The 72,089-nt window shown below is 38.0% G+C and overlaps 2 protein-coding genes across 5 annotated transcripts; one reads left to right on the forward strand and one right to left on the reverse strand.

Moving 5' to 3' along the window:
- Positions 1 to 362: 362 nt before the first annotated feature.
- Positions 363 to 5,107, reverse strand: LOC105060141 (U-box domain-containing protein 30). 4 transcript variants are annotated; one of them, XM_073251576.1, is made up of 2 exons: positions 2,756 to 5,107; positions 363 to 378 (listed from the first exon to the last, which is right to left on the reverse strand). In XM_073251576.1, exon 1 carries the CDS (start codon positions 4,450 to 4,452, stop codon positions 3,103 to 3,105), a length of 1,350 nt encoding a protein of 449 aa, XP_073107677.1. In that variant the 5' UTR covers positions 4,453 to 5,107; the 3' UTR covers positions 363 to 378; positions 2,756 to 3,102. The 4 variants fall into 4 exon arrangements, with proteins under 4 accessions (XP_073107677.1, XP_073107678.1, XP_010942053.1 ...); XM_073251577.1 differs by lacking the exon at positions 363 to 378 and adding an exon at positions 992 to 1,008; XM_010943751.4 differs by lacking the exon at positions 363 to 378 and adding an exon at positions 1,527 to 2,299.
- A 28,634-nt stretch (positions 5,108 to 33,741) lies between these two features.
- On the forward strand, positions 33,742 to 34,519 carry LOC105060131 (uncharacterized). Its single transcript, XM_010943743.4, has one exon. It carries the CDS (start codon positions 33,910 to 33,912, stop codon positions 34,342 to 34,344), a length of 435 nt encoding a protein of 144 aa, XP_010942045.1. The 5' UTR covers positions 33,742 to 33,909; the 3' UTR covers positions 34,345 to 34,519.
- The last annotated feature ends 37,570 nt before the right edge of the window (positions 34,520 to 72,089 follow it).

Below are 72,089 nucleotides of genomic sequence, written 5' to 3' on the forward strand. Positions count from 1 at the left end.
TGGCTATATTCGAAAACCATAGCTGTTCCAGCTCCTCTCATTCATGAGCCAAGCTCTAAAACGCCTTTGAGCTTAAACCGAGCTGCTCACAAACAGATCATTTGCACCACTGCTGAAACATGAAACACCAAAATTGAATAAGGAATTGCCTCCAATTAGAAGCAGCATGAGGCAGCACATGGCCTAGCATATTTGGCCTAGCTTAGCCTAGTCCAACAACATCACCAATGATTGATTAAGAAAATTCACAGATAAAATGGACTCAATCAGATCACCCATCCACTTGCTTCAGCGACTTATAATCTAGTTGGGTTGGAAGCTTTTTGTTTGTCATTCGAGTAACATTGGAAGCTTTCGTCAAGCAAGAATTCCAAAGAACTGTTTCAAAGATTACAGCCATGAGAAAGCAAGTAGGAAAAGCCTGGAATGCACCATAGTTCCACATAGTTGGATGAATGTCAAAAGATTTCATTCCAGGAATAGATTCACATTAGGATTTCTGCTCTCTTTTATCCCAGACAACCCACCTAGGAAACTGGTTTGATATTGAATAGCATTGCTGTTATGTGAATGCACATGATGCTTTCATTTGGTAGTTCAATGGCATTAGATAAAGAAACATATATAAAACTGCTTTTAGATACTCTCTTTTAATTAAATGTACACCTAATTACCAAAAAAAAAAAAAAATGCACACCTAGTATCACCATGTCGCTCTATCCTTCAAACGAGACAGAAATATACATTTAACAAATCACGAATGCTTCCATTGGTTCTGAAACATAGACAGGATTCTTTCTGGCTTCTAGATTTTACACAGACCGACTCAAAAATTTAACCTGTTCTCCATGACAAAACCACACAAACAAGCAGGGATTTGCTTATCAATTTCCTTCCTCCATATGTCTACATTCTCCTGTCTGACTCCATCATTCATTTCATCCATCCTTTTTATTTTCCAATTCAAATTCCAATACAGGGCTAATCTTGATTTCATGTTGAATATTACTGCAGCACAGAGCAACAGGAAAGCCAGTATGTTCATTTATGCCTTTCAAATATAGCACGCCAGAGTATCTTATCTTGAAGAAGAAACTAATAGAGTATCTTAACTTGAAGAAAGCTATCTGGAAGCAACCTAGTACAGTTCAAATGGGAGATATTTGAAGAGAAATACACTAATACTTCACCTTGTCATCCAGAGTATCCACAAAAGACCTAGTAAATTTGGCACTGCACATAGTTGGAGTAACATTTTGACAAAAGTGGTAACAGCATTGAATGACATGGGGTTGATAATCCCTCAAGTTCTTATATAAAAAAAGCCTTGAAATTGCTTAGACTATGGAATATTTTGCATGTATGAGGTTTGGTTGACAACAATTGAACAGCACAAAGAATGACTTGGTATGAGTTAGCTTCAAGGGGAGATATGCTTCATGTCACTTCTATAGTGCAGGAGGTGGTCTATAGCATATTTTTTTTATTTATTTAAGAAAAAATATAAACATAATGGGTCTAAAGAAAAAAAATGCCCCTTCTAGGTTTCATGACATAACTTTTAGCTACCCAGCAATCACAATATATTGATGTTTTCTGACAGCACTGTTTATCTACCTGTATGGTAGAATCATCATCATCCTGCTACCTCCATTGTTGATTTCTGATGCTTTCTTCAAATTTTAAGAGCCATCAAACTAATTCATTCAATCAGCATGATCACTCTTGTGTTCTGAACCTTCTTACTCGTGTTGTGCCATTAACACCGAATCTGCAAGCCTTGCCTGCACCAGTATTTGTCTTGTACCATCAACCTTCTTATTTGTCCTGTACCATTAACCCTTCACATCATAGAGCTCTTCTTCCCTGTTTCATTCTGTAAACTGGCTAGGTCTTCGGTGACAGATAATTTGTGCAATTTATAGACATTCCTACATATCGCCCAGCTTATTCCTCCTCTGCCTGCAATTTATAGACATTCCTACATCTTGCCTAGCTTATTTCCTCCTCCGCCTGATTTGGTCTTCCAATGAAACTCTGTATGACGTTCTACTAATTTAATTCATTCTGGCCACTTAAATTACTGTTTGTTTCCGATGATTGGATATTCATGTCTGCTTTGCCAAGCCTTGTTTGAAATTTTTCTGTCCTGCTTATGCTGAAGATCAGTGGCTTCTTCCCTATGGCCTTTGCTTTGAAAGCCCATGTTCTTTTGTTGAAGGCCACAATCAGTCCGTTCAAACCTTATGCCCCTAATAACCCCTTAGACATGTCATAACTGATATACATAACATATGTTCTGCCATGAACATATAGAAATGCATGAATAAGAACAACTCAATTCTACACAACAATGTAAGAAGACAGCTAAAGCTACCTAGCATGAAGAAATAAATACTGAACTGCAAGTCAATGTTCCATTAAGCATGAATTGATGTTACTCTGATGAGCTATGCAATAGAGAATACTTGAAAAACATGCTAAATATGATTAGAGAATGCTAAATTATTAAATTGAATGTATTCTCTAGAAAATAATGTCCTCAAGAAACAAAGTTGATTCATGTAATAGTGCAAGACAATCAGGAAGCAAGTAATTATTTTTAGGCAAAAATTTGCTATTGCATTCTCATGTATATGAAATACATGGAAAAAGATTTACATTATCTGGCAGAATCGTAACTGCACAAACAATCAAGGAAGGGCTAAGATTTTAACATAACAAAAATGGCAACCACCAAACATCATAATCTCACCTTCTTATTGAGGATAATTTTTGTGCATGGCATAATGCATTCAAATCCACAGCTGAGTTTCGCCCAAAGAGAATCACCATCTGGATACTTCTTTGGGCAAGAAGAATCAGTTGAAGAGAGACTTCGAGTATCCAAAATGGTATCCACAAGGCGGCAGAGTTTTAGTCTTGTATCTGCTTGCTCACTGCACAACTTATCTTCGACACTGCCATTATCTTAAAACTCCATTCTTTCAGAATAGTGATGCTCTGCTCCAAGGTCTCCCCAAATTCTTTAGACTCTCTGGTCCTAGTCAAGTTGGATAGGTAACTTGAGCAACAATGTCCAAGTAGTAATCATCCCAATGGTTACTGTATTGTCCTTGTGAGCTTGCACTTGGAAATGAAATGACTCTCTGAATAATTGACACTGCAGATCTTCAACAGCTCGGCTGACCGCTGTTTTACGGTCGGATCACAACTGCTCTGCATTATAAGTAGCAGCCTTGCAGCCAAACCCATTTCCACTGCAAGTGGAGCACATTCTTCAGGTGCAAGGCTACAGACCGCCCACAATAAAGACAATGCATGCTGCGTACAAGTCTCCGACACCCTCACCAGGATCCTCACCGCATTGGGTATAGTCTGCTGGCAATCCTTCAAAGCCTTCTGTCCTTCTGGGATCACTGAGAGATCGTCTAATATCTGCAATGCAGCTTCCAGAGACTCCGGATTCAAATGTGGCAAGAGCTCAACAAGCTGCGAGACAGCCCCAACACTCACAATCAAGCTCCTAACCTGCTTGTGAGAGCATATCATCCTCAAGAGCCCCAGCCCAGCCGAAATCCCATTCGGGTGCCTCTTATCCTTCACCAGCTTCAACAATCCCACCAAAAGGCTGAAGCTTGACACATTTTCCGATCGGAAATCCTTCTCCTCCATCAGCATCTCGATGAATTTCGTGCAATTGATCCTCGTCTCGATGGTTCCCTCATTCAGCATGTCGACGACGAGCGAGACCTTGGCAGGCTGCATCAAATTAGCTTTCGAATCCGAACAGAGGTCCAGATTAACTAGGATACCAATTGCTTCGGAGCCAACAGCATGAGAAGTGAATGGGCCCAGAAGAGAAGAGACCGAGCCAATGCCGCCGGACTCCGCCACCGTCTTCCTTGTGGAAGAGTGGACAGTGACCAATTGGTGGAGCTCCTTCAAAGCCTGGACCCTGGTCTGGCCCTTGGCCTTCCGGAGGGTGTCCACGAGCTCCGCCGCCCGGCCTTGGACGTCCTCGGCCCGCTTCTTGGCGCGCAGGTAGCGCTGCGAGAACCAAGCATGAATCAGCTGCAGAAGGGTGCGGTTCGGCGTGACGGTGTCGTCCCAGAGCTCTTGCATTGTGGTGGGGCAGGTGAGGTGGCCCATGGAGAGCCATTTGAGTATGTTGCCACGCTCGTAGGTCTGGCCGGTGCACAGAGTCACCGGATCCGTCATCGGATCGAGGGAGATGGGGCAGATAAAGACGGCGGGGATGTCGTCGAGGGGATCGAGCTCGTCGATCATCTTCTTCAGCTCCAGCTTCTCCCCGGCGGCGCCGGCGAGGACTCCGCCGCCTGCGGTGGCGCCCAAGATCCCGTCTTTAACCGCGGTCTCCACGTCGAGCACCTGCCCACCGCCCTCCAACGCCCAGGGCGGCGGCGGTGGCGGCTGCCGGTATTGCGGCATCCTCCCAATCCACTCGCCAAGATCAGATCTTTTTGCGAGGAAACAGAATCCAAGAGGGCAGAAAGAGTAGAAGAAGACTGAAACGGCGAAATGGGATGGAAAAAAAATTAAATCGGGCAGAGATTTGGAGGTGGAGATGGAGCTGGGATCTCTTTTCCCTTGTTCTTTAGACCGAGGGTGGGATGCAATGATATGACTGCAGTGAAAAGGATAGAAGCCATCATCATGGCAAGCATCATGGACTTATGATCCCTCCCAAACGCTCTCTCACTCAATAAAGCTCAGAAAAAGGCGAAATCATCAACTAGGGAGCCCCGGATCAGAACAGAAAGAGAAAAAGGATGAGCGAAATATGTAACGCTAATAACAGAGAAGAAAAAAAGACCAGAACTTTAGAATTTTTAGGACAAATGGATGACACCCGAAGAAATCCAGGTCAAGGCATATCGAAGGCTAAAGGGGAAAAAAAAAAAAAACAAACTTTTAGTAGTATTTTCGGAAGAAACAGATGATGAGACCCAGAAGAAATGCAGAAAAAGAGATCTAAATCCACCGAAGAAGGGAGTGGAGAAGAGAGAGAGGAGAAGTATCGTTATTGAGAGTGAGATCAGATCGATGATGGGGTCCTCCACTGCCTCTCTCTCTCTCTCTATCTTTCTCTGAGTGGGAGAGGAAAAGGACGAGAGCGGTCTTGGTCTTTTTGACTCGAGGGAGGACGGGGGAGGAAGTGACCGGAAGTAGCCGGTGGCAAGGCTGCCTCGGCCAGAGGGATCCACGTGCAGGACTGACACCTGTGGGGCGGTAAATTCCCCCGGTCTCCCCCTGGTCACCTTTCTTTTTCCTTTTTTTACTGTGAGCCAGTCATCGACTCCCGTTGAGTGGCGTGCGGTCTACAAATTGTCCAGAGATTTTGTGTAATGACCATTAAGTCCACTTCACATACCATTCCGGAAAAATGTATTATTGCACCTGGCACGTTACGCATGAGACATCAATTCCAGCGTTTGTTTGGAAACATTTGGATTTTGTTCCTCATGATATCGTATCCTGCTGTCATGACACAAGTCCATCACCACACAGTGTAGGTCTTGGAGCCATGCACTTGGTGTGAGTGAGCAATATCGTTAGAACAGTATTTGCTTAGGTGTGGTTGGTATCCAAGTTTGCTATTTTGAATACTAATTCATTTGATCCCTCCGGTGCATTCAACCTTGCTCCTAAGTCATGCTTGATGTTGGTGGTGCAATTTAGATTCAACATATTTAAAAAGATTAGGTTTTAAACAAACTTACGTGATGCTTGTCGAGTATACAGTTAATTCCCCATGTGTGACATCTCACCAGGTGGAATCATTTTGAAAACAAGATTAGGAAGTGACGTGTTGTTTATGCTACGAAGCATGGTGATAATTTGAATATTTTTGAATATCAAAATAATTCAAAATAATATTGTATAAAAAAAATGACAAATCAACTTCATATAGTGCAAATCCAGTTTAATTGTGTTTCACTTGATGAGATTTGTAGCACAGAACTATGATCTAACATACAAATAAATAACTGGTCAACCAAATAGATATTTCATATAATCTATATTTTACCAATCATGGCTTGGATATTTGTTTTTCCAACTTGGCAAGGCCAAAAAAAACAAAGGGCACAGGCTCCTATCTTTCATGGCAGGCAGTCGTATCGCATTTTACATGATAGAATTAAGTCCTTTTTGGATATTTTAATTTACTTGATGTCGTTCTTTGGCCACTGATTTTGTTAACTAATCTCCTTAGCTAATAAGTTAATTAATATTGGATCCGAGTTTTATCTTTTGCACAAAAAAAGAATAGCCGTTGGATGTTATTTTGCATATCTTTCAAAGCATGATGTGAGCTCTGTGATTTGTGCTATGAACGAAGGGAAGAGATTTATAGTATTTTGAAAGATGTGCAAAATACAAAAGATATAATATGAGTCCTCCAATGTCATCCTATGTAGTTAGATATCATAAATTGGAACATCATGTGCCGACACATGGCTATTGGCTCAACTTCTGGATGGGCTTGCGAGGCACCACACCAGCTCGCAGAAAACTCGTGCAACCGGTCAGAGACAGGGGGTATCTTGATGCTGCCAACTCGCTTTGGTTGGTTGCTTTGACCGTGATCTCGTGCCTCCCGTATTAAAGAAGAAAAGCAACCATCTTGATTAGATAACCCAAATTTTTTACGTCGTTCGCGACGCTGTGTGGCTCCCACCAGCTGCGTTCGGTTCCCTGATCCCTCCCTCCATGGATCCGTTTAAAAATACCGGAGGTTGGGAGGCTCGGATGCCGTTCCTTGTTTGTTTCGGATTTCATTGCTGCACATGAGACTGATTTGGAGCTGATAAAATATAATTCGATCTATCAATTTAATTTATATTTAATCTATCAAAAATAGATTTAGATTTAAACTAAATAGATTTAGATCATAAATAAATTAATCTATTTAACTCATTTAGTGAATAGATTGAATTTGGATTTTAAATATCTGACCCATTTAATATTCAGATCAAATTGAGTCAGATAATCCATTTAACATGTTTAATTTATTTCTGACCCATTTAATCTAATCTGTTTAACCTGTTTAACCTATTTAAGATCCGTTTAACCTATTTAAAACCTGTTTAATCTGTTTCTGACCCATTTAACCCGATCTGTTTAACCCGTTTAACCTGTTTAACCTATTTAACTTAATTTGATCTATTTAATAAATAAGTTAAATGGGTCGGATCGGATTTTCTGTTTAATAAACAGGTCGGGTTCAGATTTGAATTTTTGATCCATTTAATAAACAGATCGAGTTTAGATTGACGATTTTCTGACCCGATCTATTTATGACCTGACTCAATCTGAATGCCACCCCTAGCTGGTTGCTGCCTGGTCCATGGTTTTATTACTCAAGAGTTCGTTGTGGATATTATCCACCGAAGATTATCCACCATCCGATCCAATCTTCTCTTTTCAAATTGTAGTCAAACACCCACTGATGATCCAACGAGACCATCTCAGATATCAAAAAAAGGCCCAAATATCCGAGACAAGTACTACATCATCGATCTTCGTCTGATCTTCAGTTCAGTCGGCTACTAGTCTTAAGGTCGGGATCCAACAGATGATGAGAGACGATGCTCAAGGGTCCATACAAACGACGATATGTCCGTAGCATAGCCTCAGCGCTGTCCCGACCTCAGGCCGTCATCCTATTCGACCACATGGATAATTTTTGAAATCTTCCAATAACCTTCGGAATGTTGGAACAATCTACGACTAGCACCCATGATTAACAAATTTAGTTTATAGACATGATTGGCCACCGACGCCCATGACTAGTAATCCAGATCATAGGTTAGTGGATGAAATCCCAACAATTTGTTAGATCATGGCCTAACAAGCCTTGACGGCTTATCAGATTCCGACGTAACATCCTTTGGCTCTATCTTTATATAAAAGAGGTAATAAGAGGACCTGACTGAGTTAAGACAAAAAAACTCCAAACTCAGAGCTAATACTTCACTTCTACTTGCCTTTCTTTCTCCTTCGACTTTTTTTTAATCTCTGATTGACTTAGACATCGGAGGATCCCCTGCTAGATACACTCCAATGAGAGGACTTTCTTTGTAGGCCCCTTGATTGCGGAGGGCAACCTACACCCATTAGAACACTTGGCCGACCTCCCGATGTGGCACCACTGGGATTTAGTGGCAATAGATTGGCGCATCGAAAAGAGGGAGCATCGACTCTAAAGAAGAAAATGGCAAGAACGAGAGTGCGGAATGCTTCGGCCAATTTCAATCATCATTCCTCATGATAGAAGAGCAACCGACTCTGCAAGTTGAGCCTAGATCTTTCCATCTAGTCATGCAAGTAGATCAATAGCAGTTCCCAAGCTATTGCAACAAGTGTAAACCCTAACAACCATCATTCAGAGCCTCCAGCAAGCAGCAGCAAAGCAGTAGCAATGGCTTGAGGAATAAGGTCCCCATGCTACTCCTTCCTGACAAAACTGACGATCTTAACCCACTTGATAGTCTCATCATCTAGACCCTCTGGCTCGATGAACCTCCCCTTGATGCTAAAGTTCAAAGCGGGAGAAGCGTTGTTGATCCATGTCCAAATCATTTGATAAAGCCTTGACTGCAGGATATTCTCAACACCATATATAGTGACTCTTGTTAATTGGACAACTACGATCAGAAGCTTCAAGAGCTTGACCGATGACTTGTGGAGCTGTAGGGAGACAACAGGGGTCAAGTGGATGGCCTCAGGTTCAATGCTCGTCCTCCATTCTTCAGAAGAATCATAGAAGAACCGATTTCCTCTAAGTTTAAGATGTCGCAGTTGGAGCCCAACAATGACTCCTCAGATCGGCTCGACCACTTCGAAAGCTATAAAACTCTCACGATGATTCAAGGAGCGATTGTTGTCCTTTTCTATCTCACTTTTCTAGTGACTCTCAAGAAGTCTGCTCGGATCTAGTACTTCGGCCTTCAGTCAGGTATCGTTCACTGTCTCAAGCACTTGGAAAAGTAGTTTGTAGTACGTTTAGTGGTGAAAGAAGGCAGTTACAGAATTCGGATAGCCTCTTATCGATTTAGCAATAGAAAGAAGAGTCCTTGAAGGACTACATGGCATGCTTCAATACCACCACTTTGGAGTCGCAATCTGAATGAAGTCATAGCCATGTTACCATGAAACGAGAACTGTAAAGGTCTAGACTCATTTTCTCTTTGGACAAGAAGTTCTTGAAGACCTACTCTGAACTTCTTGCCTGAGTACCCCCCCCTCGATAATGACCAAGCCCTAAATTAAGGAGTCTGACCTACAAGTTCGACAACTATACTCCACTACACTCTCTTTTCATCCCCCCCCCCACCCCTGAACACAGATCCTTATGAAGATTGAGGAAAAAAACCTCCAAAGGCCCCAACCCATGAAGGCCCCTCTAACAGCACGTGGCAGAAAGAAATATTGTCGGTTCCACTATGATCACGGGCATGACATAGAGGATTGCATTCAACTAAAGGATAAAATTGAAGCCCTGATACGATGTGGATATCTTGAAAATTTGTTTGTGATCATAATGTTCAGGCAATGACTGATCATCCAACTCGACAACAAGCTGATGAGAGAATGAGCAATCGACCAATGACTGGTGTGATCTATATGATCTTTGGAGGTATGGACCCTGAGGGGCAGAGTGATCGAAGCACACTCTTTAAGAAGGAAACATGGTGACAATCCAGAGGCTATGAATGCCGAAAACCTCAGATGTATTATCATATTCATGAAAAACTGATCAAGTTGGTTGGCTAACACCCGACCACGGTATTGGATATAATGGTTGGCTGATATCCAACCAAAAAATTAGATATAATAGTTGGTTGATAGCCCACCAAAATATCAGTTATGATAGTTAGTTGGTATCTGGCCAAAATATCAGAAACAATGGTCGACTGATACCTGACCATGATATAAGAAGATAATGGTCAGTTGATGCCCAATCAAAGAAATCGATCAAATTTTGGTTGCAAAAAACCAGCGAGTCTGACCTTGACACTTGAATCCTATGTGAATCGATTCTGACATCTATTCGACTATAAGTTTTCATAATTGAAAAGGCTATTTGAGAATATGTCAACTATGTGACTTGGAAATACTTCGACTCAATCAGGAAGTTTCTAACAAGCTACAAATGAAAGTGCAAGTGAGACTTTGAATTAAGCCATCTCGGAGGAATATTGAGAACAAAAGGTTGCCCGACACCAACCTGATGAGAAGAACAACAATAACCGACCCATAGCTGGTGTCATCAATATGATAACTAGCTTCACAAACTGCAAAGGGTAGAAGGCCAAGCAGAGGGAGTGAAAAGACAGTGCTAGTAAATTGTATGTCCATTAATTATATCACTCTTTGAGCTTTGATACAGGCTTCTTATTAAAGCAACTAAGTAAAATATAAGATTGATGTCGGCCATAGCTAACCATGAATAAAGTCATCAGAAACAACCAAAGAAATATATCCGAGCCGATCGAGCTAAGCCTCGATCCTTAAGGGAAACAATCGAACACGGGATATCTGGACCTCGATTCGGACACCAATGATTAGGTCAAAAAGCACCGACCACATGGAATGGATAACTGGTGCTCCTCATCCTCGGGTTAGTCAAGCGGAGGTTGAGAATAATGACGAAGGGGCTAACCATTTGAGAATTCCTTGAAAAGAGCCATGTGGCGATCCTCATCTCCAGACGAGTCAAACAAAGATCGAGAATAATGACGAAGGGGCTAACTCTCTAAAGACCCCTCGAAAAAGGCCACTTGGTGCTCTTCGTTTCTAGACGAGTCAAGCAGAGGCCGAAAATGATGATGAAAGAATTAACCCTTCAGGGACTCCTTGAAAATGGCCAAATTGATGCTCCTCATCATCGGATAAGTCAAGCAGAGGTCGAGTACAATGGCCAAATTGGCGCTCCTCGTTCCTGAGCCCCATTGTAGGTCGGGTGAAAATGACAACAATGACTTGGCAAAATATTGCCAAGGAGACTTCGGATGTTGCGACTTCAAAATGACTCTAGACTCAAGTCCGAATAGAGGACTTCTACTTTGTAACTGGCTCGATTAGTTGATTGAGATAAAGATCCCACTGGTCAGATAGATATCTGATCCCAAAGACTTGAGACTACTCAACCAACAAGCCCATCGGAACAAAATGAATTCCTCTACCGAATATTGTGAATTAAATGTTCCCAAGGGGAAGGTTGAATCAATTACTGACGATCAACCATAGAGCTAACTATTTCCTTCATCTGAAGCGATAAAACCACTTTGAACTCTGGGGTGGGGGCAAGTATTGTGGAGATTACCTACCATCCAACCTAACCTTCCCTCATATCACAGTCAAGCTCCCACTAATGACCTAACGAGACAGTCTTGGATATGAAGGAGAGACTCAAGCACCTGAGACAAGAAAATACTACATTATTGGCCGTCACCCGATCTTTAGTTCGGACGGCCACCAACCCCAAGGTCAAGACCCAGCCAATGGCACGAGACGGTGCTCAAGGACCCTCATGAATGATGATACCCATGGAGCATAGCCTCAGCTCTGTCCCGACCTCAAGCCTCGACCTATTCAACCAAATGGATAATTCTTGATATCTTCTAGGAACCTTCAGAATGTGGGCATGACCTGCAGCTAGCACCCATGATTAACAAATCTGATCTACAGGCACAATTGGCCACCGACACCTATAACTAATAATTTGGATCATAGGTTAGTGGATGAATCCCAACAATTTGTCATATTGTGGCCTCACAGGCCCTGACAGTCTATCTGTAAGATTCCAACGTAATAGTCTTTGATTATATCTCTATATAAAAAGGTAATAAGGAGACCTTAAGATAAGACAAAAAATCTCAGGACTCAGAGCTAATATTTCGCTCCTACTCATTTTTCTTCCTCCTTCGACTGTTTTCTAAGCTCTGGTTGACTTAGGCTTCAAAAGATCTCTTGCTAGACATACTCCAGCGAGAGGACTTTCTTTATAGGTCCTTTGGTCATAGAGGGCAGCCTACAACCACCAGAGCATTTGGCCGGCCTCCTAATGCAGTGCCATCAGGGTTCAACAGCAATAGTTTTGATTGTATTTTTCATCCAAAGGAATGATTGATCTTTTTTCCTGACATGATCAACTGTTGGATCATGTCTTGTACATATTTTTAAAACATCCCAATCTCTTTTTTCCATCTATCTACATAGATCTCAAAGTAGATATTATGCAATCCAATAATTGATGTTGTGGAAGAAGGAGAATCATTATTTGACACGAAAGATACAATTTGAACCCATTGCTTGAAACCCAGCATGTGTAGAGCTCCATGAAGAAACATGTATGGTTGTGATCATTTTGTTGGAGTAAAGATTTTATTAGTTATATAAGTTAAAGATTAATCTCAATTATGTAGAAAAGACTTGATTTTTATTTGAGCAAAATGAGCTTTTCTCATAAGGATGATTTATTTTTGACTTATTGGATCACTTATGACAAAATGAATTTACACATTCAGCTCATTGAAGCATGCATATTGATGTGATGAACAGATCTTATATGTTGGCATATGTTTAAAAATGTCCTTAAAACAGTCATAAGGATATATAGAAGTATGGAGATCAAGTAAATTTCAAAAAAGTCATTTCTTTGTTTTTTTTTTTTAAAAAAAAAAGTGGATCACTTCTGTGAAAACAACAAACAAGGTAGACCTTTTTTTTTTAAAATTATTTCATCATAGGAAAGGAGAGTAGGAATTGAAGTGAAATTTTGAAGATTACAATATCCATGAGGACAATGTAAGTGAATAGTGGTGAATGAAGGCAGAGTTTAAAGGAGTTTGCTTTATAGCATAATCAGATGTGTTTGTTAAAGACAAAAATAAAGCACACTCTTACAATAATTATTAACAACCTACCAAATCAACTTAGGGCATAGGCTACACATGCTTGAGTGAATGGATGTTATCTGCATTGCTTTCACAATCTTATTCTTTCTTCTTCTTCTTCTTCTTCTTTTTCACTCTCTTTGAGCAAAATGGTGATTATCCACCACAATTTTCTATCAATTAATGACTAGGAAAAGGCTGAATAGCCCAAAAAAGAGGAAGATGGAAGTGGAAATATACATGAATGACCACCAGGCTGCCGCCAACTTTCAATTTTTTCCTTGAATTTCACAAGATATAGGTAACAATGATATATTACCAGATTTAAACTGTTATTCTGCTTCTTTAAGAAACTATTTGGATTTTCCTAGGGCATGGATTGACAATCTTGTAGGATTTATAGATTAGACGGTCAGTAGAGAGAAAAACTCAAAATTATTCTTCTCTTCAAAATTCCCTAAAGTCTTTAATTTGGTTTTAGTACTATATTGGAAAGAGGCAAATATATATTTGTGTTTATTTGACTTCTTTTCGTGCTCAACTTTGTTGGACCTTGAATGGAAGTGGGTTTTATACCACGGGAAACTCTTTGTGCACTGCAGACTGTGCAGAAAATCCGACATGGAGCACACCGTCTTGTCCAATTGGTCCACATAGTTACTATTTTTTAATATATATTTAATATTTGTAGCTTTATTTTTTTATTTAAAATTTTAAATGATAAAAATATCTCTGTTCTTTAAAAAAATTATGATATCTTATGTTCATATTATGACATCTTATATCCAGAAAGTCATAATTTTTATCCACAAGATATCATAATATAATACAGGATATTATAATATGTACAAGATATCATAATTTTTTCAAAGAATAGAAGCATTTTCGTCATTCAAAATTTTTAAACGAAAAAATAAGCTGCATGCATTAAATGTCCATTAGAAAGTGGTTGGATAAAAATACACCTTCCATATTATGATATTCTAGGCCATATTATGACATCTAGGACCATATTATGACATCTTACATGCAAAAAATTATAATTTGACACAGGATGTCATAATTTTCTACGCTATATTATGACATTTTGCATATAGGAAGCCATAATATACTACAAGATGTCATAATTTTTTCTCCACATCGGATTTTTGACACCACCTACAGTGCACAAAGAATTTCTCTTTATACCATACACGTGTAATGGTCCAGCTCAACGAGAATCATGACGTGGTGTGGCGCATGCATGATGATTGTTGATATTTTAATATTTTTATTTTATTTATGATATTTTATTTTATCTTATATTTTATCATATTTTATTTTTTATCATATTTCTTTGTTGATCAGTCGCTTTCCTTCATAGTCAAACAGTCAAATGATTGTTTATCCTAGACGATTGTATTTTTGCTTTGATCAGTGGCCTTCCTTCGTGGTCTATCGATCAAATGGCTATTTACAGGTGTCTACTAGTGATCTATAAAAAACCACGAGTCCTAGCCTATGAGACATCTGAAAATCAACAATTTTTTTTCTTTCCTTCAAGAGTCCAATATTTTACAAACTCTCTCTCTTTTCAGTGCTCTTACTTTTCCATTTCATTGCTGAGTATTAGAGGACTGTCAACTTGCTTTACTATCATACTCTAAGGAAGGATATCCTGATCGTATCTTTGGATAGAATTCTTAGTGACATTGGAACAAGGGTCAGAAATTTTTCTTAAGACAGTGCCCAACATGCTTTTGCGTCTTTTCCTTTTGGGTCAATTTAATCAGATCCTGGGTAAGTCAATTTAAAATTCTTATCTTTATCGTATAGTTTAGATAAATTTATAGTTTATCAAAAGCTTTTACTTACAATAGTTCTCGGTTTGATAAAACTCTCTCTTCAGAAGGATTCTTCATAACATTCTAAGGCAAATTACATCTCTACGTTCTAGTTTTCATTAATCTGATACTAAATTTTTGTATTTTAAATTTGACTAGCTTTCTTAAATATTGATAAATTATGGTTACTATAATTACTCTATCGTGCTTGTTATTCTTTTTAATAGAGGCTGACTACCAGCATTATTTTTTTGAGTTTCTAATTTGTATTCTAAAAATAGAGAGTCTTAATAGACTTTAAAGTTTATTTGTAGCTCTATTTAAATCCATCTAAATCAAATTTCTTATAATCTTTATCATACATCAATGGGTGCTAAGGAAGCCTTAACTTTTAAATCCAAAAAGTTCAATGGTCATGGGTTCCTTAGATAGCAGGAACAACTTGAGGCCTGGTTAATTATACTTGGCCCAATTACTATCACTGGAAAAAAGCGACCTTATGATGTCTTCTCATCCTCATCTAAATCAAGATCCTTTTCTAAATCATCTGATTCTTTAGACACTCATAAAATCGATAAGTCACTAGAAGAAATTGAATTCTATTGTAGTTTTGAATCATTAGTCATCTTTTAGATGACCTATATAAAATTTATAGAAAATATAAAATCATTGAGAAACTTTGAATTGTCCTAAAAGATGCCTATAATAGAGATAATGAGGGGGCCATAAGATTCACCAGTAGTGACTTTAGTAATTTCAAGATGATGTCCCTATAAATGATCAAATCCATCATTTCCAAAATTTGATCCAAGAGATTCATAAAGGAGGCTCGACATTAGATGAGAATTATCAAGTCTCTTGCCTAATCAATAAGCTTCCATCTTTATAAATCAATTTTGGACATGATCTTAGAAGAATCCAAGACTACTTTAGTCTAGATCTATCATCCAAGCTATTAGAATAGGAGACCAATACCGAATTAGAGAGTGGAAAGAAAATCGAATGAAAGCCAAAGTAAACCTGATCAAATCTCAACACTTAAAACAAAAATCTAAAAGTGAGGGGTACCAAGATCAGAACCAAATCTTTAGATCCAAAGACTTCAAAACCAAGGGTAAAAGGAAAAGGGGTAGATTCCAAAATCAGACCAAATCCAACTCTCAAGCAATAGGGAACAAGAAATCTATTGATGGGAGGTTGTGCTTTATTTGTGGTTAAGACAACTACCTTGCACACCAATATTTCTATTGAAAGATGGAAAAAATTGTGACAAAAAAAAGGAAGAACCAACCTCAATCCTAACCTATGGTCAATATGGTAGAAACTGAACCAACCACTTTTAGGTCAGTGTCCTTCACTCTCTTGGTTAACTTTACCTATAAAGCCACTAATTGGTGGTTAGACTTTAGTGCCGATATTCATGTTTGCATTGACAGAGTATTTTTTTTCTCTTATTAAGACGCAAGTGGACGAAGTATAATCATGAAAAATAGAACTGTCAACATTTTGGGCGGTGATAATGTCAACCTAAGATTTACCTTTGAAAAGAATATTATTGTTCGAGACATGTAGCATATTTTTGACATCAGAAGAAATCTAATCAGTGGATTCCTATTCATTCAATTAGGATATAAGATTATATTAGAGTTCAATAAAATTATAACTTCTAAAGATGATGTATTTATTGGTAAAGGATTTGTATTTGATAGATTGTTCAAACTCAATGTAATTTCTCTTTTAATTAATAAAAATTCTATTTCATATCCTTCTCAATCAATTATGTTTAAATTTTGAATCTTGTGATGTTTGACATAATAGACTAGGTCATGTGAATTTTAAGTCTATTCCAAAGATGTTTAATCTTAATCTTATTCTTAAATTCAAGATTAATCATAAATCTAAGTAGAAAATCTATGCTCAAACTAAACAAATTAGAGAACCTTTAAAATCCATCCCTCGAAAAAATGCTACACTCCTTGAATTAGTTCATAGTGATGTTTGTGATTCTTGTAAAAATCCAACACATAGAGATAGTCATTATTTTGTGATTTTTATTGATAACTTCTCTAGGTATTATTATTCATTTCTCTTCAAGATCAAAAATAAAGTTTTTAATAAGTTTAAGGTTTTCAAAGCTGAGACTGAAAAAAAAATTATAATCCTAAGGATTGCTAGAGGAAGTGAATATTTTTCAAATGACTTTGTTATCTTTTATCAAGATCATGGTATACTTCATGAAGTAATTATTTCTTACTCTTCTCAATCTAATGGTGTTGCTGAATGGAATAATATAACTCTACTGGACATGGTTAATGTCATAATCATAATTTTTGGTGTTCCAAAAAACTTATGAGGGGAAGCTCTTTTTGACTTCTACCTTTTTTCTTAATAAAATTCCATCGAAGGATAAAGAGAAGGCTTCTTATGAGTATCGAAAGGGACATGCAACAAAGCTGAGTTATTTCTGAGTCTGAGGGTACTTAGCTAAGGTTATTGTTTCTGAATCTAAAAAAAATAAAATATGTCCTAAAACCACTGATTCTATCTTTGTTGGTTATTCCGTTGGTAGTAACATCTATCATTTTCTTGTTATTCATTCTGATTTCAATGATATATCTATTTATACCATTATTGAATCTAGAGATATAATCTCCTTTGAAAATTTATTTCCTTTCAAGACTTGAATCCCTAGATCCACATCCGATTATGACTCTTATTCCTTGCCTACTTCCACTTAGATCTCTAGTCCTCTGATTCTTAATGATCCTACATCTAATCAACCTGATCTTCCTTCTAAGCCCAGAAGGAGCAAAAGGTTTAGGTTTGAAACAACCTGGGTGAAGGTTTCTTTACCTTTTTAGTTAAGGATACATGGGTTGGGATCGAAAAGAACCTGGATGAAGGCTTCTTTATCTTAGTTGAGGATACACTTAATTCATACAAGCAAGCTATGAGATCTTTCGATGCTTTTTTCTGAAAGAAACCAACTAATAGTGAGATTGATTCTATTATTGAAAATAATTCTTAGATTTTTACTGATTTACCTCCTAAAAATAAACCTTTAGATCAGAAATAGATCTTTAGAAAGAAACTTAGGGTTGATGGATCAGTGAAAAAGTATAAAACGTGGCTTGTAGTCTAAGATTTTGGAAAAAAATTGATATTGATTTCTTTGATATTTATACATCTGTTACTAATATTACTATTATCCATATCCTCTTTGCTCTTGCTTCCATCCTTAAACTCTTTATGCATTAAATGGATATAAAGATTATCTTTTTTCATGGAGATCTTGATGAAGAAATCTATATGACTAAACTTGAGGGCTTCATAGTGCCAGATCGAGAGCATAAAGTATGCAAGCTTATTAAATCCTTATATGGACTAAAGCAAGTACTCAAACAATGGCATGAGAAGTTTGATAAAATCATTCTTTTATATGGTTTCCAAATCAATGAATTTGATAACTATTTGTATCATAAAAGATTTGATGATTGATATGTTTCTTTTTGCCTCTATATTGATAATATCTTGATTCTATCTTCTAATCTTGATCTAATTAATGATGTCAAAAAATTTCTTTCTCATCATTTTGACATGAAAAATTTAGGTGAAGCTGATCTAGTAGTTGGCATGAAACCGATCTCCTGATTCAATTTCTCTATGTCAATCCCATTACATCTAATTGTTGATCAATAAATTCAATTATTCTAATTATTCTCCTATTTTTACTCCTTTTGATCCTTCTATCCAACTTTTAAAAAATTCTGATAAACCCATGAATCAAGAAAAATATGCTCGAATCATTGAATCTCTTATATATCTCTCGAATCATACTAGATATGACATTGCCCATACTGTTTCTAGACTTAGTCAATATACTAGTAATCCTAACATGGTTCATTGATTACTCTTGAAAGAGCCTTTAGGTATCTTAAAGGTACTATTTTATATTATCTTAAATTTGTTGGCTATCTAGCTGTATTGGAGAGGCACAATGATTCCAACTAAATTTCTGACTCATCTGATGTTAAATCTATCTCTGACTTTGTATTCCTTTTTGGTAGTAATACTATTTCTTGGAAGTCAGCCAAACAAACCATACTAATCATAAGTACAATAGAAGTTAAACTTGTTGCTCTTGATTCTATCTACTCTGAAGCTAAATGACTTAAAGATTTTTTATCCAAAACTCTTTTGATTTCATCTCTTGTTACTTCTATTTCGATCCATTATCATTCTAGAGTTGTAATTGATTTCTGTAAAAGAAAAACTAGAAAATTCAAAAATAAGCAAACATAAAAGAGTATAAGAAAATAAGAAATCCATATTATTATTTCTTTATCTTATGTAAAAACTGATAATAATCTTGTTGATTGCCTTACTCAAGGCCTAAATATGACTAAGATCCTATAGTTATCAAGGGGGATAGGACTTTATCTATAATGAGCCTTCCAATAGTGAGAACCTAACTTTTATGATAGAAGACCCCTTCAAGGAAGGTTTAATATGATAATATCAAACTAATTGGCTAGCTAGGGAGTGCATGTTTTTATATATATATAAGAGTCTTCACTCCATCCCATCTTTATAATGATTAGTGCACCTACTTAGATATTAAGAAAGAGCATAGCTCTGAACGAGACCTAAGAGATATTCTCGTTGATCATGTGACTATGCACATATCTCTAGAGGGCTCGCCAATATGAGAGCTTCTGTATACAGTTGCAGCTAAGAGATATGGGCAAATGAATCCTAGGTACTCTTACAAACAACAAGATACTCGCATATAGCCAATAATGTGCAATCCTATTATAGATCCTTCTGTACTACGTATGTGATAGTTAAAATCTGTATCAAAAGAATGTAGTTTAAGATCTAATTCACTTCGATTCTTTCAGATAGAAACTATCTATACTAAGTGAGATTAAAATACTTCACCTATTCTATAGTACAAATATTCAGCAATAAAGTTTGAATTACTTAATTTAAATAATAATTATTATTTATTTTAAAAATTTTGAGTTTTAAGAGGGACCATTAGAGTTTTGGAGGGAAAAACTCAAAATTTTTCTTCTCTCTAAAGTCCCCTAAAGACTTTGTTTTGGTTTTATCCCACATTGAAAAGGGACAAATATATGTTTGTGTTTATTTGACTTCTTTCCTTGCCCATCTTTGCTTGGGCTTTAGATGGAAGTGGGTTTTGTACCACATATGCACGACGGCCTGACCCGACTCACATGCATGAATCGCAATGTGATGTGGTGCATGCACGTGATGATTGCTGATATTCTAATATTTTTATTTTCTTTATCATATTTTATTTTATCATATTTTTTTGTTGACCAGTCGCTTTGCTTCACGATCAAATGATCAAATGACCATATATTTTAAATGATCATATATATTTTTGCTTCGATCAGTTGCCTTCCTTCGTAGTCCGTCGATCAAATGGCCATCTATAGGCATCTACTTGCAATCTATCAAAGATTGTGAGTCCTAGCCTATGGGGCATCTGAAAATCAGTGATATCTTTCTCATCTCCAAGAGTCCAATATTTTGCAAACTCTCTCTCTTTTTAGTGTTTTTATTTTTTTTCATTTCATTACTGAGTATTAGAGAAGGACTGTAAGCCCTCTCTACAATTACGCTCTAAGGGAGAGAGTTTCAATCATATCTTGGGGCTGAATTCTTGGTGATACCCATATGAGGGCCTAGAATTTACCTTAGAATCGTGCCGAGCATGCTTTTGGATCTTTTCTTTTTTTGCTTCTTAAATCAACAGGCCGATCTAATCAGACCCTAGGTAAATTAATTTAAAACTCTTATCCTGATCATATAATTTAGATAAATTAGAAGTTTATCAAAAATTCTTATGTAAAATAGTTCTCGATTTGATAAAACTCTCTTCAAAAGGATTCTTCATAACATGGTTTGGTACATCTCGCATCATCACAAGCTACAAACTAGGCTAGCCAAAATATCCAGAAATAGTTTTGGATAAATCTCTCAAAAGATCATTTTTTTTTTCTAGAAGAGCCAAGCCCATCCATTTTTCAAAGCTATTTCTGCATATTTTATGAATATATGCTTAACCCAGTCTGTAACTTATAATCTTGCTGGCTGTATTGACCCAATCTACGAATCTTATAGGATTTTTAACAGAATCTTATAGAACAACCCAAATAGGCACTAAAGGATCTAAAGTGATATTATGGCCTTACTTTTTCTAATTGATAAACATCTCTATTTAAAGGATGCATCATGTACAGAATGAACCAATTTACCAAGTTATTTCTTTTTCAACTAGAATAATTAAAAATACTTAAAAATACCTATTATAGTATAAAAAGGAGAGCATCATTAGTTCCATATTAATTGTGAGTTAAAGAGAACTCTGTCTTATATAGGAAATGACCATCTTTCCCATATGAGGCTCCTTTTGAAGGGCTAAACTATAAGGCCCATACGTCAGAATAGATAATGCCTCACGTACTGAGTCATGAGCCCTTAACAATAACAGTGGCATATCAATAGGTGACCACTCTTACAATTGTGGGGCTCCTCCCGCCTATACACCAGTCTATAGTAAAAATAGAGAGAAGGGCACCTTTCGTCCATATACAAATTCTCCTTAACTGGGGGGCTATGTTGTAGTGTAGAAAGAAAGACATAATTAGTCCCATATTGATTGTGAGTCAAGAGAGACTCTGGCTTATATAGGAAAGAACCATCCTTACCACATAAGGTATCTTTTGAAGGGCAAAACTATAAGGCCCATAGGTCAGAGTGAATAATACATCACGTACTGAGCCATAAGTCTTTGGATGCAATTGTGGGGCTCCTCTCATTTGTACACAAATCTACGGTAAAAAAAAGGAGGGCACCTCCTATCCATACACAGACTCCTCATTGATTAGGGGTCTATGTTGTAGTATAAAATAGAGGGGCATTATTAGACCCATATTAGTTGTAAGTTAAGGGAGAACTTTGGCTCATATAAGAAGGAACCATTCTTTCCACATAAGATGCCTTTTAAAAAATAAAATCATAAGGCCCATGAGATGGAATAGACAATATCTTATCCATCGAGCTATGAGCACTTAACTACAATAATATCCAACCACTCAACCAGCCGTTCCTTAGATGTGTGCATACGTGCATTGAAATCATGACAATGGAAATGGAGGGAGGTGGCTATGCAACAGGATCGTAACAGGAATGAGAAAAAGCTTTTCAAAGTAAGACTGAAGTAATTTAGCGTTCAAAGTCATGCTCTGCACCCACATCTCTAACCTTGGTTAGAATATCCATGGCAACTCCTCTACATAGAATTTAAGAAAAATTATGTTTTGACTCCCTCAACTTTGCCTGTTGTACATATATTTTGTGCATTAAAAAAAAAAAAATTAGATCCATCAACTTAATATTTGTTACAATTTGAATCTTCCATCCATTTCCTTTAACGAGGGAATATAATCTACTTGAAGAGAAGGATGTGGCATCACATAATATCTTGCTAACAGGTTTGGTCGAGTGGGAACGTGAAGATCTTGCTGCTGAATTGTTCAATGACATGATAAAACTTGGAGTACGTTTATAGGAAGCCACATTTGCTATTCTCTCGTGTGTTTGTTGCAGAGCTGGAACGGTGATCAGTTGAGTTGGAAGCGCATTCTACCAAAAAAAAAAAATTTGGAAGTGCGGGGTTGACCATGGAGACGACACCATTAGTCGATGGTATCGAGCATATGTGTTTCACAGGCTGGAGCAGGAGGGTGCCAGTGATGCCAATGGTGTTGAGCTTACATGCTTTGCGAAGCACAACAAGAATGAAGAGCTGATTTGCTTCCTACGAGAAAAATAGAGAAAAAGAATAAAATTTTTATGGCCAGATCGATTATGAAAGAAATTATGATCGGACTATCATCGCCTCTCCGAAGCCCGCCGCGTGTGTTAAAATACTAAAAAAAATAGGAATGGATAAATTCTAGAGGATTATGTGATGTTTATCAAAACTGTTCAAATACCCCTAGGATTTATCTATTTTTATTTTCTTAATATTTTAACGCATGCGCATAAGTGCGCGCGGCATGCTTCGGAGATATAGTAGACGATGATGATCCGAACATAATTCCTTCCATGGCCGGTCTGACCATAGAAGTTTTATCCAAAGAAAAGGGTGGGAGAGTAGTGACGCAGAATAAGGCTATGATGTGGCAGTGGTAGTCTAGTTATTTGCAAAGGATCATTAATTAATGACTGTTGGAGGAAATTTTAAAAATAAAAATTTAAAATTTTTTTAATAAATTTTTTTCTAAATGTGCTTTTCTTTTTGATTATTTTGTTTGAGATCTTTTAGTCCCACATTAGAAATAAAAAGATTGTTTAAACTCTTTATATGAAAAAAAGAGTCTACTTAACCTCTTAGGCATGCTTGAGGAGCTTTGAAGAAAAATTTTTAATATGTGTGTACGAATTAAATCAAAATATATTGGCTATAAAAAGCTCACTAAAGATATTTTTGTTTATTTTGATTTTGCTACCTTCTATAAGTCAATGTTTTCTTTTAATTTTTCACAAAGAAGAATCTTAGACTATAACCAATATATTTCATATCATAGAGGAGACAGATGGAAGGATCATATTGCAATAAAAAGTAAATTGACTGATCTAATTGAAAATTTCTAAACTGCATGAGATATATGATCAACAAGACAAAGTTGAGAGGGTCAGAGATAATTTTCTCTATAATTACAATAATATACAAATTTAAACTTAAGAGATTTATTTTTAAAATAATAAAAAAGATAGTGGAGTTGTATTCCAATGTCTCTTTTTTTTTTTTTTTTCTCAAATAAAACAAATCACACGTCCTTTCTGGACCCCAAGTTCGTTCAGATTTCAACTTGCTTGTTTTACATTAGAGTTCAAATAAAGAAGGAACTTATTTAGTTGGTCCATAGAAATCACCAAACCATTTAAAAAATTCGAACTTCCAAATAATTTAGGCTCCTCTCGGTAGCTTTGGTAAAGAGTGGATTTATGCTGAAACCACAGCCTAATTCAGACAAGTAGAATGCCCAAATTAGTTGGCAGCCATCATCTATCATTAATCATTGCAATCAGTTTGGACCTAACACTACAAATAAGGGCTCATATGTTGGATGAGGCATTACTGCTCCAATTGGTTCATCAATTTGGTTGGATCCAAGACTACAATTATTGTTGAACATAACAACTTTTATCAAAGATTCAATTTTGTCAATGTCTTGCCAGGAAAGTACAAATCTGAAACCACGGAACACAAAAGCAAACTGGGATCCAAATGAATTTAGGCCAGGTTAGAACATTGTGGAGGTTGCCAATCCTTATCAATTTGCAAGTCTTGATATTCCAATCTGTCAAGTCTATGTATGGTATGAAGAGGTGCTAATCCTGATCTTTTAGGTTATTTGTGAGGCATTATGTTGAACAATTTTGTCTTAGTTAGACATAAATGGTTTAAATTTTAGATTTCAGTAAGAGATAATTAGTCTCAACAAGATCAAATTGAGGTTGTAATTCATGCTAGCAGCTGGATGCCACTTTCCTGGCCTTGCTATCAAACCTCTATCAAGAGGTGACGGTAATTGGATAAGAGATGAGGTTAAAATGGTTTAATCTATGGTCAACCAATGATTGACTGGAATCAACCCATTAACCTGTGATCCGAACACCAAAATATGATGAAGCCTCGATCAGGTTTCAGGACATTGATGTACACAGACATCTTAATAATTTTAGGCTCGAATTATTGCTCTGAATTTGTAAATAAAATCTAAAGGTCTTACAGGATTCAGAGGGAGTGGTGGAAAGAATTGGAAGGAGCTTTTGGAGGTATTGTAGATATAGAGCAATAATTCAAGCCTAAAATAATTGAGATGCAGTCTATTGTGGCTGTCAATATCACACATCTCTCTGTCAGCCCTATTTACGTTTCGTTCTTTGATAGTAACAGGCTCAAAAACTATGAACCATAATCATTTTATTCTGATTTCATTATTTTTTTTAAGGGAAAAGTCCAGCCATCTCTGGTCTACTGGGTTGAAAACAAAGCCGCACGCCAAAATGGAAACAAGAAAATCCGGAGTTCAAAGATCCCGGCGGCCCTCGAAAGTGGCAAGCTCTCTCTTGTAAACATAAACACCTGAACTTCCCGTGGGCTGTGATGTTTCTCTCACCCTAACCACCGTCTAGCGGTCACAATGACCATTGTAATCACTCAGATGATATATGTGGGGAGTTAGACTCTGCAATAAGAATGGAAATGAGTAGATTCAAAGTTTTTGGTTGAAAAAAATCTCATTTTCAGGAGATGTTTGGTTTACGGTTAGAATCAGAATCAGAATGAATTGGAATCTTAATCAAAATAGCCAAATATTCTGAAATGTTTGGTTCATGGCGAAATCGTAAAGGAAATCTAATAGGAATGAAAATTTGAATCATCAGAAGAGAGTAGAGATTGAGTTTTAGGTAGATTGTGTCATATTTTTATTTTACCCCGAAATCGAATTCGGAATGGAACTTCTTCCAACCAAATGGTTAGAATAAGACTCATCTATTTTCATTCTGATTCCGCATCCCAACTCCTCCCAACCAAACACCCTCTCCATTCTGATGTTAGAAAAAATGGGAATACCCCTACTCTCATCCAATATTTCATTATGATCATTTCAATCTTCATTCCAATTCATTCTGACCATCACATAGTTAAGTACCTTGGAGAGGGAAGGATGGTATAAAAAGCTCACATTTCTGATTCAGGGACTCCAGAAGAGTTAAAAGAGTTGTTGGTCCTGACCCACCGCGTGGAACAGTACCCCACCTATCCCGGTTTCAGGGGCACTGATTTGACCAAGAGAAGCCACGAGCTAGCCGAGAAAGGGCAATCTTAGTTTGTTAGTTCAAAAGCGAGCATTGGTAAACACGAGCAAGAAACACATCATGCCACATCGATGGTATATATTATTTCACACCGATGGCAAGGTGATAATCGAGCCAATTTCTTTTGCTAAGAAAATTAATCTCATACTCTAAGGATTGAGCAAACTCAAGAACACCTATTTGATCAAAACCACAACACAAATGATCAAATGCCATCCGTCAGATGCTACTCTATTTTGTAAGTGGTTGGTCACTCTATGTAATGATCAAGACAATGCCAGCACTAGGTGATTTCAACTTTGATTAAGTGATTGGTATTAATAACCATTTAAAAATCTATAATCTATTGCCTGGTCACCACACATGTAATATCTTTATCCTCCAGAATTATAAAAATTAAGGCAATGGTCATCCATCCAAAAATCACAGTGAAAGCCAACCATCTAAGAGGTATGTTGTTAAATCCACCTTTGACACATTCACCCATATTTGAGAGGCTCATCATATTTGAGAGGCTCATCCTGAGAATAAATATACCTAAGCAAACATATTTATTTGCCTGCACTATACCAAAGTAGTATTAGGTACTCTTCAGTATGGTTGGTCAACTACAAGTCTACTCCAAAATGGCATTTCCCTTTTTTTTTTTTTTTTTTTTGAGAGAGAGAGAGAGAGAGACAAAGAGGAAGCAAGATACTTCCCCCTCGGACAAAATGGCATTTCGTTGGGTCACCTAGAATTTTTGATATTCATATTTGATCAAAAAAACTACCACTGTTGTTTGATCAATCAAAATAATAATTTGCCATGGATTTTGACTTTTGTAGATTTTGTACATAATATCTAACAACGCATAGCATGCAACATCAACTTATTGTTAAAGATATCAAAAATCTAGATGGTCGAGAAACATATATTTGTGCTCCACATACCCACCTCTTTCCCTATATCCATAACTAATCTCATCTATAGATAGCTAAGCACCTTAACTACCTTTTTGTTTTTGTTTTTTCTATATTATGAGGGAAATATTAGACATGTATATCACAAAAATTAGAAAAGTCCATTAAATCACATAAATCATAGAAAATCATGGTCAATCTAGTGAAAAATCAGAGTAAATCATTAGTCATTTATTTATAAGTAAGAGTCTCGAATCAACAATGGTTGCCACTGGACAAATTAGTCATCTTAGAGATCAAAATTTGAGAATGGCTCATTCAAAATAACAAAGTTAAAAAAAGTAAGAATGAATTAAAAAAACTGACTCCTAATCCTCTCCTTGACTGCCTGCAATTTTATATTGAACAACAATTATTCGGTCCACCCATCTCATTTTTCATTGGCTCCTCATCTTCTGCAAGAATAGAAATCCCAACAGTTAACTTGTCATAAATACAATGCATTGTTATCTAACAAATAATGAGATGAATAGACCAAAAGTTCTGCTCCACCTAGGCACACTACCATTTCTCTCTTACATCACACCCTTGGATTATTATTCCCACCTGTTGTGGATTTGCACCTCGGCCTCTGGCACTAGCCGAGTTGTATAAGATGACACATATTAGACTAAGTATACGACAGATGAAGATCGTCAGACACTTCCTACTAAATTGGTAGTAGTTCATACTCAGTCTAACTCTAATTCACCTTATATTCAGACGACCTATCATAGTGCATACATGGCCGACCAATCTTAGCCAATTTGAGGTTGAGCACCTGCTCTACGAACTCCAAAACCACAACCCCGGACGATCTATTATAGCTCATCCAGTGCCGAGCTAAGCTCCTCATTAGATCTATCTCCCCTTCAAATCGAGAAAGTTCAGATAAAATAGAATTCTTCTACGATTGAGTCTTCCGTAAAAGAAAAATATCATATCTGAATCAATCTGTGTGATAAATCTGAAAATTATCAGGACTCCGAGAAGGATACAACTCTAACTCCTCCACTCTAAATAAAGGCTCCAAGATCCTCCAAGGTGTGGAATCGACTCTTCGCTCTCTCCTCTCATTATTCTCCATCTCCTGACTTGAGCATCGGAGAGTCTTCACCAGAGAACGCCCCCAGTGAGGACTTCTTTGCAAGTATTTGATGAAGCTCCAATAGTGGTTTCACCTCGGTCATATCTACTTCAACGGCCGACCTCAGATGAGAAGATTAGGAACAATACTTGACGCTAGAGGAAGGGTCCTCGACTAGTTTCGAGGTCTTATTTTGAGAGGAGAGAGCTCTCCACCAGACACTATGAGGACACGAAGGGATGCATCCAATGCATCGTAATGCTCCAATAGCTGACGGGCCAATAACATCCAACCGACCAATGCATCATCGTCATCGATTCAGGAGAATCTGCTACCAGCAACACCCGTGATCTCCCAAGATCAGTATAATAGCCTCGTCCAGCATGTGCAGGTACTTTCGACCGCGATAAGAGGAATACAATAGAATAGTGAGTCTCGTCCTACCCCTAAAAATCTACAGTCGGCCAGAGGTAGATCGGCCTCTCCGTAGCCCAAAGGCAGAGGCCAGTCATCATAGCTTACCTAATAGTCCACCTCGCTACAGACCTAGGTGGTCACCTATCCTGATCTCTAGAAGGGATTCTACTTTGGATCATGTTTTTCCTCGATATCATCCAACCTGGGAGGATGACTTAAAAAGAAGGCTCCAAAAAATACAACAATGGATCGACATGCTACAGACATCGAGACAACTAGATGATGACCTACGATTCAACATCGATCTGCCATTCACACAAAAGATTATGAACGAATCCCTGCCACTTTGAGGAATCGCCAACCCAGTAGACTATCTGGAGAGTTTTCGATCTCTCATGCTTCTGCAAGGAGCCAATGATGCAACTCTCTGTCGAGCTTTCCCTTTGACTTTTGAGGAAGGCAGCTTGTCATTGATACTCTAATTTGTAGCCAAACTCCATAGACTCCTTCCATCAATTGAGCCGGCTGTTCGTCACGCATTTCATCAACAGCCACCGATAGTGCCGTAACTTGAACTTCCTTGTGAGTATCAAGCAAAGGGAGAATGAACCTCTCTGAAACTACATCAACCATTTCAACTTCGCAACGTTGGAGGTGTGGAACTTAGACCAGTTCGTACCGATGACCGCATTGAAGGCCGAGCTTCTTCAGAATGACCTCCTCTTCTCGCTCAACATAAGCTATCCAAGAGACTTCACCGAAATGTTGGAGTGGACAGAGAGGTATGCTCAAGCTAAGGAAGCCTAGGATTGGCAAGGGGAGAACCTCGATAGTAGATCACAACCAAACGTCAGGTAGGAGAAGGACTATCGATGAGTGTAGCATCGACGTATGGACCAAGGTCTCATCGTTCTCAGACCCCACCTCAAGATAATCGATCTAGATCCTCTGCAGCACCACACCGATCTAGAACCCCTCCATGGAGATTCCACTACTTCACTCCACTTAATACCCCCCGAGCCCAAATCCTCATGGAGATAGAGCAGCAAGAAGAGCTCCCATAGCCAAAGAGGATGCTCGCTCCAGCACGAGCAAGGAATCCAAGAAAATATTACGGGTATCACTGGGACCACAGACACGACATGGAAGAATGCTGACAGCTCAGAGAGGAGGTAGAAGCACTCATCCAGTGTGGACATCTTCAGTGCTATGTTGATGGATGGCAAATCCCAGAGAACCCACGAGGTGATCTTCCATGACAAGAAGACCCCCGTGGAGATCAGTTAATAACAGAGGCCATCTATACCATCTATGTGGGGTAGATCGATCATATCTCTTTCGGATCAAGCCAAGCAGAAGAAAGGCCCATACCACATTAATGAAGTAGTTCAGTCAGGAGTCCATTGTCTTTGTCAGTTGGATGGAACTCCGATTCTAAGGATTTAAAACTCGATAGCTTGTGCATTTATCATCTTTGAATTATAATTTTTTATTGAATTAAATAATAAAAAATAATTTTTACAAATCGGTGCTCCTCGGCCATAGTCGAGAAGAGGTATGCATCTCCATGCAGTTCTCCATGTAGATCTCCATCATGCGCTCCTCGATTGTGATCGAGGATTAAAATATATTCTCCGTGTGGTTCTCCAAATATGCGCTCTTCGATTACGGTCAAGGATCAGATCGTATTTTCCATGTGGTTCTCTAAACACATGCTTCTCGACCATGACTGAGGATCAGAATGTATTTTTCATGTAGTTCTCCATACGGTTCTCCAAATATGCGCTCCTCGATCATGATTGAGAATCAGAACATGTTCTCCATCTGATCTCTATCGTGCACTCCTCAGCCACGATCGAAGAGCGATACGCATCTCCATGCGGATCTCCATCATGTGCTCCTCGACCACGACTGAGGAGCGGTAGCACCTCCATTCGATCTCCATGCGCTCCTCGATTATAATTGAGGACTGAACAACCCCAAGTTTGACCTTCCACCTACCGAACAATGATAGACTCAGAGATAATTGATTCCCATTCCTTGCCGTCAAGAAATGACCTAAAAGGTGATGAATAGCCTCCACGATACTCCATACAGATCAAACACTGAACTCAATCACAATGAAACAACCGATCTCGATAACTTGATGACATAGTGATGAAGAAGAAGACTAATTTCATTAAAGAGAAATTTTTACAAAATCTGATCGATCCTGTACAAAATATCTTGGCAAATGCCGAGGTCTACAGAATTGACCGACCTATGTCTGGACATGCCTGAGCTGAGATACAAAAGAGTTAAGCCCCTCCAGAAGCATGGGACTCCCCGACCTCTGCATGGTCGAAGAGGATGATGATGGCTGGTGCCGGAGCTGGTGCCACTTTCTCGATCACTGGATCCTCATGAACCGAACTGAAGAGATCCTTGGTTCACAGCCCATCGTCTCTGACCTCACCGACCTCCTCATCCTCACCGTCTGACTCTAGGAGACTGAGGTTGAGATTAGGTAAGTGATTCCTGACTTTCTCCTTGAAATCCTTGACCCCCTACACATACGAGAGCGAGCCGAACTCTATCTTAATATCTTGAAATGCGATCGAAGAGCAGAAGGCTTTGACCGTGGCGACCTTGGCAGCCTCCACCTTCTCTGCATACTTCTTCTTCTCAACTGATAGCCGAGCTTCAGCATTGGCCCGAGACTTGAAAAGTTCGGACTCTAGTTACTTCATCTCTTTCTTCAACAACTTGTTCTCCTCCTTGGCCTTCAACTTGTGCAGTTGGGCATCGTCCACCTTCCAGGTGGCCTGAGCAACCTTTTCCTCGATCTCTCTCTAAATTTGCCAAGCTTCATAGACCGTCTTCGAAAAATGATCGAAGTGGTGAACAAGCTACAAAAAAAAAGAAGAAGAGAGAATAGGTCAGCAAAAAGTAGTTAAGAAGAAAAAATCGAAAAGAACAGAGGAAGGTCGATAGATCATCACTTATCCAGAGAAGGAAGTCTCACGAATCCTGAATTCGGAATGCCCCACCTTCAGTGTTGAAGGCTTTAACATCAGCCGGCAGGAGAGCCAACCTAAAAAGAGATCAAGCGAGTCGATAATCACCGACGGCCTTCCTGGTGTCTGGGCCCTTGGCATCTGGTGGAACCTCCACTGGGAGGGATGCCTCAGCTAGGCAGGAAGACATGCAATTGAAATTTAGGGGGTCCCCGAACTCCACTGTGATGATGATAAAGAAGGTCGGGGGGCCAGGTCCCTCGGTGCAACAGAGCGCAGGTGCTGCACAACTTTCGCAGATGCTGACTCTTTCCTCGAGGGAGTGCTGTTGGGCTCCGAGGAACCTCCAACCACAAGCTGGGCGAGCATGGCCTCAAATCGGCCACATTTGAGAGCAGGGGCCGCACCTACCTTCCTCTTCTTCATAGCCCCATGAATAGCCTCTAGATCCTCGAGATTCACTACTGCATGGAAGAAAATGTTATTCAAAAAGGAAAGAAGTGCCGAACTAAAGAAGATGCAAAATAATATTTACATTTAGGGTCGGCCGAACTCAACCCAACCTTGGATAAATTTTCCTCAGTAAGGAGCTTGGTCAATAGAGGGAGAGTATGACCCAAGATCTGCTCCAATACCTCCTTCTCGACATCTGACAAAGTTGGAGCTCTAACCATCGACCTATGACGTCGACACCACGATGTGTTGAAGTCTCAGGGTTACTCAGTCAAGATAAAAAAGAAACACTCCTTCCAATTATACATCGAGAAAAGAGCACCTCGGAAGAAATCTCTGTAGGAGCACCTACCACCACCCGACCTCTGTAGGATGCTCCTTCAATGTGAAGCAAGCCCAGAAGAGGCAGGAGGTCAGCTCGACCCCGAGGAGAAGATAGTAGGTAAAGATACCTAAGATCTAGTGCCCTGAGTTCGGCGCAACGCTATAGAAGCTTATTCCATATAAATTAAAGAATTCTATGACGAGAAAATAGAAGGGCAGTCGAAGACCAGCCTTCAGCGATTCCTCATAAAGACCTACTCGACCTAGATGAGGAAGAGCCATCCGTTCTCCAAGAATGGCGACCTCTAGCCTAAACTGGACTGGGACTTGGTATTTCAACCTAATAATCTCCAGGTCCTCGGAGGTGATGATGGAGTTCACCTTAAATGGATCAAAGTCCGAAACTTCGGGCCTACCTGAAGAACAAGCAATATCAAACTCAGGGGCCGCATCCCTAACATCGACATTCGAGCTTCAGGTAGAGGGGGATGGACTAGACTCACTCATAGCTGAGAAATGAGAAACTGACCTAAAGACGAGGCGATCGAGCAATCAAGGGACGACGAACGATTGTAGCTCGATTTTAACCGAGCAACTAGATAGAATCTCCAAGTGCCAAAGCTACCCCCCTCACAACAGTTGAAACAGTAAAATAAAAGTTATTGTGGCCCTATTTATAGAGGGTCGGGATGGCCCCGATATACTATCGATTCACTGCTTCCGGCCGATGCTTGACAAATGGCTGCCCGTGATTGCTCAGGATGTGACTCCCGTAGATCCGAGGAATCAACGATCTAGATTTGAAGATGGTTCATCTCAGAAAGCCGATCTTCGACATGTTTCAATAGAGGACAGTTCGACGAAATCAGTCTCGACCTCGGACTGATATTCTCTTCGACCGACCTATGGATAGCTCGACCTCGAGAGTGGGGAGCATTTGTTGTGGATGTGCACCTCGGCCTCGGTACTGATCGAGTTGAATAAGATGATGCCTATTAGACTGGGTATACGATCAATAAAGATCGTCAGGCACGATCTACTAAATTGACAGCCGTTCATACTTAGTCTAAATCTGGTTCATCTTGTATTCAGACGATCTACCATAGCTCGTACATGACCGACCAATCTTAGCCAACTTTAGATTGAGCACCAGCTCTACGGACTCTAAAACTTTGACCCCAGATGATCTATTATAGCTTGTCCGGTGCCGAGCTAAGCTCCTCATCAGATCCATCTCTTCTACAAAATTGAGAAAGTCTAGATAGAATAGAATTCTTCTATGATTGAGTCTTCCGTGAAAGAAAAATATCTTATCCGAATCAATCTGTGCAACAAAATCGAAAATTATCAGGACTTCGAGATGGATATGACTCCAACTCCTCTTTTATAAATAAAGACTCCAGAACTCTCAAAGGTACACAATTGACTCTTTGCTCTCTCGTCTTATTATTCTCCAACTTCTGATTTGAACATCGGAAGATTTTCATCGAAGAATACTTTCGATAAAAAATTTTTTGTAGGTGTGCGAACAAAGCTCTAATGATAATTTCACCTTGATTATATTTATTTTCATGATCGGCCGGTCTCGGATGGAGAGATCAGGAGTATCACCACCTACAGCTATCGTAGCTAACCATGCGTTATCCATTTTGCCACGGAATCACCCTTAAAACCATTTGGATTATTATTCCCGTGGGCGACGAATTGGCGTGTTTTCAGAACACTTGGGTTTTCCGTACATCTTCCGATCCCATCAGGCCATCACCTTTGGCTCGTCCTTATCCCTATCCCTTCATCCGGCAATCCAAGTCATCTAGTATCAAAAGTAAAAGAAAAAGGAAACGTTCACATAAGACTCCCTTCTCCCCAAGCTGTTACCCTTTTCCCACCTTCGCCGTCTCCTTCAAATAATTATTTATTCCAACAATCCCTTATATATAGCCCTCTTCCTCCCTTCTCTTCCTCCTTCCTCATTTCCAATCTTATTCCACTTATTCCACGATAAGCCTTGGAACTATGAGCAAGAGGAGCAGTGCTGCGAGCCTTTTCGGCCGGTGCGCGCGGGCGCCGCTACGGGTGCTGTGCCGGGCGCGGGACTTGTACGTGCGGAGCCTCAACGGGTGCGCCGGGCGGGTCCAGTACGGCGCGGCGATCGGCTACCCGACCTTCGCCACGGTGCCGAGGAGCTACAGCGTGGGTTCGGCGAGGACGAGCGCGAGCGACGAGGACCTGAGGGAGCTCATCCGCGCCGCGTCGCAGGGCCGCGCCGGCTTGCTCAACGCACGAGACGGCGTGGTCGTGCCGAGGAGCCAGAGCGTGGCGATCGGCCGCATCGACGAGGATAAGCCGTGCGATTTCGACGACGACGTCCGGGTCGGATCCGATTTGCTGTTCCCCCGGAGCCGGAGCTGCGCCGTTGGGGCCAAGCGACGCCCCCGGTGGTTCGCTTGATGGATTTCGGATTCGGATCCGTTAACGTGCGGATCCCTTTTTTTTGTTTTGCTTTTTTTTTTTTTCTTTTTTCCGTGTTGTAAATAGGAACGTATCATTGTGGAATTAATTTTCCTTTTTTTAAAAAAAAAATTCCTATGGCTGATATGGTTCCGGGGAAGTCGGGCTTGTTGGATTTTATTTTTTTTTTCTTTTTTTTTTTCCCTAGAAGTAGTGGAATGGTTCTTTTCTTTTTTTTTTTCCCTTCTTTTTGTTGAATGGCAGCAGCTTTGATATTATGTGTTTGGTGAGACCTGGGGATGGTATTAGGTGCACCAATATAATTAATGCGGCGGAAAGACCCCACGGCTGCCATGAATTGTGCCACCGGCTTGGGTTGCATTCCAATTGTGGCATGAGTTTTTCCGGTTCCATCAAAGGTACGACAGCGAACCTCCTTCCTGTAGAAAAATATCTGACAAGTTCTTTGGGTGCACTAAACCAATCTCATACTATATGACATCATTATATAGGATCATTAAATTATCAATCTTAAAGTATAAAATCATCATAAATAAACTAATTGATGAAATAATAAAAAAATCGAAAGTTTACCGACTTAAAAGAAGGTACATCGATAATATCTATATTTATAATATCAGTTTTAGATGAGCTAATGATCGATCTCATCTGGTGCACATCGATCTGTAGTTGATGTCAACCTCTATATTATCTACGGCTATCATCTTGCGAAGTTTATTTATGATCTCTACAGCCAAGCCATAGCTAACTACAATTTCATACACAATCGACCACGAGCTCGTATACAGCTAGCAGATACAGCTAAATATGACCTCACTTCTAATTAATACGTACAGCTATACTCTATCTCATCCACAGCTGGCTATAACTGCCTAATAAACTTTTCTAACGATCTAACAAACTCTATAACGGCCTCATCAGTCCCTCTATAAATAAAAGGCTAGGGATCCTCCAACGGTAAGTTCTAACTCCAAAAATTAGAGTGAGACTATATCGGTACAAACTTTGCTAGTTCTTGAACAAGAACTCTAGTTTCGATCTAGTCCAATTTCTCTAGTTCCATCCTCTTCTTGTGCTCCACTACTCTTTTCCACCTCCTGTTCTTGAGGCTCGAACTGACTTAAACATCGGAGAGTCAAAAATCGGAAGATCCCCATCCGATTTTTTGACTTATTTTACATATTTTCTCAAAGGTATTTCAGACTGGACTGTTACCGACTTCCAGCTCAGCTTCGTCCGATCTGCCCCAGTCTTAAATTTTAAGCCCTGCAGCAACAAATTGGCGCTAGGAGGCCTGGATAATTTTTATGGAAAAGAACGTCAAAGCGCAAGCACCAAATAATTCTTTGGCATTTATGTCCTCTCTGGACATCCTGTCAGAAGCTTTCCAGTAACAACCAGTTGCTGTTGATCCTCAATAATTTCTCCTGCTTGTTCAGCAAGTTCAAGCTCTAATAGCAGCTATTCAACAGCTTCAAAAAATTAAGAAGCAACATCAAAAAGAAACTCCTTCTCCAAAAGTTATATCTCAACATAGTCATCAATCAGCCCATCAAGATGAATACCACATTGATGATAAGGTTGATGGTGAATCTGCACCTAACAATGCAAAATATCAGAGAGAGGATGATCTGAAACACAAGATTCAAGATATTGAGAAACACCTGATGGAGATTCAGATAGGAGGTCGATCTCAAAATAAAGATAGCTATAATCTCTGATCTTCTTTCTCTCAAGAAATCCTGAATGAGTCAGTTTCGAATCGATTCAAGATGCCCACTGTTGAGTCCTTCGACAGCTCTACTGATCCAATAGATCTTATTGAGGGCTATAGAGCTCTCATGGCCTTACAGGGGGCTTTTGATGCCCTACTATACATTGCCTTTCTTGCTATCCTTAAGAAAGCAGTGAAGATGAAGATATGATTTTTTAGACTCTCACAAAGGTCCATTTCTTCTTTTGAGTAACTCGGGAGACTGTTCGTTACATATTTTAGTACTAACCGACCTCACATGAATAGTTTGTTCTCTATAAAGCAGTAGGAGAGAGAAGACCTCTGAAAATATGTGGCTCACTTCAATGCAGCCACTCTAGATGTAAAAAATCTCAATGAGGTGGTCGCCATGTTTGCCTTAAAGAGGAGACTTCGAAGCAATCATCTGATCTTCTTTTTGAATAAATTTTTTTTGGATACCTATGATGAAATGCTCGACTGAGTATGAAAGTATGCTCAGGCCAAAGAAGAGGAAGCCATCACCAGACAAGCTAATAAAAATAAAAATAAAAATGAGAAGAAGCAATCGAGAAAGGTGATGGAGCTCAACAGAGCAAAGGCTCCGACCGACCTTAGAAAAATCTGAGGTCAAGAAGCCCACCACGGTATTTTGATTCTTATACTCCTCTGTTCACCCCCCCCCCCGAGTGTAGATCCTTATAAAAATTGAAGAAGAGAGATATCTCCGAAAGCCCGAACTGATGAAGGCCCTACCAATAAAAAGAGACAAAAGAAAATACTGCCACTTTCACCGAGATCACGACCATAAAATCGAGGAATGCAGGCAACTTCGGGATGAGATAGAAGCTCTGGTGCATCGAGGCTACCTCGACAAATTTCTGAGCCAACCAAAGCCATTGAATATCAGCCTCAGATAGAAGAGAATCCTGAGAACCACAATCGGCCAATTGCCAAAGTCATCAACATGATATCTGGCATACTGCAGAAAACTGGTGATCCATCTCCTAAAAGACAAAAGACTAAAGATGTTATCTCTTTTTCTGAAGATGATGTAAAGGAGATTCAAACTTCTCATAATGATACTGTTGTCGTTTCTATGACAATAGCAAAATATTATGTAAAAAAAAATTTAATTGATAATGAAAGCTCTATCGATATATTGTTCTATGATGCATTCTCAAAAATGAATATGGCTAGTTAGCTGGAGCAGGTCGGCACTCCGCTCATCAGATTCTTAAAAAAATCAGTAGCTATTGAAGGAGAAATTACTCTACTAGTTGCAGCAGGATAGGAACCATAGCAATCAATAGTGTAGCTTACCTTTCTGGTGGTTAAAGTCTCATCTGCTTATAATACTATTCTTGGCTGACCTAGTCTTAATGCTCTTAAAGCTATTGTCCCTACATATCATCTATTGGTGCGATCCCGACTAAGGAAGGGACTGGAGAAATGCATGGAGATCAGACAATAGCTCGATAATATTTTATGATTGCCTCCAAGATGAAGCAACCCTCGAAAAGTACACCAATTGAAGTACCGAATCCAATAAATGAGGTCGGAAAAAATTGAAATAAGCCTGCTAAAAAATTGAAAATTATTCCATTGGGAGATAATCCAGAAAAAATAGTTCAAATCGGATCAAATCTCAAATCCGATCTGAGGGACAGAATAATCAAATTTCTTCAGGCAAATACTGACATCTTCATCTGATCGACTTCTGACATGCCTGGTATTTCTGCTAATGTAATTATTCATAAACTGAATATTGATCCAAAGTTTAAGCTAGTTCAGCAGAAAAAGAGGAGTTTCACTCCAAAAAGACAAAGACAATTGATAAGGAAATTGATAAGCTCCTAAAGACAGGATTTATCAGAGAAGCTCATTATCCGAAGTGGATAGCCAATGTTGTTATAGTCAAAAAAGTTAATGGCAAGTGAAGAATGTGCATTGACTAAACTGATTTCTAAAAAATCTATCCAAAATATAGTTTTTCTCTATCAAGAATTGATTAGCTAGTGGATGTCACTTTAGGCCATAAACTTCTCAGTTTTATGAATATTTTTTCAGAACATAACCCGATTAGAATGGCTCCAAAAGATGAAAAAAATATGGCCTTCATTAACGAAAGAGATTTGTATTATTATAAAATGATGTCTTTTGATCTTAAAAATATAGATGCAACATATCAGCATCTTGTCAACAAAATTTTTAAATATCAAATTAGCTGAAACATGAAAGTTTATGTTGATGATATGCTGATGAAAAGTACTAAAAAAGATTAGCATATTATCGATCTAGAAGAAGTATTCAAAGAGCTTAAGAAGCATCAGATGAAGCTTAATCTAAACAAATATGCTTTTGGAGTGCTCGGATAAGTTTCTTAATTTTCTTATAAATCAAAGAGGAATAGAAGCAAATCTCAAAAAAAATTTATGCATTGTTGGAAATGAAGTGCCCGACCACCATCAGAGAAATCCAGCAGCTCACTGGATGAGTAACAGCTCTCAGTCGATTCATCTTTAGATCGACTGAAAGGTGTCTTTCATTCTTCAGAACATTAAGGTAGATTAAAATATTTAACTAGATAGAAGAATGCCAAAGTGATTTTGATGATTTGAAGAAATATTTGGGCTCTGCACCTCTTCTCTCGAAACCAATTGAAGGAGAAGAATTATATATGTATATATCTATCTCATCTATTAGCTCGGTTCTTATCTGGAAAGATAGAGGTATTCAAAGGCCGATCTATTATACAAGCAAATTATTATGAGATGTCGAGATTCGATATAGAAAATTTGAAAAGATGATATATGCTTTGATCATATCAGTCCGACGACTTCAGCCATATGTTCAAGCTCATACAGTTATAGTATTGACAGATCAGCTATTGAGATCAATATTATAGTGGGTTAATACATCGGGTCGGATTGCTAAGTCGGCAATAGAACTCAATGAGTTTGATATTCAATATCCGACCTCAATCTACTGTAAAAGGCCAAGTATTAGCTAATTTTATTGTAGAATGTACTATTCCTGATGATGGATCAATTTTGAAAAGTCTTGAAGATATTAATTCATTCTGAATTTTACATATGGATGGAGCTTTGAATTCTCAAAAAAGTAATGCTGGTTTAATTCTATTAAGTCCTGAAGGATTTATTACCGAGCAAGTCCTAAGGTTTAATTTCAATATTTTTAATAATGATGCTAAATATAAAGCCCTGACTATAGGATTAAAGATGACGAAAGAGTTTGGAGTCAAAAAGCTGAAAGTTTTCTCCGACTCGCAGCTTATCATCGGACAAGTATGAAATCAATTTAAGGCTTAAGATCTCATAATGGCTCGATATTTATAGAATATAAAGAAATTATCTAAAAATTTTAAGGAGCTTGAAGTCCTACAAATCCCAAGATCGAAAAATACCCGAGCTGATGTCTTGTCACATCTTGCTACATCAGGGTTTTCACAACTTAATCAAAAGGTTCTGATCAAGCAATTAGACAAGCCCAGTATTAAAGTTCTTTCTATATTTCAAGTCGGTCATAAATCGAGCTAGATTGACCTCGTTGTAGATTATATAACAAAGAAAAAATTTTAACCGATGATCTAATTAAAGCTAGAAGCATCAAAATATAAGCTCCATGGTATGTTCTTCAGGAGGATCAGTTATATAAAAAGTCGTATTCACTTCCTCTACTTCGGTGCTTAAAACCATCTAAGGCCGATTATGCACTTTTAAAAATATATGAAGAAATATGTGGAAATCACTTGGTGGGCAGGTTACTTGTCAATAAATATGATTAATGTCAAAGATATGCCAATATCCAACGTCAGCCTACTGTCGAACTCATTTCTATTATTGCACTATGGCCTTTTGCAATTTAGAGAATAGATATATTAAGACCTTTCCTAGTGACAATAAGTCAAAGAAAGTTTTTGGTAGTTGCTATTGACTACTTCACTAAGTGAGTGGAGGTAGAACCTTTAGCTCACATTATTGAGAAAAAAATATAGAATTTTATCTGAAAATCAATAATATATCAATTTGGTTTACCTCGTATAATTATTACTGATCATGGTCGGCAGTTTGACAACTCCAAGTTTAGAAAATTCTACTCCAAACTTCATATTGATCATCGATTTACTTCTGTCAGGCATCCACAATCGAATGGTGAAGCCGAGGTCACGAACAGGACTATCCTTCAAGGATTAAAAATAAGGCTTACAAAAGCAAAGAGATTATAAGCTGAAGAAGTTTACAGTGTTCTATAGATCTACAGAACCATATATTAGATTCCAACTAGAGAAATTCTTTTTAAACTTATCTTTAGAGCTGAAGCTGTAATTCTAGTTGAGATCGGCCTATCATCCAATAGGATAAAAAATTTTTATAAGACAACAAATTCTGATCGATTGAAAATTGAACTGGATCTTCTTCAAGAGACAAGAGAGCAAGCCCATATCAAAATGGCGGCCTATAAACAGAAGGTTGCTAAATATTATAATGCTTGGGTAAACTGAAGTCATTCCAAAGAGGTGATCTCATCCTGAAACTAGCTGAAGTTTCTAAGCCAAATGAACAAGACAAATTTGCTCCAAATTGGGAAGGATCTTATCGAATCATTGATGTAATTCGCCCAGGACCCTATAAACCTGGATGGGTCTTCTATCCCTCATACTTAGAATTCTGAAAATCTCAAAAAATATTATCAATAAAAATGCTCTAAGGAGCTCATTCTTGCACATAATATATTATATAAGAAAATAAAAATCTGATCTCCAGATCGATAAGCCTTGAAGGGCGAAGATGGAGATAAGATCTTCTGATCGATGAAAATTCAATTTTCAGATCGGTAAGCCCCGAAGGACGAAGATAGAGATAAGATCTTCTGATTGATGAAAATCCGATCTCTGAATCAGTAAGCTCCAAAGAGTAAAGATGGAGATAAGATCTCTTAATCAATAAAAATTCGATCTCTAGATTGACAAGCCCCAAAGGACTAAGATGGAGAAAAGATCTCTTGATCAATAAAAATTCGTTCTCCGGATCGGTGATGCCCGAAAGGCAAAGGTGAAGATAAGAACTCTTAATCAATGAAAATTTAATCTCTGAATTGGTAAGCTCCAAAAGGTAAAGATGGAGATAAGATCTCCTGATCGATAAAAGTTTGATCTTCGAATCGAGATTATCTTGAAGTTCTATTGAAAATTCGATTTATTCAAAGTTACATCAGATGAAGAGTACTGATCTCCAGATCGAGATTATCTTTTTCTATCGAAAATTCGATCTATTCAAAGCTACATTGTATAACGAATGCTGATCTCCGGATTAAGCCTATATCAATGTGATCTTCGGATCAAATGAATATAGCTAGAAGCTAAGATCAAATGATAATCTCAAGATCGAGGTCAAATTTTGAGGTTCTGATAACAATCTGATCTATTCAAGGCCATATCAAACAAAGATACATTTAAACTTTAACTTTAAATCAGTTATTAATTGATGAGGTTTTCTTTGTTAATTATTTAGTTTGATTGAACTATGATCCTACAAGTTATACAAAATTCTTTTACTTTAAAAAAATTATAAAAATCTATCCAAGTGACGGAAATGTATATGTCGGATCAAGACACATCGAGAATTTCTATTGATTTGGAAGCAAAATACATTGAGAAGAGACCCTCATTGGGTCCTTACATTTTGAAAAGGGAAAAGGACCCACATCGGGCTATTATAGATTAAAAAGATCCATATTGGGTTAATACATCCAAAAGAAAATATAAGTTACAAGATAACGACAGGAGCGTCAGAGTTCTTCGAAGCTGTCTCTTCTTTAATTTGCTTTGGCTCCTTAACGGCCTCAACAATCGAGGACTTCACCGATACAACTTCAATACTGGGGACTTCAGTCACAGTTGGAGGAACCATTGAGATGGGCTCCGCAACAGTGACCTCGATAACATCCCAATCTGTCTTCTTTGTTTGTTTTTCAGATACTTTCATAGACTGTTCGAGCTCCCCTTCAAAACCCATGTCAATGGCGATCTTTGGAGTCACTTTCGAAATGTCGACTTTGGAAAATAGCTTCTTGACCAGATTCTAACATTGATAGAATCTGAAGTCATATGCCCCCAAAGCACTCAATCACTTCATCTTGAAATTTTTCGGAGGCCTTGTACTACTCCATTGCCTTGGCCGCTTTATCTTGCTCTTGTTTCGCTAGCTTTTTAAGAGTCTCAATAGCCTTCTCATGGATTTCATTGGCCTTCATCATCTCCTGAAGTCTCGGCTCCAGCTCCTCATTCTTCTTGGCCCGTTCGTGTAGCTCAAAGATTCGCATCTCATGTTCATTCACTTTACGCTGACGGTCCATGAGATTTTGATTCCTTTCCTTCAGTATACTCATCTTCTCATTAAATTGATTTTTGAGTCCTTCTGCAAGCTTGGACTCTTTCTCAGCTTTCTTTTCGACTATCTTTTTCTGCTCCTCGACAACCAGCATATTATCATCCATGGCCCTTTTATTCTCTACAAGCCAGGCTATATTCTCAGACATGACCTGAAAGTCAACAGCGACCTACAAAGAGGAATAATAGATCGGTTAAACATCGATGAGAAAAAAAGAGAGAGAGAAAAAGAGAGAAAGAAGCTTACATGCATGAGATGTTCAAAGCCATGATTCATTATCTCCTCCAATTTATTCTTTCGACATACCTCCATATCGACTTTTAGCAACACCAAGGTAAGAAGATTGCGACCAAGTCGAGGTCACTCTAGTAGAGACATCCACCCGATGTTATCTCCTTCAGCCAAAGTTGATGGTACCATAGTGGAAGTAGGTTTCTAACTTGCTTTGAAGGGACAGGACGAGTGCTGTCCTTTTCCCTTGATTTTCTCACATCGGTTGGTGGGCTAGGTGAAGGTTTGCACGATGGTGCCTGAGGTTGATTGCTCTGTACAACTCTTGGAGGAGGGCTGCTTTTCCCTAAAGTGGTCAGAGATGGAGTGGCTAAACAAGATCGAGAAGGTGCCCAAGCTGCAGAAGGATCGGCACCTTTAATTCTTTTTGGTGCCAGGGCAGGAGAAGCTTGCTTTGGATCCTCCTCCCTCTTCCTTACATCTATCAGCTTCTTCAGATCGAACCTCATTTCTGCACAAAGAAGCAGTATATTTAGAAAAGTAAGAAGATGTAAAAGAAAGAAAATCAAAGGAGAAATACATCGATCTTACCCCAAGAAGAATACAGGCTGATACCAACATCATACAATACCTGATCATCAACAAGTCTTGATAGCTTGGATACTACCATGGTAATTAGAGATGTGTGAACCTCCTCATCTCTGGAGAGAATTTCATAATGAGAGTTCTACTTGGTATCTGGATGCCTCCAGGAAGATCTAAAACTCCATGAAATGTGGGCTTGGACAAAAAAAAAATAGCATTTCCAGCCTTGAATGGAGGAAGGAAGGCCAAGCCCGAATTTATAATTTTTTTGAGGAGAAAAGTACCACCAACCTTTTTCGTACGGATGTTTCTTCAAAACAACTAAAGATCTAAAGAGGGAAACCCTAAGCTCTATGTGCTGAAAGTTATACATTATTATATACACTATGATCATCATAATGGCATTTGGAGTCACCTGGGTGGGATGGATCCTATAAAAGTCAAAAATATTACAGAAAAAAAGATGCAGTAGAAATTGAAATCTAGATCAGCGGGCTTCATCATAGAAAGCTATGTACCCTTTTGGAGGTTCTGAAATCTGACCTTTCGGACCCGGCACCAACCTCTCATACTCATTAGAGATGTCATACTTTTTCTGAAGAGTCATCAAATTTTCCTCGATCAGAATGGATTCTTCCATTTTCAGACCAAAGTAGTGCAAGAGATCGCATACAAAAGATTCTGCATGATGTTCTGGACTCCCCTCATCTATGGGATCGATATCGGGGTTTTTTCGAGGAGGATTTTCTATCTCAAACTCCAATAAAGATTGGGTCAACCGAATCTTTGGGTCACCTACAATCTCATTCCCCTTATCACCCTAAGTGGACATAATTTCTTTGAGATTTTTTCTAAAGGAAAATGAAAGGAAAAAGAATCAAAAAAGAAAAAAAGAAAAGAGAACTGAAGCAAAAAGGCTCGAATAGAAAGGAAAAATTTTCTACTTAAAAAAAATCTGATGAGACTCTCTCAGAGATGAAAAAGAACTCTTCTTCTCCACCTTTAGTGAACTCCTCGATGGCCATTGAACACAGAGAGACCTCTGGAAAAAAACTGATAGTACCTCCATAGAAAAATGGCAAAGATGAACAGTTGTTCTGAAATGAAAGCCTTTTATAGGCAAATCAACGGTTCAAATGAACTAATCCTATCACCAATTTATGACATTTGGCACTAATCTAATGGCTTTGTCAGATGACGGTTTGGCACACCTTCACTAGATTTTGCCACGTCGAATCAATCCACGATCGAACTGATTAACTAATCAGGTGCTGACATATGACAGATGTCTATTTGATGTTCCGAAACTACCTCCTCAAATGATGATGATAGAAAAATCTACCATATCATTTCCAGAAAAGAACGCACGTCTCTCCATTTTAGCCCAAATAATAAATTTTGGCATTATCAAGGTACAATGTATTTATATTTGATGGTAGAAATTGACAGATATTTCTACTCCCCATGTCCGATCTGACAATCATCATTCCAGACATAGGAAATAGGGGGCAAAATATTGGTGCACTAGACCAATCTCATACCACGTGGCATCATCACATAAGATCACCAAATTACTGATCTTAAGTACAAAATTGTCATGAATAAACTAGCTGACAAAATAGTAAAAAGATCGAGAGTTTACCAACCTGAAGGAAAGTACATCGGTAATACATATATCTGTAATATCAGCCTCAGGTGAGCTAATGACCGATCTCCTCTGGTGCACGTCAGTCTATAGCCGATGTCAACCTCTATATTATCTACGGCAATCATCTTGCAGAGTTTATTTATGATCTCTATAGCTAAACCACAACTAGCCATGATCTCATACATAGCTGGCCACGAGCTCATATACAGCTAGCAGATACATCTAAGTATAACCTCACTTCTAGCTAATACATACAGCTATACTCTAGCTTACTCACAGCTGGCTATAACCGGCTAACAAACTTCTCTAACGATCTAACAAACTCTGTAACGACCTCATTAATCCCTCTATAAATAGAAGGTCAGGAATCTTCTAATGGTAAGTTCTAACTTCGAAAACTAGAGTGAAACTATGATGGTAGGAACTTTGCCAGTTTTTGAACAAGGACTCTAGTTCCTGTCCAGTCTAATTTTTCTAGTTCCATCCTCTTCTTGTTCTCCATAACTTTTTTACACCTCCTATTCTTGAGCCTCAAACTGACTTAAGCATCAGTAGGGATGGAAATGGGTAGGGTTTGGGTCGGGTAGTGTACTACCCATTCCCAAACCCAAACTTAATATCCTATACCCAAATCCTACCCGATACCCAATCGGGTAAGAAAAGAGATACCCATCCCCATACCCAACGGGTTCGGAGATATCCGTGGGTAACCCATTTTCCCATACCCAACCCATACCCACCCCATACCCAACCCATACCCGTCCATTCTATACCCAAAAAAAAAGTAAAATAATTTTATGCATATTATCAATCAAAAATAAAATTATCAATTTCATATAAAATATAATTGATGAGTCCAAATTTATAGAAATCAAACATAAAAATAGAATTACATTTAAACATAGAACATATAAACAATCAAAATAAATTTCTGCATATTATCAATCAAAATAAAATTATCAATTCAACATAGAATATAATTTATAAGTCTAAATTTATTAGATTCAATTGCTTTATTGGCTTGGTCGATATACACTTGATATATTTTTTTTTTATTTTAAATTTAATTTTTATGGGATGAATTAAAGATGAATCACTATCATGAGGTGAATTGAAATTGTCTATTTGAAGACAAAACCATAATGAAGAAATTATTATTATTATTATTGATATTTTGAATAAATTTATATTCTTGATTTTATAGAGATGGAAAGGTATTATTTTTAAATAAAATAAGACTATCTTTATTAGGACTTGTTCAAAAAGATAAAGAATTCAAAATTTTTATATTTTAAAAATATAAAAATATTAATTATCTTATTCTGTAATAAAAAATATTTAGTGAAAAAAAAGTTTGAGATACTAAAAGATAATGAGAATGAAGAAAAAAATATACAAGTATAATTCGATAATTGATGAAATTAATATAATTATCACATTAACTATAAATTTAAGATTTATATATAAAGATAAATCAAATATATAATTATATATATATACATACATACATACGCACATACACACTTCTAACACACACACACACACATGCATACATGCATACATATATGCATGCATACATATACATACATACATATATATAATTATATATATATATAGAGAGAGAGAGAAAGAGAGAGATCATATATATGTGTGTGTGTATGTGTGTGTGTGTGTATATATATATTCGGATATGGGTTCGGGTATTACCCATACCCATAGGTTTGGATCGGGTTCGGATTCGGATAGAAAATAGCACTATCCATACCCTATCCATACCCGTAATATAGTTTTCGAGTTTTACCCAAATCCGAACCCAAACCCGGTCAAACCCTATTTTTTGGGTTTGACCGGGTTCGGATAGGGTGTATACCCATCGGGTCGGATCAATTTTGCCATTCCTAAGCATCAAAGGATCAAGAATTAGAGGATCCCAATCTGATTTTTTTATTTATTTTGTAGATTTTTTTGAAAATATTTCAGATCAGACTACTATCGACCTCCAGCTCGACTTCGTCCGATCTACCCCAATCTCAAATTTTTAACTCCACAACAACAAGTTCTATTTGAGGTACTATTATTTAATAGAAAAAGCATATCCTATTATGAAAGAAAAAAAATTGTACTTAGATAATTATCTTTGATTTAGTTTTGGTGGGGAATCGATTGGAACAAAAAATGTTACAGAGTTTTGGAGCCATATACAATTAATTAAATATTTATTATTGATAATCTTTAATATATTTTGTCTAGATCGTGCTCCTATGTTCATGCAAATAAAAAAAAAATCTTAGAAGATCATACCTTGTGTCATCTATCCAATAGGATAATCACATAGCCTGCAGGATATCTGCTCTTCTTTTGTTCCTTAACATGGATGATCGATGGAGAATCGTTCACATCTTTCTAAAAATTGAAGAAAGAGATCAAACCATCTCTATATTTATACTTGCACTTGTCTTCTCCCATCATAAGACTAACCCTAATTAGAGTTGACTCCAATATAATCTAATTAGGAATAGATCTCTTTAATTAATAGGGCTCACTGTAATTGATTCAGTATATGTGATTGGCCCAATGAGTTTAACTTGACTAACTAATAATTAGGCCACGTATTAGGAGTCAAATCCAATATTCTCCCATTTGGCCTATATTATCATTTAAAAATAATTTTTTGATTTTCTTAAAATATTTTACTTTAAAAAATAAAAATATTTTAATTTTTAAAACAATAATCTTGAATCAAAATTTTTTTGAAAATGACCCAACGAGTGCACACTCATTTAAAAAAAAATTATCCAATTATCTACTTCTTGAGAGATCCTTTATACTTTGATTAAGCAAAAATCAGTAATGTAGATCATGGCGGTTATACATTTCAATTGACATACTCCCTTCCATATATCATGATATTAATAATTTTTGCTTAACCCAGTCTTATATACTGAAGTACATAGGCTATAAAAAAATCATAATGCCTATGATAATAGTCCCTCTGTTATGTCATATGAATGATATTTCTATTTATTTTGATTTTGACAAAAGTTGACCATAATGTATATAAATAATTATTAAATAGAAGTAATAGCAGTCATTAAACTATTAAGTGATCTTAAAACAAGTGTCTATTACAAACTAAATATCCTAATGACAAATGCCATAACTTTTACATGCACTTTGAAAACTTTGGATATTAAATCTTTAGTCAAAAGATCAGCTATCATATAAACAGTACCAATAAAATCAATAGACATCTAATGGCTACTAATTCTCTCATTCACAACAAAATACTTAACATCAATATATTCATTTGCATTGGTGATCTTGCTACTGTTAGAGAAAAAGACTACAGCAAAATTATCACAATAAATTTTTAGTGGTCTAAAAATAAAATCTATAACTCCGAGCTCTGAAATAAATTTTTTCAGTTATAGAGCATGTGAGAAAATCTCATAGTAGCTTATATATTTAGCTTTCATAGTAGGACAGGCAACAATGCACCGTTTTGTCCTCCTCTATGAAATTACTCCATCAGGCAATAGAAAAATGAAACTTATTGTAGACTTCCTCCTATCAAGACGACTAGCATAATCTGCATCTGAATAATCAATCATCTCCAACTGAACAGTCATCCTATAAATAGGTATGTAGTCCTTAGTTCCCTGAAGATAGTATATCACCTTCTTGGCAGCTTTTTAGTGGTCCATACCTACATCATTCTGATATCTACCAAGTATTCCCAAGGCAAAACTAATATCAAGATGAGTACATACTTAGCAAACATCAGACTACCCACTACATATGCATAGGATATATTTTTCATTTGATGTCTCTTAATCTCATTCCTAGAACACTAAAATTTATTAAATTTATCATCCCTAACAATTGGTACTTCACTTGATGAGTAATTCGACATTTCAAACCTTTTTAAGATCCTAGTAATGTAAATTCTTTGAGATAAACCAAGCAACCTCCTACTCCTATCATGATGAATTTCTATACCAAGAATATAAGAAGTATCTTTCATATCTTTCATGTCAAAATAATCAAAAAAAAATTAATTTTATGTAAGAGATCCAAATCACTGCTGGCTAGTAAGATATCATCTATATATAGAACCAAAAATATAAACTTACTTTCACTCATTTTTAGATCTATATATTGATTAGCAATGTTTTCCTTAAATCCGATGAAAGCAATGATATGATTAAACTTTAAGTATCACTATCTGAAAGCTTGTTTAAGATCATATATAGATTTTTTTAATTTACATACCAGCCTTTTATTTTTTTATACTGAAAATCCTTCAGGCTGTTCTATATACATCTCTTCCTTTAAATCTCCATTTAAGAACGTAGTCTTGACATTCTTTTGGTATAGCTTTAAATCAAAATAAGCTATTAATACCATAATGATTCTAAATGAATCCTTTTCAAAAATAGAAAAAAAAATTCATAATAATTGATGCCCTCCTTTTGAGTGATTTTTTTGCTACAAGTCTAGTCTTACATCTTTCGATATTGCCTTTGGAGTCTCGTTTGGTTTTAAAAATTTATTTACAACCAACAAGCTTAGATCCTTCAGGCAATTCGATAAGCTCCCAGACTTGATTTTTATTCATAGATTCCATTCCATCTTTTATGGTATTTAATCAGAGTTTAGAATCATCGCTATTCATGGCATCCTTAAAAAAGACTGGATCATCTTTCATCCCAATATCATAATCACATTCTTGTAGGTAAACAATATGATCATCTGGAATGGCCGATCTTCTAATTTTAATAGATCTTCATAATATTCTAGATTCTGTATCATTATTGTAATTATTTTCAATCGGGTCAACCACATTGACAAACTGTTCGAAAAATGATGTATCAACCACCTATTGATATTCCACAACCTCAGGTTGAATAGATTCATGCAGCATATCTCTAGGTGTTACTGTAATAGGAAAAGATTTTTTTATTTCTTCAAATATCGTATTATGCGGTTCACCACTCCCATTATTTTTACTATCTTTAATGAATCTAGTATTTTTAGTTTTAATAATTCTAGTGATGTGCGATGGACAATAAAATTTAAAATCTTTTGATCTTTCTGGATACTCAATAAAATAATAACTAACAGTTCTGAGATTCAATTTTTTTTTTATAGGTTATATAATTGAGCCTCTATAGAACAACCCCATGTAAATACATTAAACACGATTTTCTATCCGTTCATAACTCAAAATAAGTTTTAAGAATGGCCTTACTAGATATCCGATTTAGGATATACATAGCGATTTTCAATATTTCTCTCCATAAATTCAAAGATAATAAAGAATTAATAATCATACTCCTCACTACATCTATCAAGGTGCGATTACATCTTTTAGCCATATCATTTTGTTGAAGATTTTCTGACATAGTATATTGCACTATAATGCCATGCTATTCAAGAAATTTAATAAAAGCTCCAGGACTACAGTCAAATTTATCATATCTATCGTCATATTCACCACCCCTATTAAATCTCACAACCTCAATTTTTCTATCCAATTGATTTTCTACTTCAGCTTTGTACATCTTAAAGGCTTCCAAAACTTCAGTCTTCATATAACAGGAAAACATAACCATAATATGAGAAATCATTAATAAAGATGATGAAATATCTTTGCCCTCTAAAATAAGATGAAAAATAGCCACAAATATTGATATATATTAACTCTAAGAGTCTTTGATTTTTAGTGGCATGCTTTTTATTACTTTTAATTTATTTTTTTAATATAATATATATACATATCAAAATTATTAAAATCTAGATTTGATAAAATTTCTTTCTTAACCAATCTAGTCATCCTTTCTTTTGATATGCAACCTAATTGCCTATGCCACAATATTAAAGAACTCTCATTTACAATATCACGTTTCATTCCAATGTTGACGTTCAAGATAAGTAAAGATTGTGTGCATATAAAAAAAAATTCAAATTTATTTTATATAATTCATTGCATAATATTCCAGTACCAACCAAAATAAAATTGTTCATCAATTTAAAACTTGAATTTACAAAATTAAATGAAAAACCTTCTAAATCAAATTTTGATAAAGAAACTAAATTCCTAGATATTGAAGGAATACAAAAGACATCATATAGATCTAATTTGAATCTGGTGTCTATAATAAGTCTGCAGGTCCCATCTAAAATAATCTTGAACTTCATCCGATTCTCCATAAAAATCCACCGCTCTATTATTGGACTTCCGACTTAAAAAGAATTTTTGCAATGAATTAGAAACATAAATTATAGCATCCGAATCAATCTATCAGATATTAGAAGGAACATCAATAAAATTGATTTCAAAACAAATAAGTGATAAGGGAATACCCCTCTTTTCAAATTATTTTCTTCTTTTCTCACAATGCTTCTTGATATGTCCCTACTTGTTATAGAAGAAATATCTCAAGTTACGAAGATTTTTTTTTGATGGTTTGCTCGATTTTTTATTTCTTTTCTTCACCTTCTTTCTTTTACGACGCTTCTCTGAAATCATGGGAACAACTGAGACCCCTTCCTGTTTCAATCTTTCTTCCTTTTGCACTCACTGAGAGATGAGTTCATTCATTGATCATAATTCTTTGTATATATTGTAGTAAATTTTAAATTAGATAAACTGGGATGAAAGAAAATTGAAAATAAACTGGATAAAAAAGTTTTCAGATACTGTCATTCCTAAGTTATTCAATTTTTCAGCTATATCATATATTTTCATAATTTACTTTCACACTCCAGAAATTCTATCATATTTCATAAAGGTTAACTTGTTCATTAGGGTACCAGCTAAGGCTTTATTTGATTTGGTAAACTATTATTCTATAAAGGAAAGATGTCCAGAGGCTAATTTGTTGTTAGAAACAGATCACCTAATATCTCTCATTATAGAGCTCTTAATAATCATGAGAGACAATCTATTAAAATGATTTAGTGGAAGTAAGTAGATCAGGCTGAGGCTTATGAAAGGTCAAATCTAAGTCTAGGCATCCTAAGATAATAAGAAGCTACTCATGCCAATCAGTATAATTAGATTCATTCAGTGTGGAAATGTTAGATAGATGCAATGAGAATAAAGCAGGGGTCAAAGTTATAAACAAAAGATCATGCTTACGATGATAATCATGATGCAGATTTCAAAATACAATTCTGTTAATAACACTTATTATACCATCATAAAATATATTCAGGCAAGGATCGTAGCATATAATAAATGTCGCAACTAATCTAATCACAATTCTAAACATAATAATCAATGCCAAAACATGCAATACATAAATCATAAATATAAAAATTTTCATAACCAACAATAATATGAAATATGTAAGCACGAACAATAATTATGATATGAATACATAATTTAGATTTAAACTATGACCCATCATATTAGTTATATTTTTAGTGGTTTAACCAACTATAATTACAAAATTCGAAGTTATTTCCACCTTTAGATATGAAACTTCCCATCTTTATGTAATTCAAGTTAGTCAACTTATAGTTGTTAATTTTTATATTTAATCACAGTTATTTTTGAGTCAATTCTATAACAGATACACATTTATGTAATTCTAAATTGTAATACAATTTCGACGGTGACGGTGTCTGAGTCGGATCTGATTTGCTGTTCCCTGGAGCCGGAGGTGCACTGTTGGGGCCGAGCGACATCTTTGGTGGCTCGCTCGATGAATTTTGGATCCAGATCCATTAACTTGCAGATCTATTTTTTTTTTTTTTTTTGCATGTCGCAAATGAGAACGTATCATTGTGGAATTATTTTTTTTTTTTTAAAATTTCCTATGCGTGATATGGTTCCGAAGAAGTCCGGCTTGTTGGATTTTTTTGTTGTTTCTAGAAGTAGTGGAATGGTTTTTTTTTTCCTTCTTTTTGTTGAATGGCAGCAGCTTTGATATTGTGTTTGGTTCGACTTGGGGACGGTATTAGCTGCGCCAATATTAATTAATGCGGCAGAAAGGCCCCACGGCGTAGACCAATGGAGACCCTAATTTTTTAAATACCAGACTGTGCCATGAATTGTGCCACCGGCTTGGATTGCATTCCAATTTGTGCCATGAATTTTTCCTAATGGCTCCATCAAAGATACGACAGCGGACCTACTTCCTGCGGAAAATATCCGACGAGTTCTATTTGAGGTACTGTTAATTAGTAGGAAAAGCATATCCTATTACGAAAGAAAAAAAAAGTACTTAAATCATTATCTTTGATTTAGTTTTTGTGGGGAATCGGCCGGAGCAAAAAATGTTATAGAGCTTGGGAGCCGCGTACAATTAATTATATATTTAAGACATATTTCACGAAATTAGTTTTCCCCCTCCGTTCTCAAGTTTTGGTCTCAATCGGAAATGCTTATTTGTTCTAAATCTCACTAATTAGTATAATGAGCAGTCTGGTTTTTATTATTTTCACAAATTAGTTCCAGCCAACTTACTCATTAAAAGCAAGAATAGGAGCCACATTAATCTTCTATAGAGAGCAGTTAGTATGGGATGATGATCATAAAATCAAGAATGATAGGAGTATAGGTGATGAGATCATCACATTTAGTTATACCATAATGATCATATACGGCAATGATCCCAAATCACTTTTATTCCTCAAATGGCTATCCAACTTGGTGATGGAAAATCAATCATTGAGGATAGATATCGAAGATTACTCTAAGACATGATCTTAGCCAGAGATTTAATGATAAAAATGTCTTTGAATCCTGTGCAAAAAAATTGATATATCACTACAGCATTTGTTACATAAGGCTTCGGGTCGAGTTGATGTGGCAGCGGAAATGCATCGGATAGATCACCAAGACATTGCAGAGGATCTGCAAAAGGAGTCCACTCACATCGGAGAGGGAGTGCTCCGATGGGAAACTCTTCGATGCCTAAGTCAGCTGGAGCTTTAAGCATACTAAGAAAGAGAGGATCCTACCTTAAAGTGGCATTATGTGTCGTAATATCCACGTACCTCCTTTGGGTACCCTTATTATCTTTTATATGGAGAGGTGTTGGAGTTCATTATTCCTGAACCCCTAGGCCATCAAGATAGGGAGCCTACCCACTAATTGGGTTGTTAGTCATAGGTATCTACTATATGATATGGCCACATTCAGAGAGTTTGTTGAAATATTCCAATTAATTGTCTATGTAACTCAACCAGTCAGTGAATTAAGGTCAACATATGGCCGAGGTTCCGTTCTAATCGGATCTACATCGAGACGGATCATAGAAACTTGCCCTTGCGGTCGGTATGATCTTGACCCAAAGGTCGGAAGAAATCCATATTGGCATCGGTTGCAGGACTTCATTTTTGTCATCGATGAGATATCGACCTGGAGATCGGTAGGACCTGAGCTGGAGGTCGAATGGATGCCAGTGAGGTCGTTTTGTTCTTACACTCTATGGCAGATCTAATGGCGCTCGTCATCAAGATTTATGTCGGTGCTTCCGTCCATCTAAAATTTTTGAGGATGAGTCCCGAGGATATTGACTGAGATAGTATGATCTCATAACAGTATTAATATATGGTATCAATATTATATATTATATTATATTGATATTATATATATATATATATATAGCGTTTATGGTATTCTTTGTCCTTGTCACATCCAGGTGCTTCACGGAACTCATTGGTGGAGAGAAATGGTAACAAATTAGATGGTAGGGAGTATATATATATATATATATATATATATATATATATATATATATATATATATATGGATCTGTCTGTTAGATCAATCAGAAAAATGATGGTCAAAGAAAGGATAGAAAGCACAAGTTTGGATGCTTTGATTTTCAAAGACCTTAGCTACCATACTAATATTGTTTGAAGAAATAGATTTGGATATGAATAGTAGTGTAGCACTAGATTACAATAGTAGAAATTCTAAGTTAGCTGCTTATAGAATAGAAACTATTGGTAGATTAAGAGCTAAGAAAAAAATGTATTGTTTTTTGATCGTCGAAGGGTCATTCCAAAGCATAATTTCTATATATTTATACTTAAAGACAATAATTGCCCATCGTAACAACTGCTATCCGTGGTTCCCCTCTCGACAATTCTAATTGATTCTCGTTGTCCTCCCACTATACACGTCCATTAGAGTGACCAATCTTATACCATCTGTTAGACTGATAATCACACTTAGTCAACTGAAATTCTTGTTGCACTTTCATTCAGTCTACTTTATATTGGTGCCCTGTTTAGCCTTTTTCTATATATATTTGGCCTCTGGCATGATTACTTGATTAGATTCCATACGACAGCCATTTTGCCTAAGCTCTTAGGATATTTCTGAAATCCATTATACATGTTCTTACTCCATCATGCATTTAATTCGGGTACTTATCTCCCACATGATGGTTTGAGCATGGATGCGGTATAAATATACCTTTTTTTATCACAGCCAGTATCAATATGGTTTAAGTAGACATATATTATATTAGAATATGTTATCAATCATATTATTTTTAATTATATTTTAAATTATAATATAAATATACTATTGTATTTTATATTTATCTAATAAAATTCTTTAATATATTACTTCTATTTATCTTATTTTTTAATAAAAATAAATATTATTATTAAAATAATATTATTATAAGTATGAATGAAAATATAAATTCTATAATAATAATTGTTGGTGCAGAATTCCGCCGATGCCGGAGAAGCTGGAGTCGAGAGGATCACAGCCGCCGTCGGGACCTGCAAGAAAAGTCTAAATCGGAGTTGGGGGTGCTCCGACAAGACCCTCCGATGCTCAAGTCAGTACTCAGCTTCAACAGAAATGGAGCACTCGAATGGGATTTTTACAGAGTTTAGAGATAGTGCTTAGAGCTTAAGAGCTTTTTGAAAGCTTTTGAAAGGCTTTGCCTTATCCCGTTTTATAGTAGAATGCGGTATGGTCCTGCCATTAATAGTGCAAATAACTGGAGAGTTATCAAATCATCGGGGGCTGTCAAATCGACGTGGGTTATCAGGTCATCAGAATTAATCCATGTCCTTGGCAGGACAACGCCCCAGGACGGTCGTACAGCATGTCCTTAACAGGACAATAGCCCATAGCGGTTGTACGGCGTTTGGACGGGCTGGTCGACTATATGTCGGTATTCGACTGTCGGAACGTCGGGTGATGACTCGAAAATACTATTGGCTGATCTGGTGCCTTGTGGAAGTCGGATGTCGGCTGCCACCCGCGACAGTGAGTCAGTGATATGGGTTCAGCCGTTTGGCTGGTTGGAAACAGTATTGGTCTGTTTGGCCAGCATACCTTTGGTCGAATATTATCGGCAGTTATTGTCGGAGTCGTCTGTCTGTCCGGTGGGTAGAGTCGGACGTCGGTCAGATCGATTTGAGGATAAGTCGGCGTACAGGGGTCAGTCGGTATATCCCAACAAAGACCATGCAATGGCTTCTTTCTGACAACGTAGTCTGTTACAGAGAGTGGAGTGGTGTCCGTTGTCGCGACTTGTCGGGGAGTTCAGGCCGGACGGCTGAAGCTCGATTGGGATGTCTGGTGAAGCGGAATAGCTCTCTGTCTCAGCAATCTAAGAGAAGCTCGGATGTTTTCGAGGTTGCTGATGGGTTAACTGTTGTTGGGTGCCTTAGGCATTAATGCTACAGATGGAAGTCATCTGCCGTAGAAGCCCGGATGGAAACTTTCTGTTGGAGAAATCCGGCTAGAGTTCGATTGTTAGAGAGGTCCGTCTGAAATTTATTTGATGTAGAAGCTTGTCTGAAGACTGTCCGCTGGAGAGGTCCGGTTGCATGAGGAATCCGACAAAAGGTCGATCGATAGCAAAATTTTGAAGGCGTTATGGAAGTTCATCCGCTGGAGGAGTCTGGAGGACACTGTGGAAGGTCAACCGCTGGAGGGGTCCGGAGAAAATTCGTCCGTTGGAGGGGTCTGGTTGGCACTGTTGAAGTCCGGTTGGCACTGTTGAAGGTTGATGGCTGGAGAGGTACAAAAGACACCGAAGACAGTCGGTCACTGTAGAAATCCGGCTGCTAGAGTCCATCCATTGTAGAAGTTCGTCTGGAATCCAATTCTGTTGTAGAAGTTCGGACGGAGTCCGGTTCTTGTAGGAGTCCGGAAGGAGGCCACTTACTGTAGAAGCTCGGATGGAGATCGGTTGCTGTGGAAGCCCGGATGAAATTCGAAAGGTGGTAGACCACTGTAGAAACTTGGATGGAGTCTGATTACTGTAGAAATCCTGCTGCTGGAGAAGTCCGGATATTGACGAAGCTCGAAAGAAGCTCGGAGTAAAGTCGGTCGTGATAGGAGGAAATCTAGAAGAGATTCAGAGAGTAGTCGATCACTGTAGAAAATCGACCGATGGTGAAGCCCAGAGAGCATTTGGAGCAGTCCGATAGATGACTGAAGGAGCTCATTATTGGAGAAGTCTGGAGGGTACGATAGGAGTTCATCCGTTGGAGGAATCTGGAGGACACTGTGGAAGGTCGACTGCTTGAGGAGTCCGGATGGTACTGTGGAAGCTCGGACGACCGGGGGAGTTCAGAAAGACGCCTTACAAGGTCGGAAGCTGGAAGGGTCCTGGGAGGGTTGGCCTCTTACGAACTTCGACTGGGGTTATTTTATACCCAACACTAGTCTCCCTACTTTCGAGTTCGGATTTCGAATGAAGAAAATACAGAAAAATTTTCACAGCCGAAGTTGCCCCCCTTAATTTTCGTACTCGATTGTTTTTGGATATTTTGGCATTTGGCACGCCAGTGCTGGAGTCTTTTCAAATCGAGGCGACCCGAAAAGATTTTTTTAAAATTTTTACTGGAGCGTAGCCTCAGGTACGGTGCAATAATGATTCTGTCAGTCGTCAGCCGTCTGCCACGACGAGTGGGACACGCAGTGGTTGTAGGTCGGCCAAAAGAGATCTGCAATCATTATTGCACCGGACCTTGGGATCTATTTAAAACTGTCCCCTTCCTTCAGGGGTTTCATCTTGCCTGAGATTTTTCTTCGATCTCCTCTTCTTCTCCAAGAGCTTCATCCTCCTCCCGCATCCCTCTCGATCTTAGGCGCCCTTCAGGTCGACCTCCATCGCCTTCGCTGCCTTCCTGCACCTCTCGGACCAGCCTAGGTTAGTTTCGGAACCCTTCTTTTTCTTGCTGTTCTTCTATTTTTCCTCCTTTGTATTTCGTCCGTTCCGTTTCTCTGCGAGCGCCTTGTTTTCTATTTTTTTCAATTTTTTTGGGATTTTTTTGGGGTTTTCATTTGATTCAAAATGTCCTCCAACACTTCCTCCTCTAGCAGTTCTAGAAGTTCGTCAGCTCCAGCCCTCCAAAATCTTAGTACTGTAGATGAACCCGTACTTAGGGTCGGACCTCGTCTGGTCTTTTGTACCAGACACCATTCCCAGCTCTTTGACCTCGGACGAACTCTCGCTGATTAGGATACAGTATGGGGTTCCTCCGGAGTATGAGCTTGAGCTTCCCGAGCCAACTAACCGGGCTAGCACCCCACCCCTTGGCCGCTTTTGTTTATACCAGGAAGCCTTCCGCACCGGGCTTCGACTTCCACTCCCACCTTTTGTTGTTGCTCTTTTTCGCTTTTTAAATATTTCTCTAGTTTCTGTAGCGCCGAACTCCTTTAGGTTTCTAATAGGATTTCTTTCTCTCTGTCATTTAGCTGAAGTCCGGCCAACTCTTTTCTTGTTTAAAAACTTTTATACCTTCAAGCGTCACCCTTCGGCAAAGGACTGATGGTACTTCTCCCCCCAGTTCGGTAGGAAGGGGTTGCTGAAAGGTGCCCCCTCTTCTATCTATAACTGGTAGGAGAGGTACTTCAATGTCCGATGCCTGACCCTGAGGCTGGGGTTGCCCCCCTGGGGCTTCCTGAGGGACTCCGTCCGCCGGGCTTCTAGCCTGGGAAAGGATGACCTAGAAGCCTCCAATAAACTTAAGACTTATCCAGCTCTTCTCCTCTCTGACCTTCTGAAGGAGCAACTTTTATTCAATGTCAGCCTGAGCCCTCTCAACCCTGTCGGTATTTTTTCTTTCTCAAGTCATTCGCTGCTTTCTCTTTCTCTTGTTCTGTTTCTAAGCTGTGTCGATCTTTTTTCATTGCAGATATAGATGCAGACGCAGCTCGGATACTATCCAAGGGTCTCAAGGCCCACAAGAGGAAAGGCACCGCAACTTCTGGGTCGGCGAAGAAGGCGAGGGCAGAGGAGACAAGCTCGACCGTGCTTGCCCAGGCGGCCATTGTCGGTGATACCCCCTCCGACATCGAGCCCGCAGTCTCTCGAGCTTCTTCAAGAAGCCCTCCGGCTGAGGTTCCTGCTTCCGAGTCTCGTCCCGAGGAGGCGTCGGGGGCCAAAAGGAAGAGAAGGAAGAAAACGATGGTCCGCAAGATCAGCAGCAGCAGGGCTGCCATCGAAAGGTCCAACGACTCCGAAGAGGATCCGGGGGAGAATCCCTTCAACAACAGGGATTTAATAAAAAGGTTGGTCGACGGGTGCGTTTTGCCCGAGATCGTCCACAGGATCATCCATGCCGATCCTGAACAGCGGGTTTAGGACTCTCTGAGGTCCTTTCTTCAGGTAGGCCGATTTACTTTTTTCTTTCTTTCGCTTCTTCACTTAGTTCATTCCTTAGCTTTCATATTGACTTCCTGGCCGCTCTTGCAGATTGGACACCAGCTCATCGCCAACATCGAGGCGATGAAAAATGCAAAGAAAGAAGCAGCCCAGGCAGAGGAAGGTTGCCAAGTTGAGGCTGCCCGTCTTAAGGAGAAGGTCGCCGAAGTCACGAGTCTCCAAGAGGCACTCCAGAAGGAGGAACAAACTTTGGCGGATCTGAAGGCTGCTTTGGAGGAGGAAAGAAGGAAGGCAGAGGCCGAGGTCTCCAAGCTAAAGGAGCAGATCCCGACCCTAGTCTCAGAACAAGGGCCCAAGCAATTGAGGAGTTCAAGACCTCCTCTGAGATGAGGGATCTGAATATCAAGTTCGGCCAGGCCGCCTTTATCAAAGGCTTCGAGCTTTACCAAGAGAAGGTGGTCGGAAAGTTTCCCAAACTCGACCTCAGCTTCCTGGATGAAGCATCCGATGATGAAGCAGGACCTTCCGAAGCTGCTGCCGGTCTCCCTCCAGTCGGGACCTCTTCAACTGTCGCAGCTGCCGTGACCGACCTCCTCCACTTCTGCTCCAGAGGTCCGAGACCTCTAATTTTGTACTTTTCCTTTGTTACAACTTTTTTTTTCTCTTTTTCTTGTACTTAATAATTATTCAATCGATGAAATCGGATTCCTCTTTACAAAGAGCTCCTTTTTCTTTTTCTACTTTCTTTTTTTTTGCCATGATTTGCGTTGTGACGCTCTTGTTTTCCGACAACAGTGCCCTGTCGAAGCTCTTTCCCTACCGTAGGGGATTCCTTTGAAGTCTATGATCTGGGATCTGATAAGGAAAGTTCGTCATCTAACAAAAAAATCAAAAAAGATGGACGACGAACTTCACAGGCTGAGGAAGAGCCATTCGGAAGCCCCCGTGGAGGTTACTCGCTTTCAGAACCTCCACAGAAAGGACTTCATAGACTACAGTGGGAAGAAGGTCAACTTCGAGAAGGAGCTTGAGGAACTCCAGAAATGCACCAACGATCGATCTTGGACTCAAGCCTCCAAGATCAGCTCCCTCAAGGTCGAGTTGACGGCCGCACGGGAGAAGATCGGCGAATTGGAAGGGAGCTCGTCCCGGCTTCCAACTCAGGCTGATCATGGTCGGGACTAGTCGAAGAAATTCTTCGACCTCCAGAAGCAGCTACAGGACGTCGAGATGAATTACAATACTTGCCGAGTCGGCTGGTGCGGATAAATAGGCAACTACAGAAGGAGGCTTAAGACGGCGACCGACGAGGTTGCTCGCCTTCAGAAGCAGTTGTCCGAAAGGGCCCAGGTCATTTTGGTTCAAGGGTCCGACGAGCTCCAATCCTTGAAGGGGACCATGAAAGAACTATTCGTAGCCCTTGGGAAGGAGAAGGCCGAACTGCAGCGGTTGAAAGTTCAACTGACCTATGAGCAGCAGGCAGTCAAGGATGCAGAAGCGGAGTCCAAAGTTCTGAAGAAGAGGCTTCGGGAATCGGAGGGCGAAAGCTGGCGATTTCACCAAATGTATCGGAAGATGCTGCTAAGAAAGAAGGAACTGAAAGAAGAAGTTAAGAACTTAAAGCAATCCTTGATAATGGCTAGAACCGAGAGTTCGAAGTCAGAAGAAGCCGAGCTTCCTTAGAGCTTCTTTCACCTTTTGTTCCATGTAGTCTTTTCTTTTCTTGTTATTTTTTTTTTGCCTTCAAAGGCTTTTGTAATGCTCTCTTCACTAATGAAATAAAAAAGAATTTTCTCATTACCTTATCTATTCTTGCTCTGAGTTATTGTTTACCGAGCTTCTCTTATCTTTTATCTTATTCGATGTCGACATTGTTTGAAGGTTTCTGGTCATCGCAGTGTTGATTCTTTCATGACCGAAGGTCTTTTCGAGGCCATTCGAATTTGATACTTTCTCCCGATGTTCGAGCTTAAGGCCCGAACTTTTCATTACTTTGAGGAAGTCTATTTTCTCCTGCTAGCATTGGGTTCTCCCTTAGAGACTGAGGATTTTTGACAAGAGTTTTTTTCCTCATTGAGACGAGCTCCTTTGTGTCTTAGATGTAGTTCATTTTTTTCTTATCTCTGACGTAGCTCATCGCTTTCTTTTTTTCTTTCTCTTTTTTTTATGTTTGGGCGAGGATTTTTTCTCTGCTCCTAACGGGATTGTAGGGGTGTAGAGAAACCGTTGAGAAGGCTTTTTTCCTCATCCGATCTTAAACGACCGAGTCTTCATTTGTGTCGGGATGAGGTTCTCCTTCTGTTCCCAACACAGTCAATTTTAGCTCACGTTAGGATGAGATTTTTCTCCTGTTCCTAACAGGGCTGTGGGGGCACATAAGAGCCATTGCGAGGGCCTCTCCCCCCATCCGATCTCTTAATAATCGGGTCTTCAACTTTGCTCATGTTACGATGAGGTTCTCCTCCTGTTCCTAACATGGCTGTGGGGGCGCATAAAGGCCGTTGCGAGGGCCTCTCCCCTCATCCGATCTCTTAATAACCGGATCTTCGACTTTGCTCATGTTAGGACAAGGTTCTCCTCCTGTTCCTAACATGGCTGTGGGGACGCATAAGGACCGTTGCGAGGGCCTCTCCCTCCTTCCGATTTCTTAATAATCGGGTCTTTGATTTTGCTCATGTTAGGATGAGGTTCTCCTCCTGCTCCTAACATGGCTGTGCAGGCGCATAAGGGTCGTTGCGAGGGCCTCTCCCCCCATCCGGTCTCTTAATAATCAGATCTTTGACTTTGCTCATGTTAGGACGAGATTCTCCTCTTGTTCCTGTTGCCCAGTTATGCAACCCAAGAGGAGGGGGGTGAATTGGGTTTCTAAAAATTTTAGACTTAATTAATTACTTATGATGAATGAGAACAAAGACTTTAATTCAAGATTAATTATCTAAAGCAAGAATGCAAGGATATAATAAAGAAATAAAGTGAAGCGAAAAAGCACACCACAAACACAAAGATTTATAGTGGTTCGGTGCCAACCTTGCACCTACATCCACTCCCCAAGCTCCTACTTGAGAATTTCAATCTACTATACTTGTATTCAATCCGAATATAAAACGTCAGAAACTCCGACACTAGCTATCCCAAGCTAGTCTACTTATTTCTCGGGTACAAGTAAACCCAAAACACTTTCGATTTCAGGTTCGGATCAACCTTTTCTTGTTTTGGAAATCCTCCAAAAACAAGAACAATTACTTACAAGAGTAAGAAAATTTAGAGCACAAATTAATACAATAACAGCTCCTTAAATGAGCGAATATAACAATAAAAATACTTTACTCAAATGAAGAAACCCTTTTTGAATTTTCTCAAGGTGGATGAACGCTTGAATGAATGCTTGAGAAGAGGATGATCGTTGATTGAAGATCTCTTGAAGGCTTTGAACGATCTCTAGATCAAGGTTGAAACAATAGATGTGACAAATCCTCTCTTTGAATGCTCTTGAATCTTTTTCACAATCTCTCGTGTGAATTTTGGATCCTCTTTTCTTTTTCTCTCAAATATCTCTTTGATCACTTCGTGTATATTTTGGATCCTCTCAATGAATTTGATCTCTCGTTTGATCTACCGATTGATCTGCTTTGATCTTTTTCGATCTACAATTTCTTTCACCATTTGAAACATTTTATAGCATTAGAAGCAAGAGAAAATAATTTAGGCAGATAAAGAGCCGTTAGAGCAATTTTAGGAAGCATAAAAGGCAATTAAAACGGGCAAAAAAATAGCCGTTGCTGATATTTTCCGTCGCAGGGGTCGACTCATGAGTCGACTCATGCTTCAGGAGTCGACTCATGAGTCGACTTCTGTTGCAAAGACCAGAAACATGAATTTCTGAATTTTTTGGCTCAAATCAGCAGAGGTCGACTCATGAGTCGACTCATGCCTTGTGGGTCGACTCATGAGTCGACTCACAGGTCGTGCCAAGCCAAAAATCCAGCATGCCATGAGAATTTTTTGCGTGCCAATCAGCTCATAGTGCCATGAGTTGACTCATGAGTCGACTCATGCACTTCAAACCTTCATAACTTCAAAAATATAAGTCCAAAAACAATAAAATTTTCATCAATAGTTTACAAATCATTTGTTCTATCAAATGATACTATCAAATCAGGATTTTAGTGAAATTACGATTTTGTCCTTGAAGAGCATAAGGACTTTTTCATTTTAAAATTATTTGTATCCCTTCAATCTGCTTTGTAATCATCAAAATCAATCTAGGAGCAACAATCTCTCCCTTTTTGATGATGACAAAATATTTGAACAAAAATATTTATGTGAATCACTAATTTCAAAAGAATGCATTATAGATTTATATGCTTGAAAAGAGTAAGATTCTTTTGGCATAAATGATCATATACAAAAATAGTTTGTCCATTTTCATAAAGATTTGAAAAGAGTATTAGATCATTTTGAGTTTAAGATATATCAGAGCAAGAGAGAAAAATAAATTTTACAACATATCAGAGCAAGAAAAATAATTTTTACAATGTTATCAGAAAAGATTTTACAATGTATCAGAGAAAATTTCACAATATATCAGAGCAAATTTTATTATGTATCAGAGAAAATTTCACACTGTATCAGAGCAAATTTTATAATGTATCAGAGCAAGTTAAAAGAAATTTTAGGGTGTATCAGAGTAAGTTAAATTTCTTAAGATGTATCAAGGTAAAAAAAAATTTCAAAAGATGTATCAAGGTGAGCATATGTAAAGCATTGTATTTTTGATATTGTTCTTTAAATTTTCAATTCATTCATTAATTTCCCATAATTTGTAGTTTTGATTGCTTTTTCTTTAATTGCTCATAATTTTTGTTTAATTGCTCATAATTTATGGTTTTGCTTTCGATGGATGGCTTTTTGTTTAATTTCTGTCTGATACCAAATTTCTCAAATTTTTGTTTAATTTCTCAAATTTTTGTTTAATTTCTCCCCTTTTTTTTTTTGTTTAATTTTTCCAATTTTTGTTTAATTTCTCCCCCTTTTTGACATCATCAAACATGGTTAACTCTTCTTTTTTCTGAAACATGCTTTAATTTCTCCCCTTTTAGAGTTTATCACAGATGTTTGCTCCCCCTTAATATAGCAATAATCAATAGAAACAACAACAAAGAGAAGACAATATTTCAACAAGGAGAATATATATAACCAAAATATGATCAACATCATTACAAAAGGTAGAAATATAAGTAAAAGATGATTCCATTAAAACCATAATTGTTTCATTACATAGTTCTTAAAATAAAAGTCAACCAGCTAATTATCAATACATGGCCCCAAAGTACAGATCCTAGAACAAGACACTAACACCTAGGATCTAGTAATGATCAAGATAAGTCAAGGATCAGGTCATCAGATATGAGATGAGAAGCTGATGGATCAGAAGTGCGTCCTCTACCCCGTCTGCCTCTGGCACGAGCAGGAGAGCGAGATGAACTGGGAGGCTGAGAACGCTGAGATGCTAAGGACTGAACAGAAAGGGTGAGTCTGATAGAATCAAGTACGTTCAGTGCTCTGAAAATAGACTGAAGTAGAGCAGTGAACTGAGTGGTAGCATGCTCACTCGATCCTCGGATTTCTTTCCTCAGCAATTCATATCCACCCTCTAGTGCTCCTCTGAGCCTGCCAGCCTCTGCAGTGAGGTCTGTGACCTCAATAGTAGACTCCTGTGGCTGAGGATGGGCCAATGCAAGGACTTGCCCCTGCAAGTCAAGAACTCTGCCAGTCAGTCTCCAGACTGTGTCCTCAAGCTGCTGAATCCGGATGGACTGATCTGAAATCATCTGAAATATAGTGGATATGTGGGGAGTCATGGTCTGATCAGAAGAAGTGGCTCCTGGTGCAAAAGAAGTACTGCTCCACTGACTAGATAGCAAGGCAGCCACACGCTGTGATATATGCTCTATCTGATCGTCAGCCAGTCTGAACTCTGAATGAGGTGCTCTGCTCTCTGGCTGATACACTGGTGTGGGCATCCTAGTAAACTCTGAAGGGCCAGCCTCTGTATCAGGAATGAACTGGGTATCTGGTGATGCTGCCCTAAAGTCATGGACAGGAGATGATGGACCTTCTTCTTCTACTCTGCCTTCAGTTCTGTCTTCAGCTCTATCTTCAGTTCTTTCCTCAGCTCTCTCCTCAGCTCTCTCCTCAGCTCCCTTGATCCAACCACCATCAGTCTTTGTAAATCCCATTCGGTGCAGGGTGTGTTGGTTGAAAGTGTCCACATGAGAGAGCTTAGTAGCAGCCTCCCCCTCACAGCTAACTCCAAACCTCCTAAATACTCTAGTAAGGGCCATACCATAAGGCAAGTGTGCCTTGGATCTGTTCAAAGTTTCTCTCATGGCCTCTATCATAAGTGCAGGGAGGTTCAGGGGGGTCTGAGTGATGACATGAAACATGATACATACATCTCTGCTGGAAAGTAAGTCATGTCTACCACTCCTAGGAAAGAAGAGCTTTGTTACCATCTGATGCAGGACCCTCATTTCAATAGACAAAATCTTTGCTTCCAATTTGTTTAGACTTCCTGAATAATTTTCTCCAAAAAAAATTCTGATCCCCTCTTCTTTAACTGGGAGTTCCATATAAGAGTAACCTTCACTAGGCAACTGAAGTATTTCTCCCAATATCCTAGAATCCAAGCAGATATCAATTTTCTTAACAGTTGAAGTCACTGACCCACTTCCATAAAGTAGATTCTGGTAGAATTCTCTAACTAGGTCAACATAGGTGACTTCCTTAAGGGAGCAGTAGAGTTCCCATCCTTGATTTTTAATTTTACTTGCAAAAGTAAAGCCGTCTTTCTCAAAGAACCGAAAATCTATATTTTTCCCGATTTCGACTTTTCTATCGGAAAGAGGATTCTTACTGGGGCTTAGGAGGGATTGAGAGGGACCTTGAGCAGGTACTGAAACTGGAATGGGAGCAGTTGAAGACTGAGCATGCCTTTTCTTTCGGACAATTTCTTCAGGCTCACGGATTGATTTTCTTCTTTGGGGAAGTTTCATCTTCGGAGCCATATTCAATATATTAGCAGGCAATGAGACTTGGATGAACACTTGATTGAGTGGAGGAGGGATCACAAGAGAGTAAAGAAAGATTTTGGTGGAGAAAAGAAGTGGATTTTGGAAGTTCGGTAAAGTGCTAGGGCACGTTCCAACCGCGCCAAGCAATGCGAGAAAACACAGAAAATCCCTTTCTAAGGTGGCGATTTTTGGTGAAGAGGAGGAGGGAGAATTGCCTCGAAATAAATCTTTGGATTTGGAGTAAAAAGAATTGGAGTAGACGGCTTTTGGAAGGAGGACGATGAGAAGATGAGTCGTCTCACGAACAGTAATCCATATAAAAACAATGAACCCGTTGGAAGTTGATGGGATTTACAAGTTTGCCATTGAGTCGACTCATGGGGGTCGACTCATGAAGTTCAGAAATTCAGAAAAAATGTGAATAAATTTCAGAAAAATTTGAAATTTTGGGAGAAGGAGTTTTGCTCAATGATAAGTTTTTAGAATGATAAACTTGAGCTTTTGGGACCAGGATAGATGTTGGAAATTGAGCTCTAAGAGTTTTTGACATCAATTCTTGGAAATTGAGAGAAAATTTAGGCATAAGGATCTAGAATTCCTAGATTTCTCCTAATTTCACAGAATCTATCCTCACTAAGGGCCTTTGTAAAGATATCAGCTAATTGATTTTCAGTGCAAACATATTCAAGAATTATATTTTTGTTTTGAACATGTTCTCTTATAAAATGATGTCTTATTTCAATATGTTTGGATCTTGAGTGTTGAATTAGATTTTTAGATAGATTTATGGCACTTGTGTTGTCACATCTTATTGGTGTTTCATTAAGTTTGATTCCAAAGTCTTCGAGTTGTTGCTTAATCCACAAGATTTGAGCACAACAACTTCCGACTGCAATGTATTCGGCCTCAGCCGTAGACAGTGGCACCGAATTTTGTTTCTTGCTAAACCATGAGATTAGGTTAACTCCAAGAAATTGGCAAGTTCCACTAGTGCTTTTTCTATCTAATTTACATCCAGCAAAATCAGCATCTGAATATCCTAATAAATCAATTTGTGAGTCCTTAGAGTACCATAACCCTAGAGTTTGAGTACCATTTAAGTATCTAAGGATTCTTTTAACAGCATTCAAATGAGATTCTTTAGGATTAGATTGATATCTAGCACATAAGCAAACACTAAATATGATATCAGGCCTACTTGCAGTTAAATATAATAATGAGCCAATCATACCTCTATAGTATTTTAAGTCTACACATTTACCTTCATCATCCTTGTCAAGCTTACATGAGGGACTCATTGGTGTGCCAATTGGTTTGCAGTTCTCCATTCCAAATCTTTTAAGTAGTTCCTTGGTGTACTTGCTTTGGGTGATGGAGATTCTCTCTTTTGATTGTTTGATTTGGAGTCCTAGGAAGAAGGTGAGTTCTCCCATCATGCTCATCTCGAACTCCCCCTGCATAAGCTTAGCAAAGTCTTGACAAAGGGATTCATTAGTAGACCCAAAAATTATGTCATCAACATAAATTTGTATAATTAGCATATCATTTTGATTTCTTTTAATAAATAGGGTTGTATCTATATTACCTCTTGTAAAACCATTATTTAGTAGAAATTTGCTTAGCCTTTCATACCATGCTCTAGGTGCTTGTTTTAATCCATATAAAGCTTTATTTAATCTAAAGACATGATTAGGAAAAGCATGATTTTCAAATCCAGGGGGTTGTTCTACATATACTTCTTCAGCAATATATCCATTTAAAAATGCACTTTTAACATCCATTTGAAATAACTTGAATTTCATAAAGCAAGCATATGCAAGTAGAAGTCTAATAGCTTCTAATCTAGCAACAGGTGCAAAGGTTTCATCAAAATCAATTCCTTCTTCTTGATTATATCCCTTAGCAACCAGTCTTGCTTTATTTCTAATTACATTTCCATGCTCATCTAATTTGTTTCTAAAGACCCATTTTGTGCCAATTATTGAATAATCTTTAGGTCTTGATACTAAGGTCCAAACATTATTTCTTTGAAATTGATTAAGTTCCTCTTGCATAGCATTAATCCAATTATGATCATTTTCAGCTTCTTCAAAAGTTTTAGGTTCAAGATGAGATACAAAAGCACAATGATTAACTACATCTCTAAGTGAAGAACGGGTTTTTACCCCATGCATAGGATTACCAATAATTAACTCCTTAGGGTGGTTGTGAACATACCTCCATTCCTTGGGTAGGTTATTTGTACCTTGAGGTTGTTCTTGAATTTCTTCACCACTCTCATCTTATTTGTCTTCTTGATCCTTATCTTCTGGAGTTGCTGAATCTTTCAGAGTGATCTCCTTCAAACCTTCTATTAGTGGATCTGCATCATCAACACCCTCATTCTTCCTTGAAGGAAGATCGTTAGATTCATCAAAAACAATATGTATGGACTCCTCAACTACTAAGGTTCTTTTGTTGAAAACTCTAAATGCTTTACTAGTGGAGGAGTAACCTAGAAAGATTGCTTCATCTGATTTTGCATCAAATTTACCAAGTTTTTCTTTGCCATTATTTAATACAAAACATCGACAACCAAAAATATAAAAATATGCAATATTTGGTTTTCTTCCTTTCCAAATTTCATAGGGGGTTTTCTTTAAAAATTGTCTAATTAAAGCACGATTTAAAATGTAACATGCTGTGTTAATTGCTTCCGCCCAAAAATATCTTGGAAGGTTGCTTTCACAAAGCATGGGACGGGCCATTTCTTCTAAGGTTCTGTTTTTCCTTTCAACTACCCCATTTTGTTGGGGTGTCCTAGGAGCAGAGAAGTTATGGCCTATTCCATTTTCATCACAAAAATTTTCAAAATCTTGATTTTCAAATTCAGTTCCATGATCACTTCTAATATTTTGAATTGAAAACCCTTTTTCATTAGAGACTTTTCGATGAAATTTAGTGAAAATATGAAAAGTTTCATTTTTGTGTGCCAAAAAGAAAACCCAAGTAAAACGAGAGTAATCATCTATAATTACAAAGCCATATCGTTTTCCTCCTAGACTAGTGGTTCTAGTTGGTCCAAATAAGTCCATATGTAAGAGCTCTAAAGGTCTAGAAGTTGAAACAGTATTTTTGGATTTAAATGAAACTCTAGTTTGTTTACCTAATTGACATGCATCACAAATTCTATCTTTTTCAAAATTTAATTTTGGCAAACCGAGAACTAAATTCTTTTTAATTAATTTTGAAAGAGAATGTATGCTAATATGTGCAAGTCTACGATGCCACAGCCAACTAGTCTCATTAATTTTAGCATTTAAGGAAACTAGGCATTGCATGTCTAATTTAGCTAAATCATTCAAATCTACCATATAAACATTGCCATGCCTATGTCCTATAAATTTAATACCATCGTTAATAGGACTAGTCGCAATGCAAACAGATGATTCAAAAACTACTTTATACCCTTTATCACAGAATTGACTAATGCTAAGTAAGTTATGCTTTAAACCTTTAACTAATAAAATATTATCAATGTATTTGGAGGGAGTGATACCAATGTTACCTATCCCGATGATCTTTCCTTTGCCATTATCTTCAAAGGTGACCATCCCTCCATCCTTAGCATCAAGCGTGATGAATTGTGATTCATCACCAGTCATGTGTCTCGAGCATCCACTGTCAAGATACCATTTCCTGTTTCCTCCTTGGGATGCTAGACACACCTGCAAGCAAAGGTCAAGTTTCTGTCTTAGGTACCCAAGCTTTCTTGGGTCCTTTTAGGTTAGTCAGAATGGTTCCTTTTGGAACCCATATTTTCTTTATAGTTGTGTTTGCAGATTTGAGGCACGTGTATGATTTATGTCCTATTCTTCCACATTTGAAACAAGTAATATTTGTAGACTTGTTACTTGAATAATTTACATACATATCCTTTAGAAATTTTTGTTTCTTCAGAGGTTTATAGCCAAGTCCAGCCTTATCATATATAGCTTTCTGATTATCAAGGATCATATTTAGTTTGTTTGAACTTAAGGTGAACTTATCTACTATAGGTTTCAGCGTGTTAATTTCATTCTTTAAGTTTTGATTCTCTTGAATTAAGGTGGATTTTTCAAATGAAAGGTTTTCAGCGTGTTTTACTAAGGACTGATTTTTCAATTTCAGTTCTTTGTTTTTCTTCCCTAGTTTCTTTAATTCATCAATTGAATCATAGAAAGCTTCATGCAATTCTTCAAAAGTAAATTCACTAGTGGATTCAGAAGTTACCTCATTTTCGTGTGCCATCAGGCACAGGTTGGCTTGTTCTGTTGAGGTTTCCTCGTCGGAGCTTGAGTCATCACTCGCACTCCAAGTCGCCATCATTGCTTTCTTTTTGAACTTTTTGAGACCTTTCTTCAGTTGTGGACATTCGGATCTGAAATGTCCCGGCTTCTTGCACTCGTAGCATATAAGGGGTTGATCTTTCTCTTTTTTCTTTGCTTTGTTTCCCTTTTGTGAATTTCTTTCTCATCCCCTGTTTTCTTTTTCTTAGAAACTTCTTAAATTTCTGGATGATGAATGCCATCTCTTCATCCTGTTCTTCATCTTCAGTGTCATCCGTTTCATAATCAGGCGAAGTTGTGGATTTGAGGGCAATGATTCTTTTTTTTTTTACTTCATCCTCTTGATGTTGCTTCATGCTAAGTTCATGAGTCATCAAGGATCCAAGAAGCTCTTCTAGAGGTAGAGTGTTTAAGTCCTTTGCTTCTTGGATGGCAGTCACCTTGACTTCCCAAGTTCTTGGCAGTGACCTGAGAATCTTCCTTACAAGTTCACTGTTAGTATAAGATTTGCCAAGACTCTTCAAACCATTAATTATATCAGTAAAACGAGTAAACATAGCAGTTATGGACTCATCATGCTCTATTTTGAACAATTCATATTTATGCACTAGCATGTTTATTTTGGTCTCTTTTACTTGATTTGTTCCCTCATGGGTTATCTCTAACCTATCCCATATTTCTTTAGCAGATGCACAAGTAGAAATGTGATTAAATTTATTTGCATCTAGTGCACAATAAAGAACATTCATAGCTTTGGCATTTAACTGTGCCAATTTCTTGTCAACCTCATCCCATTCTTTCTCGGGTTTGGTTGACTCCTCACCATCTATAATCTTGGTGGGTGTGTGAGGACCGTTCACTATGATACTCCACATATCATAGTCGAGTGCTTGTATAAATATCTTCATTCGAGTTTTTCAATAGGTGTAATTAGACCCATTGAAAAGTGGAGGTCGGTTTGTAGATTGCCCCTCAGCTAGAGAAGTACCGACATGGGTTGCCATAGATCTTTGGCTCTTTGATTGTTAGATCAAAGAAGGGCTAGAGCACCGGGCTCTGATACCACTTGTTGCCCAGCTATGCAACCCAAGAGGGGGGAGTGAATTGGGTTTCTAAAAATTTTAGACTT

The sequence above is a fragment of the Elaeis guineensis genome, chromosome 2 (assembly GCF_000442705.2).
Source record: "Elaeis guineensis isolate ETL-2024a chromosome 2, EG11, whole genome shotgun sequence".
NCBI lineage: Eukaryota > Viridiplantae > Streptophyta > Magnoliopsida > Arecales > Arecaceae > Elaeis > Elaeis guineensis.

Excerpts from the sequence above, each read along its gene's own strand:
- LOC105060141 (XM_073251576.1), bottom strand. The coding sequence starts at position 4,452 with ATGCCGCAATACCGGCAGCCGCCACCGCCGCCGCCCTGGGCGTTGGAG.
- LOC105060131 (XM_010943743.4), top strand. The coding sequence starts at position 33,910 with ATGAGCAAGAGGAGCAGTGCTGCGAGCCTTTTCGGCCGGTGCGCGCGG.